Below are 72089 nucleotides of genomic sequence, written 5' to 3'. Positions count from 1 at the left end.
TTTCAGTGTACCTGTCCATCGAACTCTGCTTACCGTGTTTTCCTTAAAACCGCTTTTTAGCACCCCATGGACTTTTATTACTTCCAAACTAAACGTGTGGCTGCTCTTTAGTTAACCTGAAGCCTTTGAAGAGAAATTAAGAGACTCTACTGTGCAGTAGCTTGGAGGCAGCAAAGTTCTTTGCTATGGAGATGTAATGTGTGCTTGTGTTCGTGTCACAGCATCTGTATAAATATCAAGCTTGTTCTCTGCTGTATGTCGACAATTTTCTGGCTCTGCATGGTATTCCTTCTGTCTGTCACTATGTTCTAGGTGTCATCTTTCCTGCACATCATGGTTTCCCTTTATCTCCTTTTCTCTTTTTGACTTGCAACAGAAAACAACAAACGAATGTAAGCTATTATATGACACAATGAACATGGCTTCATATTGTCTTCATTTTTGTTTATAGTTGCTGTTGTTGTTCTACCATCACTCATTATAATTGTCCTTCATGCAATAAAAATATACTTATTTAAAGAGATAGTGAGTCTTGATACCTTCTAGGAAGTGATGGTCCTTTAATACCAATACCTACCACTTCAGTACAGAACCACCACCCAGCAACTGTATTTTAGACATTACCTGTATCCAAATAAAACCAATAAAAATAAATACCAGCTTTTCTTCTAAGTCATAGGCTTGAAAGCAGCCATTCTCTGAAGCACTGCGACTGAAGCTCTTCACTACTGAGTCATTCTTTGAAGCTTTTCATTCTCTGAGCTCTCCTACTTTGGACAACAGTTTTTCTTTCATAAAACTCTAAATTAAAAAGCCAAATAAAGTGAGCTTTAATTCAGCTGCAGTGGTGTTTTTCCTTGATTCTGAGGAATTATAACGTCTCTGCTGAGAAACAAAGTACCGACTGAGGTTAAATTTCACACAGCCATATTGATAACCATCCTTCAATGGCCTTCCTTATTTCAATTGGATTTCAAAGGTGTAACAGTAACAAAGTGCTGGCTCCGGATATTCTAAATAGGATATATTTCACTGTACAGATTTTGCAAGTTGATGGAACGTTAGGGTTAGTTTATTGCGATACAGAGTTTATTTTTGTTATACCAGTAATTCAAAAACATCTCATTCACCTGCTGATGGTATACAAGGGAACACAATCTAATTGACATCACAGCTTTTCCCTCTGAGCACGTGTCCAAATTCTGAGGCACATAAAGACTCCAAAGACAAAAATAACTTAACACATTTGAACATTCAGTTTCTATGGAGACAAATAAAAGTAAAATATCTAATGTGAGTTCTTATTCAGCCTGATGCCTTACAGATTACAAGCACTTCACTAAACCTTAAAGACAGATATTATTCCATAAATAAATAAATAAATAAATAAATAAGAACCGCACAAAATCCCAAATCCTGTGTTTCTAGTATGCACGTGTGTATTCTAGTTGTGTAATAATTACTGCTGGCACTGAGTTCCTGTTCTTCTATTCCCACCCCACATTACATCCTTATTGATATACTTGAGGTATAGTTTGTGTCATTTTCAATAGCAAAATCTTTTTGTTGAAACATGAGAAAACTCAAAGCTCAGGACTTCGAGGCTTCTAGCTCTCGTTCCAAGGGTTTAGAGAATAGCTACAGAGTTAACTGCTACACATGCTTGATGCTGCTAGGTCAAAGCAATGAATGTTACATGAACTGTCTAACCTTTTAAGCCAGGATCAGCACAGAAAGGCCTGAAAAGCACAGCATCATGATTAGAGCTGTAGAAGTACTCATGAGACTTCTCTCAGGCAGCTGGATACAGAGACCACTTTTTAAAAGTGTATTTTAAAGTGGCACTCTAGTCAGTCTTAAAGATCATATTTGAAGAGTTGCTGTTCACAATTACCATCAGCTTTAATGGCGTTTTCTGAATCCTGTGCTTCTGCAAGGCTTATTAGTTAGCCTAATGTCTCAGTCAGCTCTTCCTTCACAGAGACTGCAGATAAAATACAACATGAGATTAGCAGTACTGAGGGTCTCTGTAAAGCTTTTTGCAAAAATGCAGGCTCCAGTGATTATGTCTGAGCCAACTTCTATGCAATAGCCATGTAAGGTGTCATTAGCACAGCACCGGACTTCATCTCAGTTCCCGGCAGGGCTTTTTGAGCTCCATACTGTATCCCATTAATTATGGCTACATGTTTTTTTGGCCTGAAGCTTGCTCACAGATGACCAGCTCAGAGCTTGAGCAGAATGAATTAATGCGTGACTGTTATGGTTTTGGCTGGAGTAGAGTTACTTTTCTTCCTAGTAGCTGTTACTGGGCTGTATTTTGGATTTGTGCTGAAAACAGTGCTGGTGACAGAGGGCTGTTTTCGTTATTACTGACCAGTGCTTACACAGCGTCAGGGTGTTTTCTGCCTCACACCCCACCCCACCAGCGAGTAGGCGAGGGGTGCACAAGAAGCCAAGAGGGGACACAGCCAGGACAACTGACCCCCACTGACCAAGGGGACATTCCATACCATACAATGTCATGCTCAGCATAAAAATCTGGGGGAAGAAAAAGGAAGGGGTGGGAGGACATTCAGAGTGATGGCATCTGTCTTCCCAATAATGGTTACATGTGATACAGCTCTGCTTCCCTGGAGATGGCTGAACCCCTGCCTGCCCATGGGGAGTGGGGAATGGATTCCTTGTTTTGCTCTGCTTGCGTGCGCGGCTTTTGCTTTACTTATTAAACTGCCTTTATCTCAACCTACGAGTTTTCTCACTTTTACTCTTCCGATTCTCCCCATCCCACCGGGGAGAGTGAGCAAGCGGCTACGAGGTGCTTAGTTGCCGGCTGGGGTTAAACCACAACAATGACTAAAAATATAGACATATAGGAGAAACATGAATTACAATGCAGAAGCCAGCCTCAGCCACCTTTAAGTTGACCTAACTTACTTGATTTTAATACTGTTAAGCCTATTTATCCACCAAGCACCTGCCAAACATTTTGTGTGGAAAGGAACATGTATCTGCTCAGCTAAAATTTATGATGCACAAAGATCACAAAAAGCATGAAATAGCAGGATAAAGCTGGGTCCAATGGACATAAGTTCTGTTGCCTGCTGAATCAACTAATCACAGCACAGAGACGGGCGGGAGCCACGTCAGAAGTGCTCCCAAGCGGAGGATAACAGCAGCAAGGTCCCTCGCGCCTGCTGTGGGCAGCCTGCAATGTCTACCCCTGGTCACTCCCAGCTTGTGCTGCTGTTGTCTGGCTCGGAACCAACATGAACTGCTCCTCCTGAGTCCACTTTCAGTTGTGTTTCCCTGCTTACTATCAATACCGTGGGGGTCTCAGTCTCCTTTACTGGCAACAAGTGTCCATAATAACACTTCAGACACTGCATTCTCACTTAGCAAAGCCTGCATTTTTCCAGCTGAGGATTTGGTATGCTGCAGACCCACCCAAGGAAGTTCTATACAGATTGACCCCTGTCTTTAAGTAGTATAGATGCATACCCATGGCAAAGATTTACTAATGTAGGGATATCTCTACTCCATATTCCACCGCATTATTGATATTGGTTGTCTGCAACTGCAATTTCACTACATATTCTGGTAGTCTTATTTATATATGTCTAACTTGTACTTTTAGCAGAGATTGTTACGAAGCTCTGACTCGTGCAATCAGGTTGTCCGTTGGTCTGGCAATTGGCAGCTTCCCCACTGACTAACTGAACTCAAGGGGCGATTTAAAAGAGAGAAAGGATTCCTAGAGATTATTTGTGAAAATCAGAAAACAAGTAGAGAAATGCACAATAGTGCCTCCACTGAGGCAGAAGCCAGCCATGACACTGGAGCTGGCAGAAGCCGTGTGCCCAGCTGGCACATGGGTATTAGCCAGGCAATGCCCACACAGTTGCAGGGTAACAACAGCATTGCTGCTATATGGGACAGTAAAGGAACGATGAAAAATCAGACAATGGACACAATTCATGGGAAATTAGGCTTCAGTATTTCCACTTGCCTAAATAGGAACTCATTTTGTGCATGTTATCCTGCTCATCAGTTATCCTGATTAATTAAGACTCGCCTATATACTTACATTATATATTACAAATTCTCACGAAGAGTAGCTGATGAAAAATCTTTTTACTTATTCACACCCCCCCAAAATATTTATGTTTCTCCACTAAAATTCTACCAAAATATCAACAGACTTCCAAGTACTTTAGAAGTGCTACTTCCTGAAATTTTCTTGCATGCTTGCTTGACTCAACAGGAGCAACTTTCAACTGTCTAAATGAATCTTAACAAACAGTGTAGAGTCCATATATAGTCAATGTGGAGATAAAGTGAATGGGTGTTATTCATCTAATCCTAAAACAGACATCTTAAGTAGGTCAGGTGAATCATATCCTGAAAGTACTTGTTTTTCTCCATTTACTGTAAAGTAAGTCTGGGGTAACTAGCTTTAACGTAGACACCTATGATGTAAATACTTCGAGTCAGGTGAAATGAATGTCACCTTAGAAATTCAAATGTAGAATCAGATACTTAATATACAATTAAACCATGTCAAAGTTCCTACAGTGAAATTCCTTAAAAAGAATTAAAAAAACCCAGGCAAATCTCATTAAACCCCAGCTGAGTTTTTCTTTCTTTTTTTCCTAGAAGTAAAGCCAAGGATTAAATCTGTTTTTCAAAACTTCTTGTATCTCCAATGCAGAAAAATAACCCCCTAAACAGTTAGGCTGACATAAGAGGGAGACAGACTAGTCACTACTTGGAAGCAGAGGTCTTCTCTGCTGTCTCCTCTTCCAAACTGGGTTGTTCTGTGAGCCTCAAATTTGGCAGCTCACAGTACAACCTTCCATGTCAGCCTGTGGCATACTGGCAAGAAATACCCATAGCCCCTGCCCTCCCCAGTCCTTTGCATTTCCTGCACCTGAACCTTATCGCTTTTAACCCAGTTCATTTTGCCCCTATTTGAACAAGCCGGGTAGTTGTCTAGGGTTATTTAGCAAGACATAAAATTATCTTTTAGGAAAAAAAAAAGTTAAACTGTAAGCAAAACAAACATGACAATCAATTCTAGACTGTAGTTAGTAACAACAGTCTTTAGTAGCTCTGCTGACTATTTCTTACCCTGAATCCTTCCAGGAGGTGACTCATACATGTAGGGACACTAACTCACACCGGCAAGCCTTAACATGACAATGCCTAATGAGTCTATGGACCCCAGCTTCGATTCGCCACCCAACGCATGCCACTCCACACCCCCGAGACCTGGCCCACAGATCACCCGGAGCGGTAGCTGCTCAGTGTGGGCTGAGCCTCCCATGCTGCTGAATAACTGGAAACTTGGAGGCCAGGGCACACAAGGTGGGAAGGCCACTGCCCTCCCATTTCTGACACCCACACACGTGCAGGTTGTGGTGAGGCTCGAATCCAGATCTGCAAACTCAAGAGGTGAGATATTCCACCATCCACAGTCTTGCTCCAGGCTATACTTCTCACTGCCTACCATATGGAAATCAGCTTCCATATGGTAGAGCTGACCTGCTTGCCCCACGGGAGGCCCTGTAAAGTCCCCCAGTTATGCTCATACTTACTTCCATGCCAAGGACTGGTAATGAAAACATAGGCAAAACAGCAATGTAATTTTTAGAGATTTTGCACTTAGTATCAGGGTTTGAGAACAATAAGAGTTGCCATAGCAATCCAGAAGAAAGTTGTTCCAAGGCTGGTCCGGAGCCTCTACAGAGTCATAAAACTTCTATTTTTCATACTTAAATGAAATATTAAGAATATACCATGAAGACAGTTTAAGACAGTAATAGCCTATACTTCTATCTTGTCCTAACATACACAGAACATTATCTAGCATTATCTAGCATTCTTTGCATGTCCAGAACTGATAGGAAAATAGATTAGACTTCAGCTATGTAACTATAAAAAAATACCTCGAATCTTTTAGCACACCTCTATTTCAAGAAAATACAATTTGCTGTATTGTGCAAACCGACTAAGATTTTGGAATCCATTTGAGAAAGCTCCTGTTTACAAAATGTACTTTCATCTCAATAAATAAAAAAGATGCCTTCAAAGACATAAAAAGATAGAAACATTCATATCATCATCTCCTCTAATTCATATCGCAGACATGCCTCCTATCATATAACATACTGTGTTGGAGAGGTTTGCAAAAGGTCATGCAAACTATATGCAGTATTTTAAAGACTATGCACTAAAATACAGAAGAAGAGGTCAAGAAAACACAGACAAGCTATGATCTTGAACAGTAAAATAACACAGTATGTAACTTTTTAGAGTTTACAAGGAGTGAATAGTGTAACATCTATTCAAAGCATGAAGTTCACTAATGTCATTAACATGTGTGACAATCAACAAACACAGCTATAATTCACCTTGGCAGAAGTTAGTGCATCAAGCAAATCCTGACCTGGGAGTCCTGCCACTTTCTTAATTGGAAAAATAACTGGGTTTGTTTTAAGGAATGAAATTTATTCCTCATCTTAAGTGATAGCAATGGATAACAGAAAAATCAGACAGAACAGAAAGACTGCAGAAATGACTGAAAAATAGATGCAGTTGTAGAAATGTTCCTGGTGACAAAACTTATTTAATGACAGGAATCAGATCATGCAAGGAAAGTTTTTTATAAGACCGTGAAGGAAGGGCTTTCAAGCTTTTCTTTTAAAAATACATCAGGGTATTCTGAGTCAGATCTTGAATATATCTTCAGAAAACTCTGTAGGGATTAGAGAGTGAGTATGAATAGGGTTATCCTCCTGGTGCACAGGGGTGAAATAGCAGAGCAGTGTATCCATTTCTCAGTTGCTGCAAAGTGTCATGGTTCAATGAATTTCAAAGGCACCAAAATAATGTATACCAGGAGATGAACTGCCCCACAGTTTTGTGCAGACCCTAACAGAGAAAACTTGGCTATCTGATGGCCACAGAAGGAAAAAATGCAACAGTCAGAATGAGAGAATATCTCTGTACAGGTACAGACTGTTGCTCAGGATTATCTGTATCTGTTTACATATTGTGCTTGTTTTGGCTGGGGTAGAGTTAATTTTCTTCATAGTGGTTAGTATGGGGCTATATTTTGGATTTGTTCTGAAAACAGCGTTGATGACACAGGGATGTTTTCGTTACTCCTGAGCAGTGCTTACACAGAGTCAAGGCCTTTTCTGCCTCTCACCCCACCCCACCAGCGAGAAGGCTGGGGGTGTGTAAGAAGCCAAGACGGGACACAGCTGGGACAGCTGACCCCAACTGAACAAAGGGATATTCCAGACTATACGATGTCATGCTCAGCACATATAAAGCTGGGGGAAGAAGAAGGAAGTGGGGGGATGTTGGGAGTGATGGCGTCTGTCTTCCCAAGAAACCATTACGTGTGATGGAGCCCTGCTTCCCTGGAGATGGCTGAACACCTGCCTGCGATGGGAAGTGATGAACGGATTCCTTGTTTCGCTCTGCTTGCCTGTGTGGCTTTTGTTCTACCTATTAATCTGTATTTGTCTCAAGCCACATGTTTTCTTACTTTTATTCTTCTGATTCTCTCCCACATCCCACCAGGGCGGAGTGAGTGAGCGTCTGTGTGGTGCTTAGTTGCCGGCTGGGGTTAAATAACAACACGTGTAACTAAAATGGGCCTGGGCTCTCACACTGGCCTTGAGGCAGGCTGACACTACACAGCTCTTACTTGTACCACTGAAATTACTTCACCCCCTCTTCTACTTCCACAATTAAGATGCATGCATCAAAACTGTCTTTTGGGAAAGATGCATGACCAATCTTATTTCTTGAAACATGCCCGGGCACATGCATGAGGAGTGTGCTGGCATTTAACTATGTGGGTGGCCACATGGCAGTGAGGGGACTCAGACACCAGCCCACTTCAGTTTACTATGGCAGATACAGTCACAGGTACTCCACAGTATGGGTCGTTGAACTAGTACGTATGGGAATCAGATCAGATGTGTACAAAAGGGATGACCCGGTCCTATAATAGGAGAGGTTGGATAATTACACTTACAGGGAGGAAAGGAAGGTTTGATCAAAGAAAAGAGAGAGGAAAACCAGCTTTTATTACTATTTATCTTTCCTGCTGAAAGTAACAGTAACAAAGATCCTAGGAATGACCCAGAAAATGCTTGATGGCACAATGTGCAAGTCTTGTGTCAGAAGATGCCTCGTTTGCCCAAGGAATGTAGTTGTTCTAGAATTTCTTTGAGTTGAAGACAATACATCTGAACCTAGAAGACAAATTATCAAGGCAAATGGAAGCTGAAGAGTTTAAAGACGATAACAACCCTCTTTAATGAAGTTATTCCATGTTATGTGATGACTGAAAATTAGTATAATTTCTAAGGGGAAAATGCTCCCTATATTTATATCTTAAATGTGTTAGTAAGTGTATCTCCATATTCATAAAGAATTGATTTCTTCTCATAATATTTATCTATTTTACTTGGATCACATCCTTAACATAAATGCAGTGTTCCGGGAAAATATCTTTTGCTTGGCTTGTTTCTGCCCTCTTGCAGATAGATAATCTTCTGTTTATTTAGCAACTACACAATTTGTTAAAATAATATCACAGATAAAATATGCTTTTCAAATTCCAATTTGTGATTTTGAGACAAACACAGCACTTTTTTATTTAGTAAGAAATGAACAGTTGCAGTGGATGCATCTTGCATGGTGTGGAAAGTATGTTACGAGAATGCGGGTAATTCTCTGCAGGGAAAAAACAAACCTTTGGCTGGATTCAGTGAGAATGTTTTATAAGATAAAATAAGAAATCAGGTTTTGGTTAAAACTCATGAGGGCTTGGCCTGCACTTACAAAGACTATTTTAATATTGGTTATTTTTGTCTACATCTCAATTTACATGAAAAAAATTATATAGAGGGGATACCAAAAGGAAGCAGGTAGAGCCTTAACCGCAACATTCAGAATAAAAAATGTTTGCTTAGACTGATTTGCATTTTCGTGTAACTATACATATAATATCCCCATTGGCAATGGGAATATAAATCAGATTTAAAGGTTGATATCTTCCTGATTATGTTGCAATTTGAAAATTGCTCAGTTAATGATTATGAAAGATATTTCTGTGGAATCACGTATTATTTCAGCATTTGCTCCTGGGGATTACTGCCCAATACTGTCATTAAAACAAAGCAAAAACCTGATGGTGGATGAAGTATAAACATTGCTCTATTAGAATAAGATGTCATAAGAAATGTAGCTCAAGCGCTTACATAAAAATTTGTGAGCTACTGTTCCCATAGCAACAGGCAACATAATTTAGCTAACATAGCTGCTTTCCATTCTAGGGACTTCATTGTCATTGCAGTTTCCAAAATACAAAAGTACGTCTAAGACTCTGACATAGTAAACAGACAAAACATGTTGAGAAAGGTATAGCTTTCATTTCAAATGCAGGCTAATAAAATGCTTCTTTCTCTTCTCACCTGTGTTTCATAAGCTTCTCTACCACCCTCAACCCACCATGTACTAATTTAGTTCTTCTTATGGTGCAGGAGATCCAGTGGAAGGTACCTGAAGCTGGCCTGCTTCTACGTTAGTTTCATTCTTTCTGCAACGTGCAGAAGCAGCTCCTTTGCTGGCAGATTCTCTCTTTCACTCCTTCCTCCCCTCAATTACCAGAATAAGATTCACTTCAATGCAGAGAGTCAGCACAACATATTTGGGGCACCTGTTAAATCTCATATTGAGCCTACACACAGTTACAAATTTAACACCCTGCTGACACACTCCCATAGCCATAAGTCTTTTGCTTCTCCAGTGGTTCTGTGAACCTTGTTATTAATCTGAATCACTTTAAAGTGCTTTTTAAAAACACCTGGCTTCATAGTTTAAAAAAAAAAAATCTGTGAAAAAGTTTTAAAATAAGAACTTAAAGAGATACCAGAACCAATATTCTCAGTAAAGGTACTCTGAAATTTCACACATGAGTAGCTGTGGTCTAAATGGAAAGATCAGGGGGAGCACCATCAATTTCTATCTACTGGAAGTTTAGGATTGCCAGCCTGCCGTCTTTGCCTTGCAGAGAATAATGTCTCCCACTATTTTCTCAGTGAGTCTGGAAGAATTCCTTCTGGAGGAGAGACCTAATTGATGCCAGAAAGTGAATCACCACCTGTCCATGGGTAACAGATGCTTTTGAAAGCAAGTTGTACTGGCCACCGCATTTGATAGACTCCATAATGAAGTGCTGGCTCTGCCTCTGAAGTTCTTCTGTGCTGAGCCCCTGACAAGGACCCTAAGGCATTCACCTCTTCACAGATCTTCCTTCTTGAACAAATATATGGAAGGTAAAAACATTAAGCTGTTAGCTTCACAGCTGAAAATTAATCATGCATGATATTAGGATGCAGATAATTTATCTGACTTCAAAGGTATTTTCTCATTTTGGTGAGTTGAGCACTGCGCCAAAGACGGGAACTGACACAGGCAGTTGGAAAAGCGTCTGTAGTGCTGCAGTATAATCACCTGTCCTGTGCGTAGGTAACATGAAAATTTGACAGCGCCAATTCAGGGATCAATGTGTGAGATGCAATATATGCCACTCATGGACTTCACCTAAAAAACATGTAAAAAGCAACCATGGCAGCTAGTTGTTTTTTTCCAACTATAATGCAACGCATGCCTTTTTCCAGACAAAGATGCTATGACACAGAGGAGTAACCCTCTGCTTCTACATCCATCCAAACAAATATACAGAACCTGCCTATTATTTCATTCATACCAACTAAGTATGTCTGATCTAGCACTTTGATGAAGGCTTAAGTGTTCAACTGATATAAAAAGAAAAAAAGCATTAGACCTACCACTATAATTATTACAACAGTATTTTTGTCCTGCAGTTGAACATACACAATAAGTGAGCATTAGGTTACGCTCCTTACATAGTGCATGAGCCTTCATTGTCCTACAGGACAAATTCTTCAGTCCCCTCTCACAGACTTCATCACAGCAATATCCACTTCTTGACCTGTGAGGCCGGTTGAGTGTGCCTGCCCAACTAGAAAGAATAGTAACTACCCTGTTTCTGCAAAAATTGGTTGAGTGTTAACCACCAGGCCTGTAAAAAGTCATCTCCATATTAACAAACAGTGCCTAGTCTTGCATTAAAATCAAGCACGCATACACAAGTTGCTGATTTTGATAGATGAATCTCACGCTACCACATCCAAAATTTCTGGTTATAAGGATCACAGCCGTTTAGTCAGAGGTAGAGACAGCTATGGAAAACACCAGCTGCTATCATCTCTGATCCTTATGATCCCTCCCTGGGCTGAGATTTGAACCAGAAAACACATCTAGAACTATGTCAAAAATAAAACTTATTTTATTATCATCCAGTTTATTTTGAAACAGTAAAGACTGTGTGTAGCATTTTAACTTTGAGTGGTGTAATTTCATATTTTCAGAAGAATACATTTATGTAGAAGTATGATTTATTCTTGTTAAAAATCTTGTAACAGCAGTTAAATACCTGACTCATGGTCTATGCAATACATTAAACTTCTGTGCAAATTTTGTTGGCTTGTAGAGAGTAATCTGAACAGCTATTCTTGGCATAGCTTTCATAATTCACAACTGAGACTGTTCATTTCAAGAGAAGTAAAAACCTTAAGGTCTGAAATACATACAAATTTCAAAAATATAATTACAAATTTAAAAAATATTCCGAGGTGATATTGTTTTAGGGAAAATAATTTTTAAGAAAGCAATATTTAAAAAATCATTTAGAACTACAATATAGAACTATTATTTTGAAATCTTCCTTGTTGCATACACTAACAACTAAAATTCATAAAGAAGTGCTGCTTGATCACTTAATTGGTTATCATAATGGTCATATTTCATATTGTGCCCTGGAAAACAGATATATATGAGAGAAAAATATGGACTAATACGAACTACTGATTTTGTAAAATATTCTAGCTATAACCTTTAACTGCTACAAGCTGGTCTAAACATGTAACTAAGGAGTAGCATTGGACAGTACATGATCACAGTAAATAGAAACCTCGTCAATGCAGTATTTCATGATTGTCTATTTTAAGTAGCTACCACCTGAAAATTAAAAAGCATTTTTGATATTTAGCTGTGAAATAGGTTGCATTTAATTCATGTTAAGAAAACGAGGAAATTCAAGGAGAGAGGTTTTAAGTGAGGAGGCAGTTTGCAAGAAGCGAAGTTTTAACTTGGGATTGTCAGACTTCTGTCTCAACCTTAAGACAATTATTTTTACTTCCTGACAGCATTATAGAGAAAACAGTCAGCTTCTTTCTAAAGAAATGTAAGAGCTAGTACAAAATTAGAACAAGATGGATTTTAATAGTAACTACAATGGGGAGCTCAATAGCTATACACAATACTTCATAGATGTGTCAGAATCTAGAAAAACTCCACGCTTTGGCAGATTAATGTCAAATTTATGCCTTGAGCCAACATAGTTGTCCTCTTTTCAATTCGAAATCTAAAGTATCCTTGTTAAGTATTTGCCTTTGGCTATGATTCCAATTTAATATCTTTCTTCATATAAGTTCTTGTGGACTATAGCATTAGTTTAAAACATGTGAATATATTTCTTTTAGGAGACTTTAACAGTTCTGAGACTTAATTTGACTTGTTTTTCTTAACATTATGAAGTGCTGGGGCTATTTATGATGTTCTGCAGCATAATAGGTTCAAAACATTTACCAGCAGCATCACAGGCTAAATGTACAGCAAGAATGACAGATCAAAAAAATTTCTGCCTTAATAGAACATTTGGGATAATTTGACAAACCCAATACCATAACTACTGTTGCCCTTGCAGCTCTCAAATAATTATGTTACAGATTTTTCTAAGAAGAAATGCTTCATTAAAGAAGAATCAAGCCATGAATTCATGTATTTGGAAATCAGAGGTATGTCAGGTAGCTCTGCAGTACCTAGTGGAGCCCAAATTTTTTTTTTCTTTAACTTTATTTCCTTTTAATTCTGTTTGGGGGTAATGAATGAGGTACATAATTACTCTGATTCATCCTGTACCCTTAACATGAAGCAACCCAGAGCACTTAAAAACAATAATTAATAAAATATCAAAAAAAGAATGAATGAAAAGCACAACTAAAAAGTAATCCGTCACTTGATATTAAACATGATCAAGAATTGTGCAGAGCTCATTGAGACTTTGTATAACTCAAGTTATACATATGGCTAAGAAATGACTAGTAGTACCTGTACCTCTAGCTGTTTATACAGTTCTTGTCAAACAATGATAAATCATATTGAAGAACAAAAGAAATGAGACCAAGTAATACTAAAGAGTAAAATAAACCGATGTAGAAAAACACCAGCATTATATGTATCTGTGAAACTCCTAATTTCAAAGGAGGAGTATACAGTTCCTTCTGATTCTGAAAGCACCTCATTTTCAGGAAAAGTTAGTATCGCTTTTGTTTTTCTTTTTTTGTATCTATGTAAATGGAGAATAAACAGGTAAAATTGAGGATGCCGAAATAAATATTTAAATACAGAAATGAAATTCACACACCATCAAGTTCCTGCATGATCAGTCATTTTTGTCTGTTTTCCCATCTTTGTCAGTCCGTGACTAAACCTGCACTCTGGAGCAGGGGTATAACACCACGCTGCGCACTCCCCTTAGCTTCCCCAAGGCACATGCCATCTGCATCCTGGCCCCAGGACAGGTTTGCTCAGGGATGTGCACTCCTCACTGCTCAACCACCCATCAGAGGCAGGCTCCAGAGCAACCCAGGTGGGAAATTCATGAGCTCTCGTGGACCAGGAGCCTGAAAGAGCTCAGAAATAAAATAATACACAAAATAAATTTCAATCCATTTGAAATAATTTCTGATCTTCCCCCCCCCCAGCAAATTCACGTACCAGGCTTTTAACTTTGGTACGTAATGCTTGGTTTTCTACCTGCAGGTTCATCTGGCAGCCTGATATTTTGAACAGCAGGACTATGTATAGTTAAATCCCAATCAAGACTCTAAAGGGAACAGAAGCACAGTGTACACACAAGCTTTCTCCTCACAGTTTCTACTTGAGACAAAAAAGTCAAGAGGCAAACACAGAACTGTAAGAAATTAACAGAGTTTAAAAAGCAATGAAGCCAGATAAGATCTATACCAGATTAAGTGTAATAGATGAAAGAAAGCTTATTTCTTCTTTGTGATTCTGTCCACTGAATTTTACAGAACAGGAAGCAGAAAGGGATCTCAACTGTCAGTGACTTTTTTGTTTTGTTTAGGGTTTTTTTGGTTTGTTTTGTTTACTAGCTCATCATACTCTATCCCCCTATGATTTGATGGTTTTCATTTTATGCTTTGTTGTTTGGGTTTTGTTTGTTTGTTTGTTTTGAGGTTTTTTTAATCAAGCTTGTATTCAGCCTAAGCTGGAATATCTTGCTCTTTTTGAACTTAGTGTAAATCAAAAATAATGTCACTAAAGCTCAGTAGAAAGGTTAGGGAAAAAAAAAGCATTTAGCCAGACTTCAATTCACTCAGAAGGCATTTTGCTGGATAAAATCAAGAGGATAGCTAGACAAAAGCATCTGTGAAATGTAATTTCTCCAAATTTGTTCTTTAAAGATCTGTCAACTCTAATCAAATAACATTGAGCTTTGATATTCTGTTGTTAATACTCTTGGACTAAATTCCACTCAGTGTTATTTGTTCTAAAACATCCATTCATCATTAATATTCTATCCAACCGTACACAAGCTTTGGGCAAAGGCAGAGAAAAAGGATAAAGATGAGACTTTCTGCACTTCTGGCTCAAAGCTATAGTAACTACTAATAATATGGCTGAGCAGACACTTTCAGATAAACTTTGATTTCATCCACAAAGCCCCAATACTGGTGTAAAGAATGAAATGTCTATTTAACTTTTAGACCTAGCAGATCTGTGAATAGGAAAGTGCACAGTTCAGTAGGCTATTAAGTAACCTGTGAAATGATTCTTATTATATGGACAAAGCTCTGGAAAATGAGGAGGTCACCGATGAACTACCTCGATCACATACACCCAGGAATTAAAACAGATATTTTACATTCACAGTTTATTAGCATTTGAGACCCTCTTTCTCTAAACACTTCCCACAGGACTGCATGTGCCAAATTCCTACCATAGCTTGAGCTATTATACAAAGATCTGAGAATGCTCATTCCGCTTAGCTCTATCTTAGGTCTACTGACAGTGCTGAAGACAACAATCTTTTCCCTAGACTTTCAGAAACAAAAAATGAAACATTTTGAAGTTGAAATCTAGCATTACATCACCCACAATGAAGAACTATTAGAATAGATAACCAACCACAGCTTTGTCCCTGAGGTATTTTGTAAAACCTCAAGCCTATTTACATCATAACATCATAGAATAGTTTGGGTTGGAAGGGACCTTAAAGATCATCTAGTTCCAGCACCCATGCCATAAGCAGGGACACCGTCCACTAGACCAGGTTCCTCAAAGCCCCATCCAGCCTGGCCTTGAACATTTCCAGGGATGGGGCATCCACAACTTCTCTAGGCAACATGATCCAGTGTTTTACCACTCTCATAGTGAAGAATTTATTCCTTATATCTAACCTAAATTTGCCCTTCTTCAGTTTAAAGCCATTATCCCTGGTCCTATCACTAAATGCCCTTGTAAAAAGTCCCTCTCCAGCTTTCTTGTAGACCCCCTTCAGGTACTGGAAAGTGGCTATAAGGTCTGCCCAGAGCCTTCTCTTCTCCAGGCTGAACAACCCCAACTCTCTCAGCCTGTCCTCATAGGAGAGGTGCTCCAGATCACTGATTATCTCTGTGGCCCTCCTCTGGACTTGCTCCAACAGGTCCATGTCCTTCTTATGTCAGGGGCTCCAGAGCTGGATGCAGGACGCCAGGTGGGGTCTCACCAGAGTGGAGCAGAGGGGGAGAATCACCTCCCTTCACCTGCTGGCCACGCTGCTTTGGATGCAGCCCAGGATATGGTTGGCTTTCTGGGCTGCAAGTACACATTGTTGGCTCATGTCCAGTTTTTCATCAACCAATACCCCCAAGTCCTTCTCCTCAAGGTTACTCTCAATCCATTCTCTGCCTAGCCTGTATTTGTGCTTGGGATTGCCTTGACCCATGTACAAGACCTTGCACTTGGCCTTGTTGAACTTCATGAGGTTTGCACAGGGTCACCTCTTGAGCCTGTCGAGGTCCCTGTGGATGGTATCCCTCCCCCCCAGTGTGTCGACCGCACCACTCAGCTTGGTGTTGTCTGCAAACTTGCTGAGGGTGCACTCAATCCCAGTGTCCATGTCACCAACAAAGATGTTAAACAGTGCCAGTCCCAATACTGACCCCTGAGGAATGACATCCGTCATTGGTCTCTACTTGGACATTGACCCATTGACCACAACACTTTGAGTGCGACCATCCAGACAATTCCTTATCCACCAAGTGGTCCATCTGTCAAATCCATGTCTCTCCAAAGTAGAGACGAGGATGTTATGTAGGACAGTGTCAAATGCATCGCAGAAATCCAGGTAGATGATGTCAGTTCCTCTTCCCTTATCCACCAATGCTGTAACCCCCTGAAGGCAACCAAACTTTTCAGGCATGATTTGTCCTTAGTGAAGCCATGTTGCCTGCCATCAATCACCTCCTTATTTTCTGTGTGCCTTATTGTAGTTTCCAGGAACATCTACTCCATGATCTTGCCAGGCACAGAGGTCAGAATGACTGGCCTGTACTTCCCCACGTCTTTTTTCCCCTTTTAAAAATGGGTGTTGTTTCCCCTTTTCCAGTCAGTGGGAACTTCACCAGACTGCTACGATTTCTCAAATATGATGGATAGTGGCTTAGCAACTTCATCCACCAAATCCCTCAGGACCTGCACATGTATCTCATCAGGTCCCATCAGACTTGTGTACCTTCAGGTTCCTTAGATGGTCTTGAACTTAATCTTCTACAGCGGGCAGTTCTTCACTCTCCCACTCCTTGCGTTTGCCTTCTGCAACTTGGGCAGTGTGGCTTGAGCACTTACCGGTGAAGACTGAGGGAAAAAGTCATTGAGTACCTCAGTCTTCTCCATATCCTGGGTAACCAGGTCTCCCATTTCCTTCCAGAGAGGGCCCGCATTTTCATAGATGCAACAAAACATTAAACCAATGAAAAACAAAGTCTGTGGATCTTACTGAAGAATTTGGATACTTTGAGGTGCTAGTAAGGAAAGGAGAAACAAAATTCAACAGAGAGGCAGAAGGTGCATTTGGATTATTTACTGCAGATTCCTAACTCAGGTGACACCTAATCAATACATATGTGATCCAGAACAGGAATTTCACATGCACACTTCACAGCCATTGGAAAGCAAACCAGACAACTGCTATTAAATACACTCCTCGTGGAGGTCCTATGTGTTAAAAGTACATTCTCAATCTTCTAAGTGAGTTAATACAAGATATTATGTACAGGGATGTGATTTGAGGGATGCATTTGAATAAGACATAACACGGTGTAGCCATCAGTACCTTGGTGCAATTGCAGGTACCCTTGCAATTCCAAGGGCATGAGTTCACACCTGAGTATGCAAAAGTAACTGAACTGAAACAAAGCTGGTTTTAGGGGGTTGAGTTTTTGGGGGTTTTTTTATAACAACTATTACTGCCTTTGTCTACAAGACGACCTGGAATGTAGCCGTTCTCCATCTCTGGGCTATTGCACAGAAAAGGAATGCAAGCAATACAAAAGCTATGCTGCTACAGACATAACTTGAGTGAGCCATCCACTCCTAAAGACACTCCCCTGGAAGTCAGAGATCCCTCAGTTTGGCCTTTATATTCACTGTAGTTTTATTCATCTATCCAAAGACTGTAATACAAAATACGTAACTTATCCTTCATGTAAGAACTAGAGTTCAAAACTCCATCTCTTCCTCACTACCCAGGAAAAAAAATGTTGTAAGGAAAGCAAATAATTGCTTTGGACAAGCTACTCTAACAGTTTGGACAAGCTACTGCCACCAAAATGTGTTTTAAAGCAAACAAATAGAAGACTGGGAATATCTAGGAACAAAGGCCTTAGACATGCAGCATGGGAGGTTCTGTTTTGTGAGGCAAAGTCCCAATGAAGGGTTTAAATTCATTATAATCTGGCCAGTTTTGTGACACACATCTGTCAGACAGAAGATCATGATCCTGGAACTCAGATCCCTCAAGGTTCTGCCATGAAGGCACAGGTGGGATTATGAAGGAATGTTATTATCCGAGTAAATAAGAGTAGCTTGGTTAAGAACACAGAAAAAGCCTTTGGTTACAGGGACTGCCAGCACCACATTTTCTGTTTAGCAGGTTCCTGAAAGTTAGGAGGAAATTTCTTATCCTTACATGCTTTGAAGTCTCGTATCTTTTTTTTCATCCCACTCCCTAGAGACACATGCTGGCTTATCCTCCTTCCTCTTTGGAATAATGATCACCCAAAACTAGGTGCCCACCCAGGTACGAGCAGGTTGGAAGAATCTAGACTTCACGTGCTGCCATGAGACGCATTTCATTGCACCTCTAATCTCATGTTAGCCACATAAAACTAGGGGAAAACCATTCATTACTATTGTATCAGCTAAATTTTGGGATCATCACTTGGATTGCTTGACACAGACAATTACTGCAACCTGAGCTGGCAGTTCTGAACTGTAGCTAAATGACTAAAACGGGAGAGTGAGAAAGAAGGTGTTATGTACAAATAAGAAATTGCTTTGCATTTACAAAATTTCTACATTAATATATTCTCTATAGTTCTCATAGGTTTTGAAAAAACGGAGAGAGTTCCTAGGACAGCTGTCAGAAAACCAGTCTTACAGTGTGAGCCTTAAAGAGTACAGCATATCCAATTTACCAGAACAAAAGTTGAAATGTGCCTTGTCTACTATATATAAATTTTTAGTAGACATGGGGGTGTTAAAATCATGATAGTCTAAAGATACGGAAGACGCAATGTTCACAGAGCAAGACAATAACTTCATAAGGCCAGGTGGCACAGCCAGAAAAGGTGCACAAGCTTCTGCGTGTACGGGCTTTTCAACAGGTCACTGCAAATGATCAGTTTTTCATAGACACTTGTTCAGAAAACATATCTGAAAAAGGGAGACATTTCAGTCTTACTGACAAAGGCATAGCAAAAGGAAGACTGGCAGCTGAAATTAGACAAATTCAACCTTTCCACAACATTGCAATTTCCTAGCACTAAGGGTAATTAAATATTGGAACGGCTTACCAGGGGAGCTGGTGGACTCGCCATTGCTTGGAGCTTTAGGACGAGATTAGATATCATTGTAAAAGAGATGCTTTAATCCAGCTTCTGGAAGTTCTCAACATGCCCATAACACTTGCAGCTCTGCATTAAGACAATGACTATAATCAAATCTCATACTTTAGGCTTTCAGCTGATCAACTGCAAGGGTTATAAAGAATTTTTTTCCTTTCACATAAAAACCAGACAGCTACTTTGGTATGGTTTATATTCTGATCTGTCTCTGAAGTAGCAGAGGTTGCCCACATCTACAGAAAACACAGGGGAAGCTGATGCAGTGGCCGATGGGGACAGGGAAAGTAATTTTTCTTAGCCTGAAATCCACCAAGCACTCATTTCCTAATGTGAGCTCACATGAACTTGAAGCCATCTGGATGTAAACCACCTCTGACTTGGGAACTGTGTGATTAGGTCAGTGCAGGACCAGGTTTGATCTGTAAGCCCAGCTAAGGACCTGGCACTGGCACCCACCCAGCATTGCACTAACACAGCTACGTGACTTTTGGAAAGGACTTATTTCATGCTCTGCTGCTGCACTGGCCAAGGGTCACCTGAAAAACTATTGGATCACCATACCCTTAGGGTCTTGTTAATGAATCTTGCTGGATTAGCTCAAAGGGAGTGCTTTTCCCAAGGTGAGATAAAGACAAATCTCCATTGCGTTTGTTTTGTGTTTTTTCAGTGTGAGATCCAAATCACCTGTTAATACACTAAGGTCATCTGGACATATCTCATCTAATTAACTAATTGCTATTGAAGAAACATAAGTAACACCTTCATCTTTTCTGTCTCCTGAAAAAGAACATTCTGTGGCCTAACTAGAGTTATCATGTTTTACACACAGGTATCAGGATGGATTTAGTGTTCTGTGTTTTCCACTTATAACTAGATACATAAGCATCCCTTCTGGTGTTTAGTTTAGCTACATCTGTAACTATACAATCTGCACTATCTTAGCAGAAAACTGTCATGACTTAATAATTAAATGCAAGTAAAGCTGAAGACAAGACAGGACATTCTGCTGCTTTTACAGTTTTCTGTGAAAAGCGCATGTCTCAACTCTGTCAAATAAAGTATAAAATGAGAAATGGTTCCCCCCGCGATTTCTGTGAGCTGCACAGTGGCAAGTCCATACTGTGTCTCCAAATAAAGATTATTTAAGTCAAGTCCACATTTCCAGGCTTTTATTCTTCTCAGCTACCTATACTATTCTCCTACATCTCTTTGGCAGTGAGTTAGATTCAAAGATATTTCGCTCTGTGCTAAATAACGGGCCATCTGATGGAGTTGAGCACAGCTACACCTGGAATGTAACACTGCCATATAATTAACCTGTCCTGCGATTCAGGACATTTTCCATGCAGAATAAGGATGATTTCTCTTTACCATAATTCTGAAGCATACATATTAATATAAGGCTCTGTTGCCAGTATCAGTCATTGTCATTATGTTAAGAAAGGTTGTCATATTTCAAAGTAAGAATGGGTCACACCATGATAGCACTATCTGGTAACACAAAATATTCATGTAAAAACAAAGGCAGACTCAATTTTTATAAAGAAGAAGAAAAAAAGATACACTGATACTGCTTGTCTCCATGCCTGTCTTGGCGATACATGCATCTATTGGACAGCATTTGTGAAGATTCCATTTACAAGATGACCCTATTGAGCAGTACATGATTCCATGAGTATTCTTACTCAACCCAAACCAGACTAGTCAGAATAAGTATCTCCTCAGCTGGGATGAAAATGGCAAAAGCTGCAACAGAGTCTTCTGGCTTCTCAGTCACCACTTGGTTTGCTGCTGTATTTGAGTACAAGTAGCTCTGACAGACTCTGTAGCTGGCTCTGCCCCACACTGCACACAAATACCATGATGATGAACTTCTAAACTTTTTTTTCGATCATTTGTTCTACTGAGATTCTTATAGCGTACCTAATGCCCACAATGCAGGAATGCTGGGGAAGCTGATGCAATGAAAAATGAAAACCTCAAATAAATCTACTGTCCCATAATTTTTAAAGAATACTCTTTTAAACAAAGATTGAAGGAGGAATATTGCATTATGCAATAGACACATTAGAAGCCAGTTACATAATGAAGACTAATATTATTCTAAAGATAAATATAATCATAAATTTTGACAAAATCTCTTTGGGATACAAAAACTACGCCTGAGTTTTCACAACCTCTTCATCTGAAGGTTTATACGAGAGAATTTTGAGTACAGGAAGCATCTGCATATTTGTAGCAGAGATTTACCTTATCTCACAGAGTGCTTATTTATATTCCTTCTGTGCCAAAATTTTTACCTGAGTAACACAGAAGTTCATGTGATCACTGAGCATCAAATTCTCTGCTCTTGTATTTCAGCTAAAAAATTCCCAACTCAAAATGTTTGAATTTTTAGGTAATTATAGTTGTAAGATTCTAAAATTTTTAATTGAGTGGACTATTTTTTAAGTTAATTTCCAGGCAGCATAAAAAATGGATGTACATAGTAGAATGCAGGGAATTAACATGATTATGTTCTCATCCTTTCTTGATTCTCTAGGGAAAATGATGTTTTTACTGTTCAAAACCTGCTTCCTATACATTTCTAGCAAGAGAACTGGAAACTCAATCTTATATTTCTTAAATCTCAGCTTTCCTAAACACTATCACGTGTTTGTTTTTTTTCTTTGTCACAGAATCATGTGCAAGTTTGAATTAACTTCAAATCTTTTCATTAGGATATGATATTTTGGGTTAATTCTTCTCCCCCCTTGGTTTGTTTAATATTAAAGATACTATAGTTGACATTTAAAGCAAATTTTCAATTCTGTCATTTAAACTAGTCCGTGTAATATCTACTCTTTTTTCATTTATATGGAATTTTAAAAACCCTAGCAGTACAATTTTGGCATGTAACAAAATGTTGTCAGAAGCACACTAATTAAATTTAGCACACCCCCCAAAAGAAAATTTCATAAACTCAGTATAAAACAAACACATAACATAATCTAATCTAACTGTCCACTTTACCTGGAAATGCATGCCCTGTTAGAGAATCCAAATCTGAAATTAAAACAGTGAAAAAATAATATTTAACACTAATTTAATATTAAAAAAAACCCAAAAAATCAAAACCAAACCTGACAGCAAATATCACATTATCACCAACATCAAATTTTAATCATATATATGAAAAGCAAAAATAGAACACTTAGCAACACATTATGAAGTTTTTCCCCTCCATAGTTTTGTAAAGATGTAAAATAGGATCTAAAGATGAGTCTTGAACACTATGAGAAGTTAATTTACTTTACTGTTTCAGACAGACATACCACAATTATTTTCTTAATGAAACTCTGCTTTCAGAATCTTGTATCTTGAGGATAAGTATTTTTTCTGAGGTTGTATATAAGAACAATAATTTAAAAACTGCAGAATGCTTTTTAGATTATACAATTTTAAAAAGAAGATTTTCTTTCTTGATCATAACAAATAACAGACCTAATTTTGTCTATCCTAGTGTTCATTCTTTCAATTTTTTGTTTTTCAAAAATTAACTGTTTTAAAAAAGAGAAGAGAGCTGGAAATATTCCTGCTGACACCAAAAAGCATGAATTATGGTTTCACAGGTTGACTCACATCTGAAGAGAGAGCAGAAAGGCACACCACTGGCACTGGTGCCACCAGAATGACCCCTCTCCAACTTGCACTGGGACCAGAATTTAGAATTTCATCTTTGAAGTGTTTTGCCCCACCTTTGGAAATTCCATGTTCTTAACAGAGACATATATAGTGACATTGAGAAGTTATACTCAGGGATTCATTTGTAAATCTACAGCAAGAACTGAAAGAAAAGTTAGCTCTGATAAAGTACGATCACAGGATTGATTGCTAGGATTGCTGCTGCATTACTGAGGTGTAAGGCTAACTCTCAGATATGTGGCCAAAAAACCCCCTTTGTAGGTAGTATTCTGTCATGAAAGACAGTGATGTGAGCACATTTGGAAAACAAGCCCCGTCCAAGCAGTCCACCAGTTCCTAATTAGCTCACCAAGATAGCACGTGCGACCCTCAGCCTCTCCTTCCCATCATCTCACAGGTGTGATGGCAGAGGGATGCAGTAGCTACGTTCTCTTGGAAAAGCACAACACGTGGATTGTGGCTGGCCAATTTATCCCAATATTTGTACACACGAGCTCACTTGGTGTTTATAGGAATTGAATATATTTATCAGCAGTGCCTGGTAAAAGGTAGTTGGGCAATCCAGGCACTTTATTAGAAACTTCTAGTACCATTTTTAAACTACTTCATTATCCTGGTTTCAGCCAGGATAGAGCTGGTTTTCTTCACAGAAGCCAGTGTGACACTGTGTTTTGGATTTGGGATGAGGAACTGTTGATAATGTGCTGATGTTTTGGGTTGTTGCTGAGCCATCAAGGACAGTCCAGCTTCTCGTGCTGACCTGCCAGCGAGCAGGCTGGGGGTGCACGGGGAGCTGGGAGGGGACACAGCCGGGACAGCTGACCCAGACTGGCCAAAGAGATATTCCCTACCATACGACGTCATGCCCAGTACATAAACTGGAGTTGGCCGGGGGGGCGGAAATCGCTGCTCGGGGACGGGCTGTCGATCACGGGGTGGTGAGCAATTGCTGTACTGGGCATCACTTGTTCTTGTACATTCCTTTGTTGGTATTATCATTGTTGTTCCCTTCTTTCTTTCTGTCCTATTAAACCGTGTTTATCTCAACCCACGAGGTTTTTCCTAATTCTCTCCCCCGCCCCACTGTGGGAGGGAGGTGAGCGAGCGGCTGCGTGGTGCTTAGTTGCCGGCTGGGGCTAAACCACGACAGTCCTTTTTGGCGCCCAACGTGGGGCCCGAGGCTTGAGATAATAACGGTTGCAGGTCACAATATCAGTTTATTTGATTTGCATCATGCTCTCGTCTTTGCTGTACATGTTAAGGATCGGTGTTGGTTTCTGCGGGCTGCTGTACTCTGCAGTGATTAGTAATGTCTCGCCTGTGAATTTTGTTTTTAGAGCACTGACCTTGAGCTTAATGTGGTATCATCTGAGCTCTGTACTAAAGCCGTTACTGTATTTTGGCTACAGTCGTGTGGAGACGATTAGCAATTATACTTCTGCCTCTGAAAGGTTTTTTATGGAGGAAATGCAGAGTGGTACCTTTGCTACCCTCTATCATAACATTTCCTCCTTCATCACAATAATTTTTCAGTATTTTGAACACCCTTGGGTAGTTAAAATACCTCTATTGCTACTTCTGGGGAACATTGTTTCGGTTTTGTCTAAGGTTGGCAAGCAATTTAAGAATATCACCCGGAGATCTGCCCCAAGGCGGGATAGTTATGAATGGCAGGGTGTGTGGAACAGCATGGGCAAATGCCTGGGGTGGTGGGCACCTCCGGTGTTTTGGAGCTTCACTCCCGAACAAGTGCAGAATCCTGATAAACTAGCAGAATATCTGGAAGAAGTATGCTGTCGGCCTGGCAGCTCCAAGGAGACACAAATCATTGCCATGTGCTGGGGCCTGGCCCATGCCTACCGAACCCTATTTAACACTATGCAAAGGGGAGAGGGGCTCTCTGGGTCTGATGGCAATGTGGCAGGCACTGTGACTACTCCAACCCCTGTGGCAGGCACTGTGACTACTCCAACCCCTGCAAGAGGCACTGTCACTACTCCAACCCCCACGGCGGGCACTGTAGCTACTCAGACTGTTGCAGCTGGACCAGAGGACCAGCCCATCCCGGTATCAGTTGCCCCTGTACAAAAGAAGAAATCTTGGAAGCGGAAGTCAGCTCGTTTAGTAAGGGAGGAGGAAGATTCTGCTAAGAAGGAGCCAGAGGAAGAGAGTGAGGAGGCAGAGTGCTCTGAAGCAGGGCCATCACAAGCACGGAAGAGGGAAGAGAGCGAGTCATCACTTGAAGAGGAGGAAGAGGAAGAACTCATAAAAGAGACGGTAACTACCCGATCTCTATCCCTGAGTGAATTGCGAGATATGCGAAAGGATTTCAGCCGTCGTCCAGGTGAGCACATTGTCACCTGGCTGCTCCGATGCTGGGATAATGGGGCCAGTAGCCTGGAATTAGAGGGTAGGGAAGCCAAGCAGCTGGGATCCCTTTCTAGGGAAGGGGGCATTGACAAAGCAATTGGAAAAGGTGCACGAGTCCTCAGCCTCTGGAGACGACTCCTGTCGGGTGTGAAGGAAAGGTATCCCTTCAAGGAAGATGTTCTATGTCACCCAGGCAAGTGGACCACCATGGAGAAAGGTATCCAGTACCTGAGGGAGCTAGCGGTGCTGGAAGTGATTTATGGTGACTTGGACAATGGACAATCATCCAAGGATCCAGATGAAGTCAATTGCACGCAACCTATGTGGCGGAAGTTTGTACGGAGTGCACCCTCATCATATGCCAACTCATTAGCAGTAATGGCCTGGAAAGACGGAGAGAGACCAACAGTGGATGAATTGGCTGGCCAACTCTGGCAATACGAAGAAAGTCTCTCTTCCTCCCTACGGGCCTGCGTCTCTGCTGTAGAGAAACTGTCCCGGGTGTTCCGGCAATTCAAAGAGGATATGCCCTACCCTCCACCCATACGGACCAGTGTCTCAGCCGTTAGGAGTAAGCGCTCTTCTGTTCAAGAGAGAAGATATAGAGGATACACACCACGAGCCACCCTGTGGTTTCAATTGCGTGACTACGGAGAGGACATGAGGAGGTGGGATGGAAAACCTACCTAGACCCTAGAGGCACGAGTACGCGAGCTGCAAGGAAAGACAATTACAAAAGGGGGTTCGGGTTCCTCCAGAAAAATCGTCGCTCCACTTTCCAGTGGGCAGCTTCCCAGAAAGAATAGAAGAGCTGATCTCACCTCTGATCCTCTTGAAGGGACTTCTGATTCCTATTTACAAGAAGTGGGTAACGAGTACTATGAGCAGGATTAGAGGGGCCCTGCCTCCAGCCAGGCGGAGGAGAGGGACAACCGAGTTTATTGGACTGTGTGGATTAGATGGCCTGGCACATCAGACCCACAGGAATATAAGGCTTTAGTCGACACCGGTGCACAATGTACCCTGATGCCATCAAGCCATATAGGGGCAGAACCCATCTGTATTTCTGGAGTGACGGGGGATCCCAACAGCTGACTGTGCTGGAGGCCGAAGTGAGCCTAACTGGGAATGAGTGGCAGAAGCACCCCATTGTGACTGGCCCGGAGGCTCCGTGCATCCTGGGCGTAGACTACCTCAGCAGAGGGTATTTCAAGGACCCAAAAGGGTACCGGTGGGCTTTTGGTATAGCTGCCTTGGAGACGGAAGAAATTAAACAGCTGTCGACCTTGCCTGGTCTCTCAGAGGACCCTTCTGTGGTGGGGTTGCTCAAGGTCAAAGAACAACAGGTGCCGATCGCTACCCCAACAGTGCACCGGCGGCAATATCGCACCAACAGAGACTCCCTGATCCCCATCCATGAGCTGATTCGTCGGCTGGAGAGCCAAGGAGTGATCAGCAAGACTCGCTCACCCTTTAACAGCCCCATATGGCCAGTGCGAAAGTCTAATGGAGAGTGGAGACTGACAGTAGACTATCGTGGCCTGAATGAAGTCACGCCGCCACTGAGTGCTGCTGTGCCGGACATGCTAGAACTTCAGTATGAACTGGAGTCAAAGGCAGCCAAGTGGTACGCCACCATTGATATTGCTAACGCGTTTTTCTCGATCCCTTTGGCGGCAGAGTGCAGGTCACAGTTTGCTTTCACTTGGAGGGGTGTCCAATACACCTGGAATCGACTTCCCCAGGGGTGGAATCATAGCCCTACCATTTGCCATGGGCTGATACAAACTGCACTGGAACAGGGTGAAGCTCCAGAGCATCTGCAATACATTGACGACATCATCGTATGGGGCAACACAGCAGAAGAAGTTTTCGAGAAAGGGAAGAAAATAATTCAAATCCTTCTGAAAGCTGGTTTTGCTATAAAACAAAGTAAAGTCAAGGGACCTGCACAAGAGATCCAGTTTTTAGGAATAAAATGGCAAGATGGACGTCGACAGATCCCAACAGATGTGATCAACAAAATAACAACTATGTCTCCACCAACTAGCAAAAAAGAAACACAAGCATTTCTGGGCGTTGTGGGTTTCTGGAGAATGCATATTCCAAATTACAGTCTGATTGTAAGCCCTCTTTATCAAGTGACCCGGAAGAAGAACGATTTTAAATGGGGCCCTGAGCAATGACAAGCCTTTGAACAAATCAAACAGGAGATAGTTCATGCCGTAGCCGTTGGGCCAGCCCAGGCAGGACAAGATGTTAAAAATGTGCTCTACACGGCAGCCGGGGAGAATGGCCCTACCTGGAGTCTCTGGCAGAAGGCACCAGGAGAGACCCGAGGTCGACCTCTAGGGTTTTGGAGAAAAGGATATAGGGGATCTGAGTCCCGCTATACTCCAACTGAAAAGGAGATATTGGTGGCATATGAAGGAGTTCGAGCTGCCTCAGAAGTGGTTGGTACTGAAGCACAGCTCCTCCTGGCACCCCGACTGCCGGTGCTGGGCTGGATGTTCAAAGGGAGGGTCCCCTCTACACATCATGCGACTGATGCTACGTGGAGTAAGTGGGTCGTGCTTATTACACAGCGGGCTCGAATACAAAACCTTAATCACCCGGGAATCTTGGAAGTGATCATGGACTGGCCAGAAGGCAAAGATTTTGGAATATCACCAGAAGAGGAGGTGGCGCGTGCTGAAGAGGCTCCACCATATAATGAACTGCCAGAGAACGAAAGGCAAAATGCCCTGTTTACTGATGGGTCCTGCTGTATTGTAGGCAAACATCGAAGGTGGAGCCCTATACGACGAGTTGTAGAAGTTGCTGAAGGACAAGGTGAATCAAGTCAGTTTGCGGAGGTGAAAGCCATCCAGCTGGCTTTAGATATTGCTGAACGAGAAAAATGGCCAATACTCTATATTGACTCATGGATGGTGGCAAATGCTCTATGGGGATGGCTACAGCAATGGAAGCAGAGCAACTAGCAATGCAGAGGCAAGCCCATCTGGGCTGCTGAATTGTGGCAAGATATTGCTGCCCGACTAGAGAATCTGGTCATAAAAGTACGTCACGTAGATGCTCACGTACCCAAGAGTCGGGCCACCGAAGAACATCAAAACAACCATCAGGTGGATCAGGCTGCTAAGATTGAAGTGGCTCAGGTGGATCTGGACTGGCAACATAAGGGTGAATTATTTATAGCTCGGTGGGCCCATGACACCTCAGGCCATCAGGGAAGAGATGCAACATATAGATGGGCTCGGGATCGAGGGGTGGACCTGACCATGGATGCTATTGCACAGGTTATCCATGAATGTGAGATGTGTGCTGCGATCAAACAAGCCAAGCGGTTAAAGCCCCTCTGGTATGAAGGACAATGGTTGAAATATAAATATGGCGAGGCCTGGCAGATTGACTATATCACACTTCCACAAACTCGCCAAGGCAAGCGCTATGTGCTTACCATGGTGGAAGCAACCACCGGATGGCTGGAAACATACCCTGTGCCCCATGCCACCGCCCGGAACACTATCCTGGGCCTTGAAAAGCAAGTCTTATGGCGACATGGCACCCCCGAAAGAATTGAGTCAGACAATGGGACTCATTTCCAAAACAACCTCATAGACACCTGGGCCAAAGAGCACGGCATTGAGTGGGTGTATCATATCCCCTATCATGCACCAGCTTCCGGAAAAATTGAACGATACAACGGACTGTTAAAGACTACACTGAGAGCAATGGGTGATGGGACATTCAAACATTGGGATAAACATTTAGCCAAAGCCACCTGGTTAGTCAACACTAGGGGATCTACTAATAGAGCCGGCCCTGCCCAATCAAAACTTCTACGTACTGTAGAAGGGGATAAAGTCCCTGTGAGAGATATGTGAGAAATATGCTGGGGAAGACAGTCTGGGTTACTCCTGCCTTAGGAAAAGGCAAACCCGTTCGTGGGATTGCCTTTGCCCAGGGACCTGGGTGCACTTGGTGGGTAATGCGGAAGGATGGGGAAGTCCGATGTGTACCTCAAGGAGACTTGATTTTGGGTGAAAATAGTCAATGATTTGAATTGTATTATGTTAATTGTTACACAATACAGTATGACATTACTACTATGGTTGCTATCTACCATATCAATGATATTACAGTAAGAATCACCCAGACTGATGAAGAATGAGCTTCTCTGAAACCAAGCAGCGTGCAGCAGTGATGAAACCAGAACTGGCTTCAGCAGCTTGCGCCCAACAAATCCCTCGAGACCGACATCTTCGACCTGCAGATCATGGACATGGACCGTGCCAGATGACAATCCAACACTACGTACCATCTCCCTTGCCCTGAGAGACTACTATGATGGATGAAGCCTGGAGTCATGGACTGACTGAACTCCACAGACATTTTAAAGTGACGGCCCATGGACTAAGAAAGTGATATCTGTGTGTATATATTAAAAGACAGGAAGAGTAATAATGAATAATTGGAATGTATTGAAAAGTACAGGACCTGGGCATGACGTAAATGGTATGGAATAAGGGGTGGATACTGTCCTGGTTTCAGCCAGGATAGAGCTGGTTTTCTTCACAGAAGCCAGTGTGACACTGTGTTTTGGATTTGGGATGAGAAACTGTTGATAATGTGCTGATGTTTTGGGTTGTTGCTGAGCCGTCAAGGACAGTCCAGCTTCTCGTGCTGACCTGCCAGCGAGCAGGCTGGGGATGCACGGGGAGCTGGGAGGGGACACAGCCGGGACAGCTGACCCAGACTGGCCAAAGAGATATTCCCTACCATACGACGTCATGCCCAGTACATAAACTGGAGTTGGCCGGGGGGCGGAAATCGCTGCTCGGGGACGGGCTGTCGATCGCCGGGTGGTGAGCAATTGCTGTATTGGGCCTCACTTGTTCTTGTACATTCCTTTGTTGGTATTATCATTGTTGTTCCCTTCTTTCTTTCTGTCCTATTAAACCGTGTTTATCTCAACCCACGAGGTTTTTTTTCCCAATTCTCTCTCCCATCCCACTGCGGGAGGGGGAGTGAGCGAGCGGCTGCTTGGTGCTTAGTTGCTGGCTGGGGCTAAACCACGACATATATAGTGACATTGAGAAGTTATACTCAGAGATTCATTTGTAAATCTACAGCAAGAACTGAAAGAAAAGTTAGCTCTGATAAAGTACGATCACAGTATCAGCTAGGAGTATCAGATAGGAGTGCTGCTGCATTACTGAGGTGTAAGGCTAATTCTCAGATATGTGGCCAAAAAACCCCCTTTGTAGGTAGTATTCTGTCATGAAAGACAGTGATGTGAGCACATTTGGAAAACAAGCCCCGTCCAAGCAGTCCACCAGTTCCTAATTAGCTCACCAAGATAGCACGTGCGACCCTCAGCCTCTCCTTCCCATCATCTCACAGGTGTGATGGCAGAGGGATGCAGTAGCTACGTTCTCTTGGAAAAGCACAACACGTGGATTGTGGCTGGCCAATTCATCCCAATATTTGTACACACGAGCTCACTTGGTGTTTATAGGAATTGAATATATTTATCAGCAGTGCCTGGTAAAAGGTAGTTGGGCAATCCAGGCACTTTATTAGAAACTTCTAGTATCATTTTTAAACTACTGCATCTTAAAAAAGAGATTTTGTTTCTTGATCGCAACAATCAACAGATTCTCGGTTAATTGTTTAGGTCACAGAAATCCTGAACTTGTAATATGTAACTAATTCTAAAAAGTATTGGGAAAATTTTAACCAATGAACTCCTGGATATCCAAGTTCTCCTACTGGAACACAGGAGGAAAGTGTGCTTGGCTTTAATAATTTATAACTGCTTAAATGAGATAAATTTTCTGAGGGCTGAGAACATGTTTAATATTGTAAGTGAACAAGGGAAAAAAAGAACCCAAAATGTGATAAATATACTAAAGAGCATTACTTTCTGAAATCCAAGATAGTTAACACAATGCATTGCCTAACACTTCCAGTATGTGGGGTCTCAAGTTTTATCATACAAAACTTTTTTATGAAATACAGCAGAAAGAAAAACTAATTTCAGCATTTTTCCTTCTACTAGACCCCAAGAGACAAAAAGAATGTTGTTGCTACCTAGCAGCCCATAAAACCCCCACCAAAAAGAAATTATGCATAAATGGAGTATTTAGCTATGTTGTGACTGCTCTCTGAAAGCACAGAGACTGGATGCAGCCACCATGCAAATCCGGATCTTCCCAAAAAAATGGTTAATACCTGAATTGCCCGAATGGCTGTCACTGTGCACATTCTGTAGCTGCACATCATGCCACGGCAATGTGTTTGAAAACATCTGTTCTATGTCATTTTATTGATGAAAGTATCCTGATACAAAACCTTAAAATGTAAGAAAAAGAACATGAGGAAAAAAAAGTCTTCTTCCTGTAGTGGTGAAACATACCTGCTCAGACACTGGGATTTAAAAGAAAAAAACCCAACAGCCCAAACAAAAAAAGTGGGACTTGTTTCTGAAAAGTGAATGTACATATTGTGGCTTGCAGCAGAAAGCACTGCAAAAATGCTATTCTGAAACTAATGCAGATAACTTAATGCAAATTAATTAGGCACTTGTCCCAGCATAAAACAGCACTACTTTGTAATATTCTGTGTTAAGCTAATGATGTAAATTGTGGATGTGTTTATTTTCTTTACAAGTCAACCTACGCTAACTGAAAACAAGGTAGTTTGTCACCCGAGCACATGTGTCCTGTGTGAACTGTTAAATAAAATCAGGTCTACTTAGCTAGCTGAAACCAGAAGAGTTTATGGTATATTGAAGCCACAAATCATGATCCACATGCCCCAATTCCATCATTGCGTTTCACAAAGAATGATACGAGCTGACACCGCCATAGGCAGGCAATGTAAAGTTTCCCATATAAAGATAAATACAGTGTGTAACATTTCCCTGCTAGACTTTAATACATGCAATTACTGCAGTTACAATAGAACGAAATCTTTGCTGTGAGTGAAACAACCAGAGTACCCAGTCTCTGCCATAAGATTTCTTCTACTCTTCTATGGACTCCAATGGCAGGAGAAAAATCAACATTTCTTGGTATTGTCCAGAAGACTTCACAGTTTCTTGGACCGATTTTCAATTAAGAGCCTGATCAGGTGGACTCCAATTTTCCTCCATGCCATTTATTTAATGAATTGCCCTGATTTGGCACCATTCACTTTTATTTTCATACATAAGGCTTTCTAAGCAAAAAAGCAGGAATATGAGCTGAGACGCCCTGTTCCTCCTGTTTCAAAAACGGTGTACACTGCACAGTCCAGTACGCAACCTTTGACTTCCACTTGCATGGTAAGTGCTGTGCTTACAGTAAAATATCAAAGCATCGTACAGCTGCCACTGACACGCGTTGGCAAAGTATCAATGCCAAATGAAAGGATGGATGATTTTTACAGTGCATAGGAAAACACATTTAAGGTGCAGAGCACATTTAAGTCATTTAATGTCAAGGGCTCTCCATGACATTGTCAGCGAGATGATGAAATACCAAACTATCTCTGGGAGCTGATACCTGCTTAGAAAGGTTACGAGAAGCTAAATGAATGCTAAATCATGCTCTTTCAAAAATACAAGATTTCTTCCTGCTTATAAGTGTTTAATAGATATTGCCAGCAGTAAATGAGTGTCTCTGCTTTGCTAAACTTCCAGAGTTAGACTCGATCTTATTTCACTAAAAGCCTATAACTGGGCAGCAGAACTCAGGAACCATTGTGGATGTGTACAACACCCGCACCATGAATTCTGGAAAGCTTATGTCTTCTTTAAACAAGAAGAGAGGAGCGAGGTCCAGCCCCTCATAAAATTTGGAATATGAAGGGAGAGAAATATAGCGGGCTGCTCACAAAGAAGAAGGTAAAGAGGTGACATATAGCTGCGGTGGCTGAAGGTGTGAGATGGCTTGCATTAACCAGAAGTTACAACCGTAGCTTTGACAATCAGGTCAGTGAAAACTATTGGCATATAACTCCTAGGAATGGATTTGGATTGCAAGTTTGTCCGCACCCAGATTTGGGGTTTCATTTGGTACTACCTAAATCTAAAGCCAGAGGCTAAACTAGAAGTAGGGAAGCAGAAGTAGTAAGTAGTTCTGTGCATTAGCCTCTAGAGGGGGAAAGTTTCCTTCAGCTTCGAAAATGATGTGCATTATTCACTAAACCTGTTTTTGCAGTAGAGACAACTCTGACACAGCCCTGTTGCCTAGACTTGGGTCTGCACTATTTATCGTTATTTATCCTGCCCCTGTGCCCCTAACCGACTGCAATAAAACTGTTTTCAGGGTCTTTCTTACTTTCACTGATATATTACTGCATTCATTTGTCACTCTTCCTGTTAACAGCGCAATTATCATTTTAATGGGAATGTGAACCATTTCTGTAAGAATTTCCCCAATGAGAAGAAAAAAGGAGATAACATAAAGGTTGCGTTCAGGAATTCATAATAGTACAATCAGCATCTTACAAACCCACTGCTCACTTGCACTGGCTGTTGGAGCTTATTTTTACTCTTGGAGATAATTCAAAGAAAAAAAAAGCTGAGCAGTTAGTTATGAAGACTTAACAATAAGACATTACAAAGCCTATTTATTTCTCTGATTCAGCTTGATACTATCAATCTATTGATAAAAAATTGCATCAAATTGAGACAGGTAGGTCACATCTACAGTGTTAACCAAGGTTTCATTTTGCCAGCTTGCTTTTCCATGATATCATTAAGAGTGGGATTCAAATTTACTTTTCTTCAGTAGAGGTGTCTTGATGTGAGCAATGTGTCTGAGCTTCCATTAGCTCCAGTGAAGAAGTAGAAATCAAATTGGTTGGATCAACAGTTAGAACACCTCCTTCCATCAACAAGATCTCTAATAACTATAGTGGCAGCTTAGCTACCTACATAACCCATAGTGTAGGTATATGGAGCTGAATCTCACCACGAGTATATCTTTAAGGAAAATAATCTACATATATGGATGTGGATCCGAGACAGTCACAAGAATAATATGGGAATGACTTAGGCATGGAATATTAACTGTTTTGTGATTGGTAAATCTGACAGCCTCAGATCTCTGAAATGGCTAGTTAAAGTAAGTCTTAGACAAAAATAAACTTTGTCCTGTCAGCTTTTAGTGCAAAAGCTCGCTGATCATTTTATCCATTCTCTTAAAGACATAGGATAATTATACAGGATGATGCTTGCAGCCTTATATTTTGCCTTCTGATTTAATGTTATTCCAGCTTTTAGTCCAGCAATTGTTATTCCAGTTGTGCCAACAATGGGCACAAACTGAAACACAGAAGGCTCCATCTGAACACCGGGGAAGAATTTTTTTTTTCTGTGAGAGTGACTGAGCACTGGTACAGGTTTCCCAGGGAGGCTGTGAAGTTTCCTTCACCGGAGATATTCCAAAACAGTCTGGACATGGTCCTGGAGCATCGTGCTCTGGGTGGTCCTGCTTGAGCAGGGAGGTTGGATCAGATGACCTCCAGAGCTCCCTTTCAACTTTAACCATTCTGTGATTTTGAGAGATAATACCAATTGTCAAAACAACCCAAGGGCTGCATGTAGCTGCAGCGTTGACAGACCAGGAGAAAGAAATGCATTTTTCCTGATGAGGGGATTGAATTGAGGGAGACAGATCACAAAAAAATACTGATTAGGAGAGCTTTTATTAATAAGGTTGCTTTTATTAATAGACTCTTTCTGTTGTTATTAATAGCAGGTAACTGTTCACACTGCCCATGCACGTCTTTGCTCACACAGCTCACTCTTGTACTTCACACTCACTCATGGGTACCCACCAGAGCACAGCTGGGAAGCCAACCCCAGCTGTTTGCACGGAGGCTCTCGGTGGGTGTCCAGAAAGTCCCGCAAAGGGTCCTTCATTTCATCAGGTGTACATGTAAACCTGCAGCCTGGCTGCATGTAGCAGCAGCACCCTCTTGAGCGTGGTCCCATTTACACAACTGGCTGGTGATGCCAGTGCAGGCAGATGTCCAGGTGCGGCCAACTTCTGGTGCCGCGAGTTTATCAGTTCTTACAGAGCCAGCCTGACTGCCAATCTCAGGAGTTTATCAGTGCCTGGGAGACTGCTGCACGCTTCTCTCTGCAGCCTGTTGTATCCTTGTAACTTTCTCCATCCTTACACCTAGGTACCTATAGGATTCTCTCACACAAGCTCACACAAAAGGCATTTTTCTGCAATGCAGCCTCTCCCCTGCTACACAATATCCTTTAGCAGAAGAAGCTAGTGGGAGACGTAAAATCCTGTTATTCCAGATGCAAATTCATCCTTACATAGTAGTTGTGATAATCACAAGGGCTGGTGATTGTGCTGCCAAATTCACATTATCCTTAAAAGAGCTATTCAAAACAACATGATGAAGGAAGAAAATACACTTCCAGATTTATTAAAGCACCTTATTGAAGCAAAAAGCTCTTAAGATACAGTTAACATTCTGGCATTCCCTTCCCTTGGATAGCAAATATTAATTAAATGTATTGTCCTTAGTTTCCTTTCTGTGTTCCTTGCGCTGTATTTATTAGGGGTTTTGGGTTAAAATATCGCCATCCTCTATACAGAATAAAAGTTCATATTACATTCCAAAAATTTTTATAAAGACTTTAGATTATATAAAAAAATATTTGGGATATTGGACAGAGTTGATTGTAATACAACCTCCAGGTCTAGTTCGACTTGACTGAGCTCCTTTAGTGGGTCCATAGTGGGTAACATACTTCAAAGTAGAAAAAACTGGGATCTACTGACCCTGGACGTCTTAACTGGATCATGGTCTCCTTCTCTTCCTCCACAATGTTTTCCTCATTTCTTTATTCTGTCTCATTTTAAAAAACTAAAGAAAACCAAACACCTATCAAAAATAAAAAACCCAAAGCCATTTTACTTACGTTTTGAAAGCCATCATTAATCCATTTTCTCATTCTGCTGATCTCAAGCAAGCTGCCTGCTTCATGCTTCCTAGTATAAACATGGCCTCAGGACTGGTTTATCCAAACTCAATACAGGGCTTTTAAATAATATCTCAAAATGTGTTGTAGAACCTACAGCTGCATCCAGCCATCTCAAGATCAGAACATTAATGCTTTCCAAAGTAGCTCTCATCAGGAAACCTGAAGTACATTACGGCTGAAGTCCCAGCCCTGGTTTCCTGCGGTGATGGATGCTGCGCTGACAGCAGCAGCAGCACCCTCCCTACTCTACTCGAGTGCAGAGAGATTTTATTTAGGCAGCATTCACTAGCACTTTGAGAGCAGTGATGGAGGACACCTACCATCAGCGGTAGCTGTACTGTCATTTGGAATCCTCTGCAGTTCACCACAGCCTTACTGCCCCATATTGAGCCAGGATTTCCCCGAGGACTACCACAGGCGTGCTGCCCTCACCACACGTAATAATCCCCACGCGTTGAGGAAGGCACACTGTATCGACAGGCACACTGGAACTGGGAGAGCTACAGCTCCTAAATCCTGCTCGAGTTCAGTGTGTACATACGTAAAATGCTCACACGTGAATGAAAAAGTTTCTCAGAAACGTCAATACAAACATTATTCATATTTTCCCCCGTGACTTCCACTTGTGCTGATGGTTAAGCCATGAAAGGAGTGAAAGAACTGATTTCTTAATGTACTTTAACTTCTTAGCTTGCCTACAAACATTTTTAAGCTCAGGAGCACTTCTAAAATGATGTCAATGGCTGATCATTGACCAAGCAACACCTTACATTTAAAACTTCCTAGAAAGTTTTAATTCTAACTGATTTTTAAGGACATTTGTAAATTTATTCCAGTCCTGCCAGAACTAAAGCCTGCACATAACCAGGATCTGTGGAGCCATGGTTAGTACAGTACTATTCTTGAGCTAACAGCATAAAGCCTTAACTTTAGGTCAGAGCTGATTGCTATCCTACTAACTCAAAAGGCAAGTTTAACTCTTTCCTATCTTTCTGAAAAAGACCATACAGAAATAAGACTGTTTCCAAATTAAGGAGAAGGCTAACACAGACAGCCATAGGGTATTTATACTTATTTAATCTCTGAAAAATTGTTATTTGTAGGTGGAGGTTCAATATCGGCAACAAATAGCTGGTAGATTTTTAAGGGTCTAGTTGAATCTAATCTATGCATTCAATCACACTCTCTTCCTATATGAAAAATTAAAACTTAAATTTATTTTGTATATGCATACGCACTCCATGACTCACGAGAAACAATGACAAAATACACATCATGATACGGTGATAACATGACTCTCAGGAATATCAAGCTAACAAATTTTCCAGACCAGAAAACCATACTATAAATGAAGTAAAAATATGCTAAATAAAAATCAACCTGTTTATGTAATGTTGAGACATTTGTGAAATCTTCTGATAAAATTCTGAAAGTAGGCACTGGGCAAGTGAGTAGTATCAAACAGAGGTTTAATAATACTATATGAAAAACTAAGATAAAATTAAAAAAAAAAATCACTTTCCTGAAAAGTGAACTGCAAAATAATATAGCTGCACAGTTTTATTGCAGTCCCTTTCTAAATCTGCTTTCTGCATGAGAAAGGCAAGAAATCCCATGAAATTCAACTGTTCCACATTGCACCGCTATTCATGTCAAACACTATGACATGTCTTTCAGAAGCTGCTTCATGTTGTCAGACTCTTTCAGTTTATCTCATGCTTTTTCTTGTTCTGGAAATGCCTATTCTCTCACATGTTCCCTGTTTTTCAGTGACTTTGCTTTTTCCTTGAAATTTATATAAATATAAGCTCTTGAATCAGCAGGCGTTTCTAAACAAAAGATAATTTTCTCTCATTTTCACCTCAGCATCAACTTCCTTCCTCTAACGCATGTCAGATTGCTTTCAGGTTTGTGCTCAGCTTGATCTGGTCTTTCATATATCATTCATTATCCTCTGCTGGCCAAGCCACGGTGTTTTCATATTCATTCTCCTGTTTTTTTTCTCCTTTTATCAGATAAAACTGAGCACTTATTATTAGGCAATCTTTCAAGCCTTTGATGCCCTGCCTGGTTTCGGAGAGAATAATAACTATGTTTATACATTGACATGTAAAGTATTGAGTTGAGCTTTATATGACAAAGCTGACTCAGTGACTTTCTAAATATTAGGACAATTCCTGTTATACTAAACAAGCTGAGTCTTCTAAGTACATTAGATTTGGAAAATCTAGTGGGGGCAAAAAAAAGAAGCATCTACATAAGTACTTAAGGCGGGGGGGAGAACCATTACAAGTGTAGGCAATGAAGGATTTCCAGGAGGCAAACCCAGGAGTCTGCTACCAGAAAATGCCTTTCCAGAAGGAAAAGTTAGATGAGATTTGGTACAGTCTATGCCTACATTTTGTAATGTCCAAAACTGGTATTCAAGAGAGATTGATTAAGGCTAAAAGAATGTAGCACTTCTACATCCCGGAAGATATAAAAAGAAAATAAAAAATGTTAAATGTTAATTAACCCCCCCCACCAAAACCACCTACAAACTGACTTCCTGCATGAGAAGCAATTATATTTCCAATATAAGAACTAAAAAATTTAAGAAGATCTGAAAGTGAAAGCATGAGAAATTTGTTATAAATAGTACTGGACGTAAAACTGAATTCAGGAACTACACTAGTGAAACTACACAACTGTAAGCAATGTTATTTGGTACTAATTCTGCTTCCAACATATTTCACAGAACAGTTGCACAGGTCTCTCAGGGCTTTTAAACCACTGAAGCTAAAATGGATCATTTCGTCACTTAACATGAGTACTGTGTAGGAGGTTTAAAGTTTATGTCAGGTCAACAAATACCTGGAATCTATTTCTTTGAGAAAAATATCCTTTTTGGGGACCAGCCGTATTATGTACACATGGACGAAATCAGCTTCCATTGCAAAATGTTTCTTTGGCTCTAGTGTAGATCTTATTTCAGAAAACTAGTGTGCTCTGACGACTGCTCTGTATACTCTGAAAATTAAGACAGGTTTTTCTTAATATTTTGAAGATAACCAGTTGACATAGATGTTAAATTATTATGCTGCAATACAACAGTGACTGTTATTTTGTTTTTACTTTCTCATTACTGCTCACTGCCTCTTCAAACTTTATGTTTAGTTAAACCTTTTCAAGCCTGTGGCAATATCTGAGGAGGCTGTGTTAAAATTAATTAAATCTTTGAAAATGTTTAGCCACAGTCCTGCTCTTATTGAGTTTTCTTGAGAGTGACGTCAATGAGAAGAGCAGCTGGTGCAGGTTTTCCTTCTGTCCTATCATATCACAGTACTCAGGATATAGATGGATTCTGGTATAGGCTTGTGAAAGACAACTTCAAGGGGGAAAACGCTAAAGAAACTTTTAATTTTAAAATTGATAGGATTTTGTTGCAGAATAAAAAAAAGACAGAATATGTATTTTTCTCTGCCAGGAGCGTAAAGGAGCTGGAAGGAGGTAAGAACTGTGTTAAAGCTACATACCACAAAAGTTCAAAACAAGAAATAGGCTACTCCATGTCACTGGTGCCCATACTCCATGCAATGAAGAGAAGTATGAACTAGCCAGGTTGTTAAAGGAAGTAATGGAAAGTAGGAAAGTTTATCAATTCCAGGCAACTTATGTGACATTGCACAAGAAGTATGCGTGTGCCTCTGTTTATGCATGCTAGAAACAGGAGCAAGGAGGGTGCTGCAGAGGCCCCTGTTGACTCCACGCATAGCGACCAGGCTCACGAAGTAACAGAGGCACATTTGTGACACACTGCCTCTGAGCTAATAAACCATTTCAAGGTTAATAGCTGTAGTCCAAAGCCATCTGAACACAGCTACTATGCTTCAGGGCCCAACTTGACAAGTCCACATCATGTCAAGCTGTGGCTTTCTTTGAATGACTTTTCCAGAGAGGAAGCCTTTATCAAAACAAATAAATAGAGTTCACAGAACTTGCCTTCTTAACTAACTGACCCCTTCCCACAGCCAGCATGGAGACAAAGGGACAAAAGACCCCTCGCCATATTAAAAAAAAGATTATAGGAATGGGTCAACAGCCTATAACACAAGGCAGCACACAATAACAGTTGCAATGATGATGTGTTGTTCATGTCTCATTCACTGAACAGTCAGCTTCTGAAGCGGTGATTTAAGAAAGTTGTCAATGTTGTCAGTGATAAACACCAGAGTTCTATCAGAAATGACTGGAAGACTCCCTTTGATTTCATAGGGGGAAGAATTGCACTGAATTCAGAAAGAAAAGACCGTGAAACAGGAGAAGGGATTTCATGGGGAAAGGTTTGTAATAATGTAATTAAAACCTCCGTGCACAAGGGAACGAAGTAAAGGCTGAATGGGCTTATGCCCACAGGCATTTCCAGATTTTATTGCTTCACTTGGTTGGTTTAGTATTCTTTCAGCACAGTTTTGTGCTTTCAACATTTTCCATGCGGAATATAACCAGAGGAGAAAAATTATTTCATTATGTAGCTCATTGGAGTCAGTGGAATTGCTCCAGTATGGAATATGGTTCACCATCAACAGAGTTTGATTTTATAGATTTTAAATATCCAACTATTAGATGAAATAACAACTATTTAATCATAAACTAAATCCTACGTATGACTTTTCTGAACATTATTGTAAAATGCATGAATGCACAGGTAAAACAGAGCAAACAGTTCAGTTACCATCTCTAAATCCAGGATACATATCTGTAACCTACAAGTTAATTCTGGGCCCTGACATGCAAACAGGCAAGCAGCCAAGTTGTCATGGGTCTCTTTCACTTTGACTAGCTTTGGCTTTGAAAAGCTTTTCCAAAGAAAATGCACTGAAACTGCTTTGTTCTCTGGAATAGAATCAGTCTTGAAAAATCAGCAGTTTCAAATGGAAGTAAAAGACTTACCAGAATATTGTAAAAATAACTGTATTTGAAGGCCAGCTCTGGTCTGCAGTGTGTAATTTGAGCTCTTCTTTTCTAAATGGCAAAGACTTCCTTTCATTTTTTAGCATATCTACATATTATATGTTCTGGAGTTTACTTTAACAAAATACCTAACAATAGGAAGGTTGAATGCATTTTTTTTCTTAAACCAACTTTGATACGGAAATAGATCTGCCTCAGAAATGAACTGGTTAAACTTTGTAGAAACACTGTCTTCTCATCTGGGTATATTATTAATATGAAATTCCATGCAACATTGATTTTGATATCATGCGAGCCATAAAAACAAACTCCTCAAAATCCCCCCAAAAACCTAACCTCACAAATCAGGAGATTGTCCATAAACAAAATAAAATAAATCTTGCAATTTGGAAAACTCAGAAAAACTCTAGTAACACTTTTTCTTCTACTGGTAATATTAATTTACTTTGGTATCACTGTGCTTTGTCATTTTATTTTACAGTGCGCCTGTCAGGAACTTTGGTTATAATGTTAAAAAAAAAAAAAAAGCAAGAAGAACAATCCAAATAACTTTTGATTCTTGTCTTCTTGTTAAACTTAGCATTTAACCTGATATAATTGCATTTTATGGGAGGATCTGTTGTTAAAATAACAGGGCATGTAATTTTTACTATTCTTGCTCAAAAAGATTCAGGAAGATCCAATTGTTTTCATGCACTTACTATCAATAAAATTATTTTCAAGACAGGGAGCTATGTTTTCTGTGTCCTGCAAATCCTGCAGTGATTTTAGTTGTTAGAAAAACTATTGCACTGACATAAAGTGGAGAGGATAATATCTATCTTTCACATTTCTTAGTTTAATTGTCTTACTGCAACTGAATATGACACACAGTGTAAGAAAGATTAATAGTGAGAGAAAACTGAAGTCAGCAGCCTTAGGCAAGACAGTTTCTCAGAACCGGCTTTATAATCTCAGAAGAGAGATGATTAACCTTAGATGAATTTGAATTTTTTACCTTTTTCTTTCTTTTCTGAGACAGGACTACAAGACTTGTTTTTCAAGTCCTTCTGTATTCTGAAGGAAATTTCCAGCTTTCCAATTCCTGAATTGATTTTAAATAAATTCAAACTGTATTTCATCCAAGTTTATTATTATTATTATTTATTATTCATCCAAGTTTATTATGTAATAATTTTCTAGCATTGGTAAGTTTTTAATTATAATTGAAGGTAGTGCTATCATATCTGCCCTAAGTTTATTCAGTAGATTCAGCTCTGCACTACAACAAACAAACAAAATGGTTCTAAGCCATTAGAGTGGCAGTGGAGAAGTATTATTTGCTCCTGTCCCTAGAGCTCTGGAGGACATGCACCGTCTGTCCACACACACTTCACATCACAGTTCTGCAGTTCTTCTTCCGTGCAAGGTCTTGCCCAGTCCTTGGCCTCTTCCTCTCCTATTATAAATCTAAAATATACTTCTTTTCTCATCAGAGAGATATTAGGACATTGACAACTCATCAGCTTTCTCCTCTTCAAGTCTTTGCTCTGCAGGCACCCACCCTGGGTCCTGAGAGAACAGCAAGATGTTACGGCAACGTGAGTGGCAGGCTAGTTAAACCAACAGAGCAATGGTTCCTGATGTGCAGCTCCGCTGCTTCACCAGAAAACTCCTCCTGGTTCTGTCTCAGTTCTCTTCTGCCCCTAGATTCAACTATAGGATTGAAGTTTCCTAATTCTCTTCCTCATAAGGTTTCCTAATTTTTAATAATGCCTCCGGTATCGTGCATGTACCTTCAGGTGGAAGAGACTCCATTATCAATATCATTTTATTGACAAGGCTGTTGGAGGGTCACACCATCCTTCTGCCAACAAGCCAGCTGTATGCATTTGAGTTCCCAGTTAAAGCTCAAATTCTCACGCACAAGGACCTGCCACCAGTAGTGAAAGCACTACTACTGCTGATTATATACAGAGGTAAAGTATGTGAATGAATCTTTGCATCTGGTTTGCTGCTTATTCTACGTCTGATGTGCTGTCTCCTCAAAGAACAGATAAAACAATGCTCAGGCACTGCAAACCAAATAGCCCTCAATCTTTCTGATTACTTGCTGAAGGATTAATTTAATTTAAGTAATTATTTTATTACAGTTTTCTTTAGACACAAGATCTGAAAAACTCATATCAAGAACTTGAAAATGCTGAGAGGTTGTGCAAATATTCTTCCAAACTTTATCCCTGAAAAATGCTTTAAAAAAAGAAAAAAAAAGTGAGAATAATATATGTAATGTTTTCTTTAAATTTTCTCTCCAGTAACCTTGTTCCACATTGGCCAAAGGAAAAACTATAGAATCCGTGACCTATAAAATACTTCACAAATCTGGAATCACATCAATCTCCATTAGAATAATTAACATATAGTATCTCAAACCCTAACTGTGAGGGTAGTTTTCAAAATGATACCTGGTAATTTGGTGCATACCACTTTACTACTTCCAGTAGGTGTTAGAATTAAAAACAGCTTTAAAAAATAACTGAATATTGCATTACTTTCAGTAATACGTATCTGCTGAGAGTTCTCAAAGTCTCAAAGAAAAAAATTAATAATTTTTTATACAAAGGCATAGCAAAGGTTGGTCTTTCTAGATTTTAGCAGCATGTTAAAGTTCTTATTTGTAATACAGTCTAAAAGGCAACAATAAAAGGTACAGAACAGCCAGATCAAAGAATTCAGAAGCGTTGGCCTATTCCCACCTCTACTACTGGTGTGCTGAGTGACGTCAGGAATTTCCCTTTTTAATCATATCTGAACGTAGCCTATGAAAAGTTAGCTATTTACTATATGCTGTATGTTTAGTTGTCTTCTATAACCAACACGGAAAGGCACATTTCCAGGGGGCAATTTATTCCATCCGAAGACAGGTCTGAAAACAACTGGACTGATGTGCGCATACACTGGAAAACTTGTGGGACAACAGCTTATAGCACATTTATTTGTAGATGGATGACAAAAAGATAGTTGTTAGTTACAGAACATTTTTCTTTTTAGTTTAGTTTACTTTTTAGACTGAAAGACTATTTGCTTTTAACTCTAACAGAGATAAGTCTGCGAGTGTACAATATCAGTCTTCAATTACATGAAAGTTTGTTGCTAAAGGGAAGAAATAATCTATTTCAACTTTCATATGCAAAAAATAATGATCTTATTCTGAAACAGGGAAGACTCAGGTCAAACATTAGCTGAACTTTCTAACAGGAAGGAGAGTGAAGCAGAGGAACAGACCTACTGGGAATATTATGGACTTTCCATTGTTGGAAGCATTGAAAACCAGGTTAGACCAAACATCAGTTCAGCATCACCAATCCTGTTGGGGCAGGGGATAGACCAGCTCTTCTACGCAGTTCTTTTCTTGCCCAATTTTTCTAAAAGCATATGTTCTGTTTAGTACAGGGATCTGCTAGCAATATTGTGAATGAATATTAGATTGATCCTTGCCAGTCAGTCAACGGTAGATCTATATATTTTTGACTCTGTCAAAATTGAGAGGAATCTCAATACATACAAAAATACAAACAGCTTAAAAATAAAAATAAAAGTAAGTCTAAAAGATTCCTCAAAGCTCACAGGTAGTAGTATTTCATGACATTTAATGGAATACATATTCACAAAGTTCCTGCGCTGACTCAGATCAGACCAAACTGAAAGAAATGAATAAAGAAGGAAAATTGAATATCATAATTAAAAGCAATAAAGAATTGTGGCAAGCACTGTGGCAAATACTAAAACCTAAATGAAGCACTCGCATAGTGAAAAAAAATTATCTTCTTTTACAGGCTACAGCGTGATGCTTCCTTGAAGCTCCCCATTAAAGTCAAAGCAACTTGAGACTAAAAGTAGCAGTGCTGGACAGAAACCTTAATACCATACAAAATGCAATGGACATAAAAAGGGCTTTATATATATGCAGTTTTTCATTTTTCTTTATGAGTTTATACCTGTCATAAGATACAATAGAAATGCACTTTATCCTTTGCCTATAGACAGGCTGTAGAAATAAAGCCCTGGTTTGCCCTTTCATTGGCCTTAAGTGATAAGTATCTACTAACACAACCATTTTGTTTCTAAGCACATCACTGCTGTTATTTCCAAGCACATAGCTATTGTTAGTTTTATTTTGAAAGTTTCATTCTTTCAAAGAAATGTAACTTTGTTTTATTAGAAAACTGAAGTCTCAGTGAAGCTGGGGAAAGTTACAGGTAATCTTCACTAAGGTCAATAGAAAAACCACTATTAAGTAGTCCTTTGTTAGGTGTATCAAAAACAAAGACAGATTAGGAGGACAAAAGCTGTAGTAAGAACTTAGATACAATATGAGTATTTTTTCTTGTCTGCATGAGAGTTCTGTCTGTGTTCCTTGGAGCCCTTAATCTGAAATAGTAGAAAAAAACCAAACAAAAGTCTAAGGAATGGGAGCAGGACTGACGGGAGGGGCGAGGATTTGAAGAAATCAAGAGAATATATTTCCCCCTTCCCTCAGAAGTCTGGTGTGGCAGTGAGTTGGAACGTCCCCTAGAATTTCATTCAGGGATGTAAATGCACATAAGATGCTGTCTTAACAGCTATCTATTTTTTATTTTCTTAAAGTGCATTAAATATAAGTAATACAAAAATAAGGAGAATGAACAACATACATACTCCTGAGGTCTATTTTCTGTTAAATGCAACAATTCTATTTTCCCTTCTTGACTCAGTTAATGCCACTGAGCCAAGAATTCAGACACTGCTCATAAAGTTTACATTTCCAGTTAGCCGTATTTCACCAGCCTCTTACTGCTGCTGTGAAAGCATATGAAAAATGTGATGATACTTCTGACTGGGAAGGACTTTGAAATTGCCTCTAGCAACAATAGAAACTGTGTGACCAGCTCACACAAAAACCGTGCTCAAGTGTGTCAAAAGTACAGAAATACTATTTTTTTTAAGTTAAAACAGAACAACATTGGTAGGACATGATAACTGTGAGGCTGTGGGTCTTAAGCTTTGTTTTGAAACCTAGCTCAGGGCTGGCAGGAGCAGTGAGTAAATATGTTAGATTTATGATCTTGTACTATAATGCATGAAATATTGGGTGTGCAGTACTTTGTGGGGCTGCATGGTAAATCATGACATGGAAATTTTTAAAGTTAAAAAGAAATTATCTAGGGAGGGATCACCTTAGTAATCAGTTTAACACCAGCTCTCAGACCACAGCCTAAGAGCTGCAGAAGAAAATCTGTGGAGACAGTGAAAGGTAGTACCGTGAAAAGAATAAACATTCATGTAAGGAGGGCTAGCTTTAATTCAAATTGGTCCCCAGAGAAAAGCAAACACTGAACCGCTCCCTAATTTACACCTAGTGAATCAGTCCTCTGGAAGTAAGCACCATCATTGACCTCAACAAGGCCAAGTGCCGGGTCCTGCACTTCGGCCAAAACAACCCCATGCAACGCTACAGGCTTGGGGAGGAGTGGCTGGAGAGATGCCCGGCAGAAAGGGACCTGGGGGTGCTGGTTGACAGCCAGCTGAACATGAGCCAGCAGTGTGCCCAGGTGGCCAAGAAGGCCAACAGCGTCCTGGCCTGTATCAGCAGTAGTGTGGCCAGCAGGAGTAGGGAAGTGATCATGCCCCTGTACTCGGCACTGGTGAGGCTGCACCTTGAATACTGTGTTCAGTTTTGGGCCACTCACTACAAGAAGGACATTGAGGTGCTGGAGTGTGTCCAGAGAAGGGCAATGAAGCTGGTGAAGGGTCTGGAGAACAAGTTTTATGAGGAGCGGCTGAGGGAACTGGGGTTGTTCAGTCTGGAGAAGAGGAGGCTGAGGGGAGACCTTATTGCTCTCTACAACTACCTGAAAGGGGGTTGTGGTGAGGTGGGTGTTGGTCTCTTCTCCCAACTAACTAATGATAGGACAAGAGGAAATGGCCTCAAGTTGTGCCAGGGGAGGTTTAGGCTAGGTATTAGGAAAAAATTCTTTACGGAGAGAGTGGTCAGGCATTGGCACAGGCTGCCCAGGGAGGTGGTGGAGTCGCCATCTCTGGAAGTGTTCAAAAAATGTGTAGATCTGGCACTTCAGGACACGGTTTAGTGGCTATGGTGGTGTTGGGTTGATGGTTGGACTTGATGATCTTAAAGGTCTTTTCCAACCTTAATGATTCTATGATTCTATTCTATGTAAAGAGAGGAAAAATCGTTTTGATTGTCTTCAATGACACATGCCCCTTTCTGTTGCCTATATATGGGACTCAGACACTTTGAAAAGATAAATTTGAATCAGAAGTTGTGAATATTATAATATATTCATAACAAAACAACCTAGGATTGTCCTAGAAATGTTAGCGTATGGATTACAGAAAAGAAAGCATAGTATGATTTACAATTTCAGTGTCTGGTACCCAAACTGTCTTCTAAACTTTCCTAAAAAAAATAAATCTGTTCAGTTGTGACAGACAATATTTATTTTATTTATCTATCTATTTTATATGATGCTACATTCTTTCAATAGGCTATGGTTGGACAACTGAGAGAAAGCCCGTGTTTGCCTTCTCCTGGTGGCTGCATAAATACTGATGAAGTTATTAAAGAGCACTGTTCCCAATATGGACACCTGAGGGACACCACTGGTCTCTGGTCTCCATCTGGACATTGAGCCATTGACCACTAGCCTCTGAGTGTGACCATCCAACCAGTTCCTCATTCACCCAACTGTCCACCCATTAAATCTATATCTTTCCAATTTAGAGAGAAGGATGTTGCGGAGGACCATGTCAAAGGCCTTACAGAAGTCCAGGTAGGTGACATCCATAGCTCTTCCCTTGCCCACTGATGTAGTCACTTCATCGTAGAAGGCCACTAGGTTGGTCAGCCAGGACTTGCCCTTACTGAAGCCATGCTGGCTGCCTCAAATCACCTCCCTGTCCTCCATGTGCCTTAGCATAGCTTCTAGGAGGATCTGTTCCACGGTCTTTCCAGGCACAGAGGTGAGGCTGACAGGTCGGTGGTTCCCAGGGTCCCCCTTGATACCCTTTTTAAAAACGGGTGCAATGTTTCCCTTTTACCAGTCACCAACCACTTCACCTGACACTTTTTTCAGATATCGTGGGGATATGCACTCTAGGAGAGAGGTCTTCAGCATGGGGCCGGAGGAAGAGAGACAAGGTGGGGTGAGGGCAGCAAGCAGAGTGCATGGCACAGGTAGGTATGGCTGTCAGAACACAGGCACCCAGCCAGGCTCCAAGGAAAGACAAAATTTCCTTAGTGATCAAGAAGGGACTGCACACAATTTGATTCAGTGCAGGCATCGACTAAAAGGTTCCTGGGCTGGGAGCAAGATGGGAAGACATGGAGGCTGGGAGGAAATCAGTGGACAAACACAATTTATTTTAGCCCAGTCATTTTGACATTTGTCTATTTTCAAGTGTTGTCTGCTCAAACATCTGCTCTAAGAAAGCCGGCTTTAGAATGTGAAAGCCCTTGACAGCATTTCTGAGGTGCCATTAAAGACGCAGCACAGGTCACAAGGTACACAGCAGAAGGCCAGATTGATTTAAGACCCAGAATTTATCCCCATTTCGAGCAGATTTTGGCATAACTTTCTCAGGAAAAATTGCAAGAATTACAAGTCTATACATACTTAGGTATGCTATTTTGCACCAGTAAACTTCTCTACATGAAAATGTAGAGCAAAAGAAATATGAAAAAAAAAAAACGCTTAAAAAAAAATACTGTAGTCAGTGTCCCTCTATTTAAAACAGTTTTTATTCTTAAATGACTTTTTTTTTCAGGTTTTGTGATTTATGTATATTCTTGATCTCAAATGTTTTGTTTCTACTATAATTGTGCTCCCTCAGCACCTACACAAATTTTGTGTTATCAGTTATTTGGTATATTCTTTATGGAAGTTCTGGGATTGTCTACTCACCCTAGATGTACGGACTGAAGAATTATTTATTGGGACCTTGGTCACCTATTGCAACCAAAGCAAGTACGCCAAAAGCTGTGAGGCAACCAAAACAAAGGAGAGCCTTCCCATTAAAAAAAGTCAATGCCAGCAGAGCTCAAAGAACACACAGAAATGGAAGCTAAGCAAGGTAAAGATCTCTTAATAGTAGCAAGGCCCAGTACTGATCCAGCAATAAGAAAGAATACAGCTAGCCATATTTCTTCTAGAATAAATCACCTTAAGGCAGGAAGGTTCATCTGACGACATAAAATCTCTCACAGCTGGTGTCAAGGTTTACTGTCAATATTAATTTTAATTTAGTATTAAGTAACTTTACACTTTTTTCCCCCAGCTAAAACCTGAACAGTTAGATAACTGAAGAACACAGAAAAATGACTGAGTTAAAACAGGGATTTATTGTCATTTAACTTGAGGGTATTTCTAGTATCTTTTGTTAATAATAACAGTAAAATATCAATATTTATTAATAGAATTCATATTCTTAGCCTATTAGTAAAATAAAAAATAACATTTCATGAGTATTTGCCCTCTTTCTGGTACAAGAAATTACAGAAGGGTTCTACCAGGTTGTGGTAGAACTGTAGAAACCTGGAAATCATTCTAAGCAAATTGAGGTGTGAAATGAAAACTGAGAATCCCAAGGAAATGTAAGCAGACATTTAAATTCCTCTTACAATCTTGAGGAGCTTACATGGCATAGTAATAAAAGAAAAAAAAAAAGAAATAAAATTGAAAATTAAGAAACAATTGGATATTACTAGGCAGGATATAAACTCCCTAGAAGGGAAAAGAGCATGCAATAGAGCTTTTTCTAGATGGAGTGGGTGGGATTATATTCTTCTTCAGGTATCTTACTCCCTGCAGTAGGATATGAATTCAGAACAACTGTTGCTCTGATCAAGCAGAACAACTCATAGGTCCAGAAGCAACACTCTGTAGATTCAACAAGAAACATCACAAACTTTATCACTCTTGTAAAGCAAAAATGAAATCTGTTCTTTTGTCTCCTGCTGATGTTTCCTGTGTCATGAACTGGCACTGTGAACAGGCTGCATCCCTCTGGGAAATATTTGCAAGAGAGCACAGAAAGCAGCCACAACTGACATTGCTGAAGATAACGTGACCATTCTGATAATAAAAGCAATAATGAGTTTTCATTTTAGTAACCCTATTGCAGAAGCTTAAAAGGGTGCAGCGGTTCCTGAGAAATGTATTAGAAAACTGAACCTGTCCTGCCATCTTGTCACGGAAGGGGAGAAGTGTGCAGTACCTGTCAGAAGACATGGCAAACAAAAGCATCAATTAGCTTCTGCCTAGTCCACCACTTGACAGGGTTCTTGCAAGCAAACACTCAGATGTTGAATAACAAAGAGAAGAACAAGAGCGAGAAGAGGTCTTTTGATGTGCAAGGTATTTTTGCTACCAAATTATAATAAAGCCTCTGACAATTTAAATTACTACAGGTGATTTCAGCTTAAATCAAGAGTTTTCAAAGTAAATGCATATAAAGCACTAATCCATCAGAATGAGGTTAAAAGTGATAAATATCCTACAACTGCAATTTTAAATTACTAATTAGGTACTCAATAGAACTATTGCAGCTGTTCTTTTTGCAAACCATTAATCTATAAAGATATGAAGACAATGAAAGGAGAACGACCTTCTATATGTCAAAGAATATTGCTGAAGGCATCTGCATCTAATGGGGCTGTGCTTGCTCGTGCAGAAAGAGTAAATAGGTTTATTAGCTTACTCAGCTGGAAAATGCTTAGCAGCTACTGGTCATCTGATAACAAATTTAATTCATATTTCATTTAGCTACAAAGGGAACAGATTTATTTTATGCTGTTATTCAAATGTCCTGAAACATAATCCGTACCCAGAGGGAGTCAGACAGACTCATGAACCTTAGAGCAAAAGGTTTTCTACTTATTCTGTCCTAGTTTGCACCCTGTAAGTGAGTTTCTTACAATTTAAACATTGATTACCCAGAAAAAGATTAGTTCCTGTAACTACAGATAACAAATAGAAAAATGGAAAGCTTCTTGAAATCCATATCTGTGACTACACAGATTCCCTAATTATAAGACGTGTTTAAAAAAAATATTTTTTAGAAGTGTATTTTGTAAAAATATTCCATTGTTTGACTTAAAACAAAACATTTTCATATTAGAGTTTGCTATCAAAACAGATATTGGATTTTATTTGGACCAGATTCTTCTGCTATGTATAAACTACCATCCTTCTGTTAACCGTCTTGTACTAGATGTGAAATTGAGAAAGGGTCATACCTACAAATATGTGCCTGCAACTGCCTCAGTGAGCCCTTCCCAGTCACTGAGCTTCTGGGAGTTTTTTCCCACCCACTGAGGAAAGAACTACAGCTAAGGCTGTCAGAAAGGGGAAATGAAAATTCAGGACAACGTAGAAAACACTCTCCACTCAGAACTTCCTCAGGAATTAGTCACAAAATCAGTACTACAAGTTCACATGTGTTATTTTTTTCCCTATAGAAACCCAGTCAATGGCAAAGACTAAAGCAACTAGAGAAGCTCTTGATAACACAGATCAAATATAACCACACTGTCAAGGTGCCAGAACAGGGAGGCAATCAAAATCTATATATAAGTAGTATGATAGCAGAGTCCAGCACATATTTTTCATGGGAAGAAGGAAGGAAGAGAAAGAAAAAAGAAGATTCTACCCTTACTGAAGCAATGACTTTTTTTTGCCACCAGACTTTTTTTTAGACATTCATTTTTAAGACAGGTATCATTTCCTCCAAACCAGTGGCATCTTAAACATTCACTTTTTGTTCCAGTAATATGTTTCTCTGTTACTATTAATTTCTGCATGGCTTTTTTACTGTCAATAATAATTCACAGAGCAGGTAGAAAAAATAGAAATATTTTTCTTAAATTTATGGAATATTTACAAAATATATTAGTTAATTCTCTGGCCTGAATTATCATTAGTATTTATAGTTGCCTAATATTCTGTAAGTCGTACAGTCATTCTCATACCTGTGAAACCTATCAGAAAATTTCCTGTTCTTAAAACACAGAAATGAAAATAAAGTTTGTTGAATGACACTGCTGTTGCTTATGACAAGCATTTTTAGGCTAGATTTAGGTTTTATTTATCATAACTTTTAAACAATTGAAGGAAAGTTCTTCAATTTTCTTTGCAAAACTGTGTGGAAAATATCACACTGATAAATTATACTGAGAGGTTTGATTAAAGTCCCTTCTCAGCATTACATCTTTAAATATCTACAGTGTTGAAACATGATGTAATGGAAAGGACCGTATTCATCTGGCATCCTGTTTGTCACAGCTTGATCTTCAAAAAGGGAAAAAGAGCAGCTCTGGCATTTTCTGGTTTAGGTCAGAATAAATTAGTGTGAGCACTTTAGACAGGTTATGAGGATGTGAACCCCAATACCGCAGCCATATTTACCTTGGTTAAGTCAGTTAACCCACATATCATGGTCACCTAGGATGCTCTTTACCCTTCACTCAAGAACCGGCATGACACTGTTCTACGGCAGCGCTCTTTTTACACATTAAATGGATGTATGCATGGGTATTTTCTTTATAAACTGTTGCAGTAGTAACTCATCAGAAGAAATTAAATGTTCAGACTACAGCAGTGTCTTTTATATGCTTTTAGAGATGTCTTGTGGCTCAGGGATGTTTTGCATGCAGACTGCCAGATTTAAACACCCACATGAAAAACATAGTGGATATGTGAATCACACACTGCAGTAGAAAAACCTCATCAGATTTCTAAAAGGGATTGCATTTTTGTAGAAGTAAAGATGCATTAGTCTTAAAATATCAGCAGAGGACAGTAATAAATATATCCTATTTACACACACTGCTCCAGCTACACACAGCCTGAAGTCAAGCAATGTTCTTGTGCTTGTTTTTCCTATTAACTAGCTCTAGGTAAATAGCTTCCCACCCGAGGAAACTATAGCTAAGAGGAAAGAGCAGATTCTGAGGCGCAGATACACCTGAGGTTGGTTGAATCAGTACTGCTGTGATTATTGTAATAATATCATTCTGCTAGGTGAGAAGTAAAGCTCTTTGTACCCAGTGTTGTGCAGGTGTAGTGTAAAGTCACTCTTACAACAGGCATTAGTCCTTATAAGACATCAGAGGGAAAACATTGAAGAACCAAGAAGAATTAGCAATGAGCTTCCATTATCTAGTGGAAACCTCATCTCTTACAACCTCTGCTAAGTTAATAAAAAATTAGGTGTAAAATGGGTACAAGCTTACAGAGGAGAGATGAATGATATAGGAATTCAAGCAGCGGAGAGATAAGAGAAGAAAAGAGAAGAAGGAGAAACTTCTCTGAACATGATGAAAAGAGGAAAATGAGAAGAACAAGCCAGACAAAGAAAAAAGGAAGGTCATCTCATATTCTGTTTATTTTCTCTTGGAAAAAAAAACCAAAACAGCAAGACTCTGTGAAAAAAGAGAGGTGTAATCTTTGAGAAGTAATTCAATAGATTAAAGGTTGCTGGAATTTTGGGTATGGCATTCGTTTGTGCTGAAGATGTAGAGCTACTGCATTCACATACATTTGATCATAAAAGTCATAGAGCAATAAAATCTTTTTCTTGCTGCACCCTGCTCTTTTATTGTACCTAGAAATGTGTTTGTGTAAGGTACTCTTTCCAGGTTTGTCGCCTTTTGGTTTATATACCTTAGAAAATCTTTGTTGGGTCTTTTAGTTTGGGGTTTTTTTGTGTGGTTTTTTTTCCCATCATCCTGAAAGCCTGAAGAAGCCTCAAATGAAACTCATGTGGGAGTTTCACATCTTGTAAACAAGCTAAGCGTGACGTGGTCCTTTTTAACTTCTCCACGTGTTCCCTAAATATACTTTTCACAAAGAAGAAGAATTAGGCAAACAAAACAGCTGAGTAACTATGGTAGGAAAGCTACTACCAGTGACAATTTGGTTTTCTGGATTTTTTAATAGATGCTGGTGAAAGATGAAACCTCAAAATATTCTATGTATCCTGCTTGCTTTAATTTACTCTCTTCCTCGGTATGAAAGTTTTGATAATTCAGTCTGCTGTGAGTACCTGTTTGTCAGACTCAAAGAATTTAACCTTTCTTTGAGGCTAAACACTGAGGAGCAATGATAACTACTACCTAAATATTTTGCAATATTTCATTAATCAGAGAACTGTATTGTTGCAAAAAAAAAATTATCTCTTAAAAAAATTAAGTGGAAAACAAAAACCCAGGTACTTTAGCTTTGGCACTCTGTATTTATTTACCAATACAATGAACTGTACGACTCCGAAAATTTCAGCTTTTGTTAAAAAAACTAAAACCAAGATATTGAAAACAATATAGAAAAAAATATAGTTGTAGATTAAAAAAAATAGAAAACAAACCCAAAATATTTTAGCTTTGGCACTGTGTATTTATTAATCAATAAGCTGAATTGTTCTCAGGGTTTTTCCTAGGTGTTTCACATGACAATTTTTTTCCTTGTAGCAAAATAATCTCCTGCCCCTATCAAAATCTCTGAAGTCCAATACATTTCATACCAAGCTGCTGATGATTTATAAAGCCACTCTTCAAAAAAAAGGCCCATAAAAAATACAACTAGGCAACAAAATCTCAGGCATTTAAATAGAGTGAGATGGTTTTCAGTTGATGAGAACCTTTTTTTTTTCCTGGGGTAAGAAAATAAGACTACTGATCATTCGGTCAACTGAGACTGAATATTTTAAATGGTATCTATCTCACACAAACCCTCAAAACACTAAAAATCCAACTAAAACCCAAGTGGCACTGTTCTCCTGAAGGTTAAGAACTTATGAAAACAAAACCATGCAATAACACCATAAAGACAGAAACTCCCAGAAAATAATAGCCATTCACAATTGGCTAGACAAATGAACAATGGAAGTTACAATACAGCATACTGGGTTCTTATCAATAATTTGAATATTATGCTTGACTAATTTGACAAGTTCTGTCCTGTCAATCTATTCCACCAGTTTTTGTCAAACTGAAAAAATGTTAAAGGAAAAAACACAACATTTATGAATCTTTCATGTGTCAAAGCAGTAGAAAGTACCGGGAGTCGATAATGTCTCACATAATAGAATTCTTAAAGGACACTGAAAACATATTAAATACAGAGGTATAATTTAAAAATCTGAGTATTGTTAATCCAGTATATACTGTACCAGAGGAAAGAGTAAGCAGAGCTGGGTCTAATGATACTCTGCCATATCCTGCAAAAGCAGCCTCCTTTCACTAAGAAGAGCTTGTTAGCTGAATAACACTTGCAGTAAGAATATTCAAAAACGTGTGAGAACATGGAGATTTTGAAAGTCTATATGGTATTTTATATATTCGTCTCCAAAAAATACAGTCTTCTGAATGTAATATATATAGTTACAATATAGTCAATATAGTAACAGTTGTTACTACAATGACTACAGAAACATGGACACATTTTTAGGGGAACAATAGAAACCGCCATACCTCTGCCCATAACTATTGATTCATGCCACATATAATCCCTTGGCATGGGATGCAACAGGTGAATAATGTTATTGTGTTACTTATGGAACCTATTTATACCTCTATGACCTTCCTACCGCTCTAAATCATGACACCTACATTGTAATTATTAAATCATACTTGAATGACAGCTACATCCTCAGTGAAAAGGTATGGAGATATTAGTAACTGCAAATGAGGATTAGGACAATACCTGAACCAGAAAGCTCCTTTTTTAAAACTCAGAAATCACATCAATAGCTAGAAGGGGATTATTTTACCCTGCAAGTAACACAACCAATTCACTTGTTTTTGTCAAATGTTAAGTTTGCAGCTGGGCCTTTGTGGAGTATTCACAATGCTTGTCTTGAGGCATCCAGACTCCCTAAACTGGTCAACAGAAAGTAAAGGTACCTAAATTAAACTCTTACTCCTAGCCTCGGGGAGACCATCTCTATTTCTTGATGATATCCGAACCATAGTTAAACTAGCTGTCCAAGTTAGTCACTTTGAATTTTAATGTTAGGTCCTGGGAATATTTCTGTAGGTTTTCAGGCTAGAGTTGCTATTAATTCAACGTATATAACATAGTAGCATTTGTTGTGGTATATCAGCAATATTCTTTGGTGCCAATCTGTATTGTCAAATAGCTACGGGTCAATGTTTCTGGCTTTTCTGAAAGCACTCTCAAAGAAAACGTGAGTAGAAAATGAAAAGCAAGTTTAATGAACAGATTTCTCCCACATCCTGTGCAAAAGAAACGTGTCAAGTCACTACACCGAAGATGGCATTTTAGTATGTATTTATTCCTGAAACAATAAATCTATTTATAACATGTCAGCAAAAAAAAGGCTGCCATTCTACTCTCACTCAATTATAACATACTGTTATAGGGTCATTTTTTGTTACCCGAACAAATGAGGTTTTCTGGCTCATATAGTTAAGCACTGAGCAGTGATGCATGGGAGAAAAATACAAAAAATAAACTCAAACCTTAGGAAGATTTTTAAGGATCTAAGTTTTACAGGTTGTCTTCCAGAAGTTCTTAATTCTAATTTACATAGAGAACTTTTCGGAAATTAGTAAGAAAATAATTGCTACTTACTAGTAAAAACTTGTATTGAACTCTTTTTTTAAAAGGATGGGTGTCTGCACAATGAAGAATGTCATGTTGAAAAGCGGTACTAAAACATCTCTTTAAAAGTACATCTCTGTAAGCCACAGTTCAGCTATGAATTTCCTCCAAAAATCTACATGTGTAATTTCTGTATTCCAAATATGGTCTTACCATATTTTTATAATAACTAAGAGCTATCACAAAAATACCTAAATCTCAAAAAAATTGCTAAGGTTACGAGATGTGACAGGGACAAATAACTGGGCCAGGTACTGTTATTGACATTGAGTTTCAAATTATTATGAACATAGTCTTTTTATTTTCAGTAAACATGTTTCGTTGGTACTGTACAGCAAAACACAAGTGATTAACTTGATCATATATAAACATATTTTGTCACATTCCCCTTTTAAAGAAGTAGAGTAAAATTCCTGTAAGACACTCCATCAGGCATCAGTAGCATGCCTCCTTTTCCACTTATCATTTACCTCTCTAAGAACCATCGGCAACTGTGGCAAGCAAAAGAAATGAGTCTGCATTCGTATTTGAGTTCCTTCTGTCCTTGCCTAGGGCACTGGTGCAGAACAGACTCTTGTTCCATGTCTTTTATGTAGGACTCTCTTTCAAGACTTGAGGGTCCTCGACAAAGCTGGTAGGATTTAGAGATCTGCACCAGTGGGTCTGTCTTTTGGAAAGACATAGTCATTTTTTGTTATCTTGATGCATCAAATTCCATGGTGTCTAAAACTGTGCACTGGCTCTAGTGCAAAGCACATGTAGGTGGATGCTTCCAGGGATTGCTTTTTAAAACTAGATGGCTGTTTTCAAGAATTTTTTCCATGTAACACAGATTCTTAGCCTGTTTTCTGCAGTAACAGGGAAAGCTTTAGCCTAAGTAATGGCATTACAGGCAAGAATCCATGAAGAGCATTATGCAGCTGGTAATACGCCAAGTCACCAAAATTTTATGGTGAAAAGAGTAAAATAAAATTACAATGAACCTTGTTGGCCATTTAAAAAAAAAAAAGTATTAGTTGCTAGGAGAACCATTTTAACAATTTTTATGACACGTCATGTTAATATTACATTTTCCTTGTCATTTCCTTCTGAACAGTTGGTTAATGGAAATGAATACAACTTGCTAAATGTCCTCAAAAGCAACAAGGTGAATAAAAGAGGTCAAAAGAGAAGCAGGAAAAAGCCTTAGGCAGTATTCACCATGGAAGGTAAGGAAGATTTGCTCTTTTCCCTGCCCAAATATGTAAAGGGGTCCACAGGTTACAGTTACACATGTGAGAGGACAGTAATTTGGACAGAATTTGTATTCTACACAAGCAAAAATAACTCTTGTATACATTAAAATTAGGGAGGAGAATAGAATGATACCTGTGATTTTTTGATTAAACTATATTAAAGGAAGCCTGCCATTCTATTAATTTGTATTTTTGTACTTATTTATTTATGTAGCACATGTGGTTGTATTACTCAAAACAACAACCAAATTAATTTTTCCTCCTTCTTCCATTTCCTTGTCTCAAAGAGACAGAGTTAAATTTAAATATTCAGAACGCAACAAGATATTTGACTGAAAAAGGAAACCAATGAACAAATCATCTTTCACTAAAAACATTTCTTATACTGTATTAAAGATTTTTTTGTCAATGTTTTTGATTTGTGTCAGTTACAGCTTTTACATCTTCAGCTGGCAGTTCATTAAATGAGGAAATCACACAGTCCTTCACATCAAGCATTTGACTGAAGAATGAAAAATGGCAGGCTGTTATCACATCTGTTTATTATTATTTTAATGCAAAATGATCAGCTGCACTGACAAACAAAATTCATTGCTGGTTAACATGCGGGCGGCACAGCTTGTGAACAGCTTAATAGGAACATTTGGGGATCATTCTTGCTGCAATTTAAGTTAATGGGACTTTTGCCATTGAATTCAATAGAAGCAGGACCAGATCCTATACAGTACACTTATAATTATACTAATATAATATGAAATTTCAATGATAGCAAAGAAAATAGTACAGTCAAATTTGTTTAGCATAGATAGAAACATGATGTCCCTTCTCTTGGTCTCCTAGAACTTCTAATGAAACATATCTGTACCTACCCGTGAGACTATGCATATATAAAAAACATGTGAATTTATATATTTTATTGTGGAGCCTTCCAAAGATTTTTTTTTTTTTCCAAATGGTATCACCTGAGGCATAACACTAGATTATATTCATGAACATATGAAATTTTAGCTTTCCATACTTGGTCAAAGTCCATGGAAACATACTCTTTCTGGAAGAGATGATATCACTGCCTTGAGATAGAAAACACTTTTTCCCTTCCAGAATTCAGAGCTATTTCTTTACAAAGTCTGATTTTACTTCCTCTTAAGGATTAAAATCAGAGTTAAGAACTTGCTCACTGGCTTTCCAAGGTACAGTGTTGTCTGCAAAAGACCTTGTAAAAATCATGGCATATGCAATATGCATCGGAATTTCCTAACGGTCACAAAGATGTGGAGGTTGATTACAACATTTTACAGAAACTGTTACAATGGTCACTCAACTGTGCGTGTCATTTAGGCACTGTTTCTCTGCTTCCGAAAGCTTAGAACTTTCACTATCACCAATCTCCTTTTTCCTATCATCCAAATGCTACCACTGCTAACCTCATTCTCCCTTTTGCCTGTGTTCCTCCACATACAGCCTCATTCTCTTCCTCTTCATTCCTGTTTCACACTCAGTTGTTCCTGTGAATCCAGAAGGCACCACAGGTTTTTTGAAATGTTTAAGTCATATATGGGTCAGTATAGCAGCTAACTGCTGCTAAGTAATCATCAGAGAGTAGTGCAAGTTTCCAGGAGAAATGTCTTTCTCCACAACAGGTGAGAGATAAGGTAGTCACGAGCCACCTCGTAAGATAGGCGAGATAAGAGAAGTGAGTGGAAAATTCCACCAAGTTTTCTTTCCTCTTTTTTGAGTCCCACGTAGATTAGAGCACAGCTAACAAGTCAGTTTATTCACTAATCTGCTTACCACTTCAAAGATATAAAGGACTATGAATAAGGAGAACTACAGGGAAATGCAAAACTGATATTCAAAGCAGAGCTTCATTCATTTCTTGAAGTAAATGCATTGGTAGATACAATTAAAAGACTTCTGTAGAAATAATACTATAGTTAAAACAAACACAGCCGTTGGTGATTCAAGCAAGAGGGAAGTTAGGTTACTTGCACTGTACGATTGTTGTGTCTTTAAGAGTTTTTAAATCTGTACTATTTCCATTAAATTAATTCAAGATAAAAGTGCATGATAGGAAAAGCTTTTCTGAATCACAGATTAAATTAAAGGAAGGAAACTGGAGATACTGTTCTGCACACTGGTTTAATTGATGGCTGCCAGTTTTCTATTCTTGCATGCAGCATGCCATTTCCCTATCGAGTTTTGCTCACTTTCTTCTTCAATATAATAAAATGATCAGATTTTTCTTTCAGAAATATGACTGAAAGTAGGATATTGTCTGGACCCACTAATTCATTTCCTCTTTCAAGAAGGTCAATTGGTTCTTTTCTGGCTTATGGTTATTCCCTAAATTATTCTAAAGCCTCTTTTATGACAAAAAGTTTTGCCTTTTTTCTGAGTTGAAATGCATTTTAAAAGTAAAATTAACTATTTCTATCTTTAGATTTTTATCCTTAGATAGTTTATGATGTGATAATGCCAACAAAGAGAATGGCACTCATTTAAAAACAAAAAAAACCTGTGTAATTTAGAGGTGCAGTTTAAATAATGTTAATTTCCAGCTGCAAAGGCCTGGTCAGTATTACTGTGCTAGGAATGGGAAGTCATAAGGAACTCATCTTTCACAAAAGGATATCAAATTAATGTGAGTGGAGCAGATGTCTCAGCAGATCAATAATAGCCCCTTGACAGTCACTAACATATGCCAAAATATAACATCTGAAAAACAATGAGGAAGAACAAGACTATACGCACCTGTTACACTATCCCAGTTTTATCGTTAAGGTGACACCAAGTAGCTCAAGCTGAATACAAACCATCCAACAGAGAACTTTTATATTCTGCTTAAATATTTAGTCTAAATTTAGAGGAAGAAAATTCAAATACCATCACTGTAGAGCATGGAAAGCAAGGGTTAGGTAGTAAGGAGAAAAATAATACAATTTCCTGTTTTTAAGGGTTCAAAAACATCAGTATACTCAAGAAGCAATTCAGTTCCAACTGATGTGAGATTCTGTCAGTTAAATTATTCCAAGGTCCTTGATTTTGCTGCTTTTAAATTAGTCTTTCCGTTATTCCTCAAACTTATTTGTTAATATGGGGAAAAATCATAGAATCATTAAGGTTGGAAAAGACCTTTAAGATCATCAAGTCCAACCATCAACTCAACACCACCATGCCCACTAAAACATGTCCTGAAGTGCTACATCTACACATTTTTTGAACACTTCTAGTGATGGTGACTCCACCACCTCCCTGGGCAGCCTGTGCCAATGCTTGACCACTCTTTCAGTAAAGAAATTTTTCCTAATGTATAGTCTAAACCTCCCCTGGTGCAACTTGAGGCCATTTCCTCTCGTCCTATCGCTAGTTAGTTGGGAGCAGAGACCAACATCCACCTCACCACAACCCCCTTTCAGGTAGTTGTAGAGAGCGATAAGGTCTCCCCTCAGCCTCCTCTTCTCCAGACTAAATGATAGAACCTCTCTTTAAAATAAGTAATAAAATCAGGGAAAAGCATGTTCCTTGAGAGAGGTATAAAGATGAACAAGGATAGGTGAGAGGAGGAAGCTGTAAGAGTGACTTGCTTAGGAAACAACAGAAGAATTTAAATTTCTCCACCAGTGTCTATCACAGGTTCTAGTTAGTTTCTCGACATCAGCAACATTGACAACTCCATCTGGATAACTCTACTAGGCTTGCCAAAACTGTACAAGTCAAACAAAAGTTCTCAATGTTCATTATTGCTTATTTAGTTTTAGTAAAATATCCATAACTTCATAACTTAATTTACAAAAATAAAAATCACTTATGCACACAATGCAGAATTGTATGCTTGGAATTCAAACCCCCAGTTTCTGAAGAAAAGAGTTTGTATGATAATGACAGTGTCTATCAAGCTGAGGTTCCTCATAAAGAACAAATGGAAATCATGAACTGTCCTTTAAGACCATTTTTGTCAGGCGCCTGAGGGCACTAACAACCCTTGATGGCCTTGCCAGCATCCCATGGGGCCTTGCCCCATTTGCTGCCTAGGAGGAACCCCATTTCAGCTCAGTTCAGAGCCCTCAGTCCCTGCCTAAAGGTCTAGGTGTGTCGGTGTCTCCAATACTGTCTCCTTGATGGTCCTGAGACCTGTGTTATTGGTAGCTCTTCTCCTCCTTGGGCCCCTAGGACATAGGCTGCAGCTTTTCTGCAGTCGTCTTTGGACCTGGATCCATGTTATACCCTTGTCTCATTGCTGTTTCTGGCCACATCTCCTTTCGCTTCGAGCTGGAGCCACTGGGCAGACACTGGACCTGGTTCATTGCTTGTCTTGTCTGCATTCAGCCTCCTTGTAACTGTGCCCGATAGATGAGGGGACAACCCGCACTGGGACACCCTGGCTCCCTGGCCCTGAAGAAGCAGCCAGCCTCCCTGCTCCCTGACGTTTTTGTCAACCTCTATATACATAATGATCCATGAAGAAACCCACCACTTAGTTGGCGTCTAATTCAGCTGTGATCAAATCTTTGAACTTCTGCTTTAATAATCACAGAAAATAGAAAAATGGGGCTTGAAGGAGCCATGGGAGGTCATCTAGTTTATCTACTTAGCCCCCAGGAGAGATAAATATCTACAATTTTTCTAAGAGCTGTTTGTCTGACCAGTTCTTAAAATTCTCCAGTGGTGGGGAAGTTCCATCACTTACCAAGAAACCTGTGACAGTTCTTCATTGACTTTGCCATTTTAAAGTGTTTTCCAATAGCGAAATATGTCAAATTTTCCAGAATTGTAATCCATCTCATTCATTTCTTTTGGACTATCTCCACTGGACCATGTAGTTCTTGAAGTAGTATGACCTAAACTGCAGTTTTCTAGCTGGCTGGTCTACCAGAGGCCTCATCTATTCCTGAGTACAGGATTACTTCACACATCTTGCCAGCTGTACTTTGTGCTTGCTTTTTTTCACAGCACTGTGGGCTCATGCTCAGCTTTTTCTGAAAAACTGCTACCAAAGCAGCTTTCTTCATTTTGTATCACTGCAGTAAATAATTCCTGCTTTATATTTTTACATGCTTTGCTACTTTGTCATTATAATTTTGAATTCTGATCCCATCCTCCAGTGTATGAGCTGTCTCTCCCAGTTTTGGATCACATGAAGATCTCTCTATTCTATCATCTAGGCTGTTAATAAAAGTATCCTAGACAGTGTACTGCATCAAATATAAGATACATGACAGCTAGTGCTTTGCTCCTCTATTCTTGTTTTTGCTCTAGAATTTTTCTGAGGATTGATGTTTACTGACAGCAATTGCCAGATTGTTCTCTTTGTTCTGTTTACAGTCAAGCACTGTGATTGCCTTTTTCCAATTCTGTTGATATCTTGTCTCCTTCTGCAAGATCTCAAACATAACTGCAGAGAGCTCTGAATGCATACATATATAGGGTAGTAATAAAGTGCATATCATGAAACTGCATGGAAGAGTTGTACTGCTTACACAGCAGAAAACCCCGTAGTTCTGTGCTCTAAACATGAATCATAAGATACCCTGGACTATGCCAAAGTGGCATATTGCCATGCATTTGTTGCAAAATTAATCACCAGGGAAGATCAAAATTGTTTAAATAAAAGGAGGAAAATTTGTACTGCAGCTGGCAGCCACACAGGACACAGGGCACATGCTGTGATTGGAACATCTACCACAAAACATGGACTGAGCAATGATGATGAAGAATCATGTTTACTAAACATAACGTTATTAGTAACCTAACAAAAGTTACTGTCTGGAACAAAAATAAGGAGCGACTCTTAAAAAATAATTGAAAAAATAAACAAACTAAACCAAGGAACTATGTATTTTGAGGTAAAGGCTGCATACAGATAGCAACAAAATAGCCAATTAGTTCTCAACATTGAGATGAGAAAAATTGACTGATCAAAATCCAGCAATCCTCCACACAACAGAAAACTCTGTAAGAGGCTTGTTAACAGCACACAAGAGCAGCTGCGCAGTTCATAAACTCACTAGGGACGCAGTACAGGTGTACAAAGAAATACTAGGTCTAGAAATGTCAGAACAATGAACCAGGGAATTGCCAGTCAGCTAGATGTTATTCCTACCAGCAATATTAGTATTTGTAATTACAAGACAATTCACAAATCGGCAAATTTCAGAACGGGGCTCAAATCCTGCCAGTAACCTATTATATCTCCTTCCAGTAAATTAGAAAGAGCTGGTAAGAGAACTATGATCAGACTTTAGACCTACATATAACACTTTGCGAAATCTATGCTGAAAACTGGCATTTAATGATTATAAACAACTTTAATCCAATAATGTTAATTAACTTATCATTCTGTTTAGTGATATTAAACCAAAATATTTCTCTAATTTTTAAATTAGCAAGCAAGCAGCAAAACCTGGAAATTATTCACTATATCCTGGACAGAAAGAGTCCTGAATGTTCAAGGAAAAAATTTAGATTTCATCTGATTCACAGTTTTTTTTGGGGGGGTGTCTATATTTATATTAAAAAACTAAAAAGAATTCCTATCTATCATATCACATACCCTTCCCACCTATATGAATTAGAGCCATCCTTATTAGCAGCAAAGCACCTGACGGCAGTTTGGATATGCCAGTGAAGCCCCTTCTTCTCTTTGCCCCAAAACTGAATGCATTTAGAATGACAGCTAAAACTCGGTGTGAAGTCCTTCATCCACTTAAGCCCCTGCAAAACATGTAATGATTGCAATCCAGTCACGATTTCACAGTTTAGCTCTTCTCGTCATTCTCACATCAGAGGATTTCCATCCTTACTTTTAAACTTCCTTACAAAGGTAGCTAACTAGACTAGTGGAATGATAAATGATGTAAAAAGCAAACGTTTATGCACCCGGTACTAGAATGTAGTGCATTCCCAAAATGCTCACATCTGAATGCTATGCAGATACAATGCTATACAATACAGAAAGGTGACCTTGATGAAACAGTCCTTAACAAATAAGAGTTCTTAGTTATTCAGTATACACATAGTGCCTTACAAACATATTGTAAAACTGTATTCAAAGGCATTTGTTTTCCTTTCAGTCTCTCTCTCAAATATTGAGTTTTTATCTGCAACTCTCCAGTTCTTGGAATGTACCCCGCAATACCATTTCCTGTTTGGTAAAGGTTTTACATTTCATTTTAGAAATAAGCAGTAATTTTTTCCAGCAATTTCCTAGCAATTTCATCATACTTCACTATGATGCCTTTTATCTTTTGCTTTATAATTGGAAAAGGGAACACAAAGAGAAAACTTTGAAAATATATGCCAGCACAGGATGTTGCTGATGGACTGTTGGGATGTTTTATCAGTCTTTATTAACATCAATTTTTTGATTTTTATTTGATATCCTTCTGTGTTGGGCACTGCACAAGCAGAAATTAAAAGTCAATTTATCCTTTGGAATTTATTCCAAATTGTTATGTAATCCTCCTGTTGGTTGGATTACAATTATGATTGTAAAACAATGAACAAAGATAAGAGAAATGTAATCAAAACAGTGATTGCCTAATTCAGTTTTGAGCCTGCAGAATCTGTTTTAGGTAGGATATGTGAAAAAGTTATCATGGGGCATACAATCTTGCTGTATATAGAATCTTTTAACAATTTATTAATGGCTAATTGGTTACATATATTAAGTGTTACCTTATTTTTTTACTTTTTGTACCCCATTTCATGACTTCTCCAGTCCGTCATGACAAGCAAGCAACAGTCAATTGCAAGAGCAACCTATAATGCACCGTAAACTGCACAGACACTTGTGGAATGCCACACTGTTAAGTCAAGGTCTTGATGAATGGCCAGTTCGGTGATGAGAGTCTTTTCTATTGCATCACTCCTGTACTACAAGAGAAAAAAAAACCCCAAAAACTAGCCAGACTGTTACTGAAATCCCTTCAGAACAGGACGTAGTAGAATGAAATTTTGGCAAAATATTATATTGTTTGCAATGGCAGAATCTGCTATAATTCAGGCTGTAAAGTACTTCCCAATCTAGTTCCCACTTTCACATCCTCATTTTAAAATATTCACCCTCTGGGCTTGACATTTTCCAGGCTTCTTTGGTGAAAAACATACTTGTTGATAATATATATTTGCAAATACAGTTTCTACTGTATTGAATTCTAAACCAAACAATTTTAAGCCTGTTTTTCCAAGGGCTATAGCACAAGTGTCCCAGCAGTGCTGTCACCTTGTCAGTCTCACTGTTGCACAACTTTAATCACCTGTGTAAAAAGTAAAGAATTATTCAAAATAGGCATTTGAGCCAACAGCAAAAGTCCTATTGCCTTCAGCAGGACCAGAACTTCACTCAAATTTTACAAGCTTAAGAGTGATACACAAGTGATCTTTAGAGAAGAGTATATCCTTCGTCAAGTTTTAAATAGAAGGGGGGTTTTTTTCAGTAAAAACTGGGAATGTCAGAGTGCTGTATTGAGCATATGAAACACATGCTTGAAAGAAGAGGTAAGCGTGGCTCAGGCAGAGCACATTAACCAGAGCAGATCCTGGTGTCCATAATATTTTCCTTTTAATGGTCTCACCTTCAGCCTCTTAGCTATTGGTTCAGTTGTTCCAGGATTTCTTTCTTTCTTTAAATGAGGCAGCATTAAAATGATCTAAAGCCTTGAAAGCTGCTTAAAAACTTAAACTCTCTAAAGCTTCATACATTTTACATTATCTGAAATATTGGCTTGCCTTACATTAGTTTAAAAATAAATAAATAAAAGCAACACAAAATTGGCAGCTAAGTAGCCAAGAGAGAGTTAGCATAATTACATAAAATTATATACATTAATATCCTACATTTAAGGTTATATACCAAGAGACAGGATAATAATCTGAAATCTAGACTCTTCAGAGTTTTCAAATCTTAATACATTTTAAGAATTTTTTCAAGACTAATTAATAAATATTAGGGAAAATGACTTTGGCTGCATGTAAAATGAATTGTGACCACACTACATAACACCCTCAGAGCTCCGGACCTCTTACGTCATCCAGAACAGAGGCTTGACCAAAGCATCCTGTGGCTCGTCACCATGCTACAAACCTGGATGTCCTTCCCTGGAAACCAAGGCACCCAAAAGGCTAGAAAAAGGAGGGAGAAAAAGGCATGACTGCATCCAAACTCAGCTTGAAAGTTTAGAAGTAGCTATGGGAGATGTTTTCTTATTGTCCCTACATTTGCCCTTTGGAAAGTGAGGAAAATTTCTCCTGAGGATGCTAGGAGGTATTCACCTATGCCAGTAATAGGGTAATTTTCATTAGGTAAACAGTAACAGAATCTTAGCATACTTGGTTCACAGCCCACGGTCTCTTTTGCGCAGAGTACTTCTGCAACTCAGTTATTTTCCATGATACTTTTGTTTTTAAACCTAGCTTTTGGAAAATAAAATACTGCTACGTTAAGATTTTTCCATAGGAGGGACAGCTAGCTGACAAGTACGTGACAAACTTCAAATAAATTCTTTTATGGAAATGTTTGTGAAAGTTTAAGGCTGAACTGGACATTTACATTTTTCCCTGTTGCTACAGAATGTTGTCATATCATTTGACCTCCTCATGTTGTTTATGTGAGTCATGGGGCCTTGTAGGAATCAATTATACATCTCGATGGGAAAGAAAATAGAGAATAATTAGAAGTCAGGGCCCAAAAATAATGGGATTGTTTCAGGCTGTTGTCTTTCTGCAGACCCTGCAATGACCAGAAGCACTTCAGAGAGGAGGGGTGTAAAGTGAACAGGGAGGAATCAAACTTAGAGCATCTGATACAACTTCCAAGCATGGGATTTGCAGACCATAGGGAATCTAGATGAACGATTCGCAATGTATATGTCTGTGGACAACTGCTATTAATGTGAAGACAAAAAGACTAAGTAAAGTACATAATGAAAAACTTGGATAAGGTCACCCACAGGCAGGGAACCAGCCCAAATCCTGTACCTCACACCATATTTTCTATTTTGATAGACTCGTTATGCCACTGAACAGCATTGATCTTTTCCTGTGTAGATTTAAGCAGCACACAAACAAATAGAAAAACTGAGTCCAAATTCGTATGTTCGTGCTGTAAATAAAAGAGAACCACTATGAACACTACTGTCTCCTTGACCTCAAGTATTTTCTTTTATTCCACCACCTTTGGTACTCGTTCAACATTCTGCCATTTTGAAAAAGACAAGTTCATAATGAGTTTAGTGACAAGCAATTTGGAAATAAATAGCTTACATAGGAAAAAAAATATTTGTAGTACCACACTTCATATTTGGTTTTTTTTAGGATTTAGACTGATATGCCCCAACCTGGATTAAACATCGTTTTCTCATTAGTGATATTTATACCTAGTTGTTCCCAATAGGCTCACGCTGGCATGTTTAAAAATACTCTCACAGAAGCAGTGCTACAATTCAAACCTCTTTGCAAAGCAGGAGAAAGTAAAAGGAAAAATGAGTGAAATATTTATTTTTTTAAAAATTGAAATTTATATTTTAGGAAGACATAGATGTTATTCGTTTTAAGAGAAGTACTCAAGCAAATGATAAAATGTAACTGTGCACTGATTTTATAGGTGAAAGACTGAACAGATGGTTCAAGGGTGGTATCAAGTGAACTTAACATTTGTGAACTAGACAGAACATGGGCAGAGGGTTGTGTCGTTACAACATTAACACTGAACCACTTGGAAGCCCAGTTTTGGCTTTTTTCCCATAACATGTATATATATTCTCCCTAAGTTCATGATCAATGGGAATCAAATTGTACAACTCCAACGGCAAAAATACATTATTAGACTAAGAAAGGCCATTCAAAAAAAAAAAGGCCTTGCACTGGTCAGCACTTGTTAAACTGTCCTGGTTTCAGCTGGGATAGAGTTAATTTTCTTCCTAGGCTTGTATACTGCTGTGTTCTGGATTCAGTATGAGAATAATGTTGATAACACACTGGTGGTTTTGGTTGTTGCTGGGCAGCTGTAGTGCTTATACGCAGTCATTCAGTGCCCCGCGCTCTGCCAGCGGGGAGGTGCACAAGGAGTTGGGAAGGGGCACAGCCAGGACAGCTGACCCAGGCTGGCCAAAAGGATATTCCCCACCGTATAACATCATGCCCAGTACGTAAACTGGAGTTGGCTGAGGGGTGGGAGTCGCTGCTCAGGGGTGGGCTATCGATCACCAGGCGGTGAGCAATTGCTGTATTGGGCATCACTTGCTTTTGTATATTCCATCATCATCATCATCATCATCATCATTATTATTATTTATTATTATTTCCTTTTCCTGTCCTAGTGAACTATTTTTATCTCAACCCATGAGGTTTTTTTCCAGTTCTCTCCTCCATCCCACCTGGGAGGGGACGGGCAAGAGAGCGACTGCGTTGTGCTTAGTTGTCATCTGGGGTTAAACTACAACATAAATGCAAAGGCCAATCCTGTAACCAAGAATTTTCTTCATACTTCAGAAGTTTCTTTGCCTTAACCTTCTGAAAACTAAGTGGCTGATTGGAAATAAACATTAAATTTTCACTCATTACAGAAAAAAAAAATAAATTCCAGAAGATGAAGTTGCAAGCTATCTTTTTACCTGGAATTTGTGAACAAGTAAGAGCTCGAGACACAGAAAAAAATTTAACATCTCACTAAGCATCTTGAAAAGATGGATGAGAAATCAATAACACTACGCTTGACAATATACAGCTAGAATCAGGTGATGAGGTTGATGATAAACATTATTTTATGTTATTGTTTGTGTACACGATCATAGAATCATAGAATAGTTTGGGTTGGAAGGGACTTTTAAAGGTCATCTAGTCCAACCCCCCTGCAATGAGCAGGGACATCTTCAAGTTGCTCAGAGCCCCATCCAACCTGACCTGGAATGTTTCCAGGGATGGGGCATCTACCACCCCTCTGGGCAACCTGGGCCAGTGTTTCACCACCCTCCTTGTGAAACATTTCTTCCTTAGATCTAGTCTAAATCTACCCTCTTGTAGTTTAAAGCCATCACCCCTTGTCCTATCGCAACAGGCCCTGCTAAAAAGTCTGTTCATATCTTTCTCATAAGCCCCCTTCCAGTACTGAAAGGCTGCAATAAGGTCTCCCCAGAGCCTGGTCTTCTCCAGGCTGAACAATCCCAACTCTCTCAGCCTGTCCTCACAGAAGAGATGATCCATCCCTCTGATCATTGTTGTGGCCCTCCTCTGGACCCGCTCCAACAGGTCCATGTCTTTCCTGTGTTGAGGGTTCCAGAGCTGGACACAGGGCTCCAGGTGGGGTCTCACCAGAGTGGAGTAGAGGGGCAGAATCACCTCCCTTGACCTGCTGGCCATGCTGCTTTGGATGCAGCCCAGGATATAGTTGGCCTTCAACATATGGAATATTTCTGACCATATTAAACAACTCATTAAAATAAAGGTACTTTACCCAGGTGAAATGCTAGGATAATAGAAATTTTCTTTTCATCAATACTGATGATCTTTAGGTTGGGGGAGGTAGAGGGATTGATGCATCTGAGCTAAATAATGAAAAGGAAGAAACTATTCCTGTGTTTGCAAGGTACAATTCTTATTTCTGTCCTCAGATTTCATGTTGCCAAAAGCTTCACTACCATAGTGACTTCACGTGAAAAAAGATTTTATAAATATGCTGCTAATTCCTAACTCACTGCACGTGGTGAATAATCAGATATAAACTGGCAGTAATTGAATACATTTACAAACTTTCTGTTTGCCACAGTGATCAAAGGTGAATCTGTTCAGAGCATTTAAGGTTTGCATATACATTCATCCTGTCTGCTCTCTGCCAAGGCGAACATTTCCAGTACATTGCTCTTGTGCTTTCATTGCTTTTCACAAAGGCCATCCACCCCAGCCTCTTGCTTTCTTATTCCTACCTACTCTAGCAATAAATGTATCACCTTTCTAGCCTTTTACTCATCATTCCCTCCAGTCAGCACCTGAACAACTCTGAACATCTCGCTAAACAGGGTTGAGACAGACTCTACCACAGTCTAGCAGCGTAACTCCACACCTTGACTGGTTTATGTGTCACTGTTGCCCGTGACAGTAGAATGCTGAGCTCCACAGTCGGGAGGTCCTTTCCAGCCCTTGTCCCCATGTCGTGCTGTGCAGCACATGGTGCATGAGAGAGGGGAGAAGTCTGGCAGGTGAAGCCATTTCCACCCACACTGTCCCCAGCATCTCTGCCGAGTCCCAAGCCGGCCACCTCGGTAACAACTCCCTCAAGTGACTATCTGTAAACATGTTTTGGTTAACTGGGGCAGGAGGACCAGCTTTCGTCTCCGTTACACAGCACCACAGTGACAGCAAAGCCACATATCCTTAAGCTAGTAAGAAGGAAAAAGTAGCAGTGTGGGTGCATAAGTGGGTAATATTTTTAGCATTTGGGCTTATCAAGCACAGCCATTCTTAATTCTCCGCATGTTTCACTGGCAGTGGTGTCACATACTCTTAAGTTAATGTGTGAGAAAAGAAATAATAGGAAAGAACAGCAGGAGGCAGACATGACATAGTGAAAACAGAAAATTCGGAGATGGAAAGAGGCGGAGTATTCTGCTCGAGAGGCTCTGACATGCATTTCAGAAGCAAAACTAATGAAAATTAATATAACCACTACAAAACTTTTTAAGAGCCCATCTCAAATTTCAGTCTGTCTTAACACTCTTGTTGTGTAATTGCATATGAATAATACCACATGTAAAGATCTTCAGCAAGCTGTGTGTGCGGTTGAACATGTACTTGTATTCATCTGTAGACTTTACGTCCTCTCCCAGTTTGGCAA

This window comes from Phaethon aethereus, assembly GCF_964289735.1.
Source record: "Phaethon aethereus genome assembly, chromosome: 3".
NCBI classification, from domain to species: domain Eukaryota; kingdom Metazoa; phylum Chordata; class Aves; order Phaethontiformes; family Phaethontidae; genus Phaethon; species Phaethon aethereus.
The sequence above is the reverse complement of the archived record's forward strand: the minus strand, read 5'-3'. Positions refer to the sequence as shown.